Source organism: Camellia sinensis, chromosome 6 (genome assembly GCF_055761805.1).
Source record: "Camellia sinensis isolate YWXY chromosome 6, ASM5576180v1, whole genome shotgun sequence".
Classification (NCBI taxonomy): Eukaryota; Viridiplantae; Streptophyta; class Magnoliopsida; order Ericales; family Theaceae; genus Camellia; species Camellia sinensis.
The window spans coordinates 120,721,556-120,793,644 of NC_138966.1; the positions used below are offsets into that span (position 1 = coordinate 120,721,556).

General features: G+C 39.2%; 1 long non-coding RNA gene across 1 annotated transcript; it reads left to right on the forward strand.

The window, feature by feature from the left end:
- The first annotated feature begins 34,593 nt into the window (after positions 1-34,593).
- On the forward strand, positions 34,594-37,734 carry LOC145792853 (uncharacterized). Its single transcript, XR_014332904.1, has 3 exons — positions 34,594-34,754; positions 36,948-36,996; positions 37,554-37,734. It is a non-coding gene; the product is annotated as an uncharacterized LOC145792853 (long non-coding RNA).
- Positions 37,735-72,089: the final 34,355 nt, after the last annotated feature.

Consider the following 72,089-nt stretch of genomic DNA (forward strand, 5'->3'; position numbering starts at 1 on the left):
AATCAAGCACATGAGAAGAGTCGGGCTCATATTTCCTAAGCATGGATACATGAAACACGTTGTGAACCCCCGAAAGTTGTGGCGGTAAAGCCAATCGATATGCCACTTCCCTAATTCTCTCCAATATCTCGAAGGGTCCAATAAATCTCGGAGACAATTTACCATTCTTACCGAATCTCATCAAACCCCTCCTAGGTGAGATCTTAAGGAATACATGGCCACCCACTTAAAAAGACAAAAGTCGTCTTCTCTTATTGAGAAAACTTTTTTATGTCGGCTTTGGGTCGTAGCTAACCTCTTCCGAATGAGAGCAATTTTTTCAGTTGTCTCCCTAACAATTTATGGGCACAACAACGGTGCATCACCCACCTCGGCCCAACAAACTGGTGATCTACAAAGTCGGCCATACAAGGCCTCAAACGGTGCCATCTCGATGCTAGCTTGGTAACTATTGTTATAGGCGAACTCAATCAACGGTAAGTGCCTCTCCCAAGACCCTTTGAAGTCAAGGACGCAAACTCTAAGCATGTCCTCCAAAATCTTAATGGTACGCTTCGACTGCCCATCGGTTTGAGGATGATAAGTGGTACTAAAGGTCAACTTAGTTTGCCACAATCAGGCAGTAAAACGAGAATCTCTATCCGAGACGATGGTCACAGGAATCCCATGAAGTCGAACTATCTCTGTAATGTATAACTTTGCCAAGTGTTCAATTGAGTCACCGGTGCACATACGAATGAAATGTGCAAACTTAGTCAACCTATCCACAATCAGCCAAAGGGCATCATTGCTTCGCTGTGTTCTAGGAAGCCCAACTACAAAATCCATGGTAACGTGCTCCCATTTCCACTCGGCTATCGGTAAGGCTTGTAACAAACCCGCTGGTCTCTGATATTCGATCTTCATTTGTTGACAAGTAAGGCACTTCAATATAAATAAAGCGATATCTCACTTCATGCCCCTCTACCAAAAACTAAGATCATGATACATCTTGGTGCCTCCCAGATGTATCGCAAGGCGTGAGTGATGGAACTCCCAAAGTACTTCCTCTCTACAAGATTCTAGTACAAACAAACGGTCTAGATAACGTACACTTTGATCCGAGTTAATGTTCAAACCTTTCTCTTCCTTCCTATTGAAGATTCTATTCCGAATCGAATCCACTTCACGGTCCCCTTGTTGTACCTCTATGACTCTACTAATCAAGGTAGATTGAGCACTCAAGGTAAACAAGGTTGCACTCTTACCAAACTCACCCAAGTGCAAATCAAACTCGCTGATATCACCCAGCATAACCCATTCTCGAATGGCCATATTTGCCAAACTACCCACAGATTTTTGACTCAAGGCATTGGCCACCAGATTGGCCTTTCCCAGATGATAGTGTAACTCAAAGTCATAATCCTCCATAAATTCCATCCATCTCCGTTGGCATAAATTCAAGTCTTTTTGGAAAAACAAGTACTTCAGACTCTTGTGATCGGAGAAAACCTCAAAGTTCTCGCCGTACAAATAATGTCTCTAACTTTTCAAGGCAAAAATTACCATAACTAATTCCAAGTCATGGATAAGGTAGTTCTTCTCATGAGTTTTCAATTGCCATGAACTATAGTGTGATATCCCTGTTCCGCAATATATTAATTGGTCCTTAATATGAGTATGGTTATGTGTTTAACATGATTTTGTGTGCCATTATGTGAAAATATGTGGTTTTGAATTCCTATCTGTTCACTGCAGGAATATCTGTTTGATTGTCTGCTTTGGGAATTAAATTGAAGGTCCTATCGGCCACCGAAACCAAAATTACGCCATTGTGATTAGCATAATTTTTAGAGCCTACGGTGAAATTTAATTGAAAATTGATTCAGATCAGATTAAATTGATTTAATTAGTGAATTAGTGCTCTATTGTTATATATTAAAATAATATAACAAGAGGGGCTTTTATATGAGCACTACACACTTAATTTCTCTTCTTTAGCTTGACTTGGTTGATTATAAACTCTAAGGAAAAGGAGAGGGTCGGCTAGAGAGAGAGAGAGGGTGAAGGAAATTGGAGTTTTGGCCTCAAAGCTTGGTGATCTTGAAGGCACACTCAAGAACTTACCATAAATTGTAAGGATTAAACTCCTAGGTGAGTAATCACCCCTTGGTTCATAAGTTTGAACTTGTAATTTTGTGTATTCAAGCTAGTTGGGTGATCAAGAGTAAGAGTTAACATGATTTGAGTTGGCTTTGTTGATTTGGTAGTCTATATGCACATGCATGTGAAGAATTGTTATGAAATTGCATGTTTGAGCACAAAATGTATAATCCATGGGAGATTTTGATTAAAGCTCTTATTTTGACCTTCTCTTCATCATCTAAGTTGAGAATGAGAGTAATTTGCCACATGCATGTACAATTCACAAGGGTGTAAGTGTTGAATGCATGAAATTATTATGTTGGTAATGAATTTGGTGTAAATTGGGACATGCATGTGATTAAATTGTGAAATTGAGCTTCATAATGTTGTGATTTGGTGTTTATACCATGTTAGTACATGTATATGTGATGTTTGAGCCAAAAGCATGCATCTAGAACCTTTGAATGTCGAATTGAAGCTCAAGAACATGTTCTGAATTTTCCAGAATTTTGATTCCCGCTAGAGCAGGGAAACCGCCGCTCGAGCGTGAAATTCGTGTTCCCAGTATTTTCTGCAGACATGGTGTCCGCTTGAGCGGGGAAGTTCATGCTCGAGCGGGGAGCCATGTAGAGAGGCCTTCCGCTCGAGTGCCAGAGTTCGCGATCGAGCGTAAATTTGACATATCTAGTACTTTTGCAGGCCTCAAGAGTCCACTCGAGCGAGGAAGTCTACGCTCGAGCGGGGACCCTATTTTCTGAAATTTTGAAAAGACATTCTGTGTTTCATTTTCGGTTCTCTTTCACTTCCAAGTACTCTTAGGCATGCATTGAGCATTGTAATTGAGTTAAAGAGATAAAAATGAAGCCTAAAGAGGAAAATGTGAATTTAGAACAGATCGAATTGTTTGTGACCCTTTTGTGTCCATGGAATGTGTAGGGTCGAGCTCCAGGGCAAACCAACCAACCGATCACTGTGAGTAATATCTTAACAGAGATATCTGAAATATGTTATTGTCCAATTGCTTACTTCTATGTAAGTTTTATAAATTCATTGATTCGATTGGTGGACAATATTTGCTATACCAAATGAGTGGGCCAGAGGCCAATCTGATCTGAATAATAGAATGGATGGGCCAGAGGCCGTTTTGACATGAATAGATGGGCCAGAGGCCGTCTTGACATGAATGAATAGGCTAGAGGCCGTTTTGACATGAATGAATGGGCCGGAGGCCATTTTAACATGAATGAATGGGCCAGAGGCCGTTTCGACGTGAACGAATGAATGGGCCAAAGGCCAGTTTGTCATCTGAATGGGCCAAAGGCCGTTTTGACACAAATGAAAGTTTGAATGGGCCAAAGGCCAGTTTGTTTGGGACCGCAGTCACTTGACCTAAATTGTGTATATATGTTAAATAGAAATATGAATTGGGCCTAAGGCCGTTTGAAGCATGTTGTTCTACATATCGTCTGTATAGCTTCTTTAATTGATATTATTCACTGAGCTTTCGCTCACGCTCATTCATGTGTTTGTAGGTGAGCCAAGAGAAGTCCAAATCCAGCCCCAGCGAAGTCTATGTGGAACAACAAAGGTTTTGGGAGAGTCAGCCCTTTTGTCTCACGCACGAAACCCGTCTTCGCCCTTTTGTTATGTATTTATATTCTGTCATGTTGGCGAAGACTTTGCATCTGTTGTATATAGTCGTGATGGGTTGACTTAGACTTATATGATCCTGTATGTACAGAACCTTATGTAGTACATATTTTGTTGTGAGTTATTAATATGCATATGTATGGTTTGTTATGATGTGCCATGTAAACACAGCTCTATGGACAAAGTTTTAAATTGCTTCCGTTTAGCCCCCATTAACTCTGTTAAAATACGTTTGGTTTGGTTCAAGGCCGTATGTAATCTCTTGATTACTGGCCGGTTATGTCCTTAACCCACGGGAGCAGGTTTAGGTCATGACAGAGTGGTATCAAAGCCAAGTTAATAACTCACACACTTGTCCGAAAGAGCAATAAGCGTCTAGAAAAGATCTAGGATGCATTCATATGATAAGTGTGAAATTGAAAGCATCAAGGATATGCTTAAGTGTTTTGATTTGAACAATTATGTGCTATAAGTTGTGATTTACTTGCATTGCAAATTATTTGACTACATATGCTCTCTAGTATATGCATATTTGTGGAATTTTTATATAAAGTATAATGCAAGTTTAATCAGATGGTGAGAACAAGAAGTGAGAAGATAGAGGAGTCCTCTACTGCCAGAATTGACCAAATGGAAAGACTGATATAGGAAATGGCAGAAGCTTTGAGGCAGCAACAGCAGTGGCAACAGCAGTGGCAGCAACCACATCCGCCACCTCCACCTCCGGCACCACCCGTGCCAGATAGAATTCAAGAAGATGAAACCACCACAGTTCCATGGTGGATTAGATCCGTTGAAAACCGAGGCATGGGTTCTCGGCATTGAGAAATTGTTTGAAGTGTTCCCTTGCTCTTAGACACAGAAAGTGCTTCTAGCCACTTTTATGCTAGAAGACGAGGCAAGAAGATGGTGGATGTTAATGCGAGAAAATCACAAGGATGTTGGTTGGGTGAAATTTTTGGAAATTTTCTATGACAAGTACTTCCCACAATGTGTTCGGGACAGGAAAGTAGCAGAGTTCATGGAACTTAAGCAAGACAGTATGACTGTAGCTGAGTATGAGGCCAAATTCACTGAATTGGCCAGGTTTGCACCACACGTGATTGATACGGACTATAAGAAGGCGAGGCATTTTGAAGGTGGGCTTCGAAGCGACATTTTAGAAAGAGTGAATGTTTTGAAGCTAGAAACCTACATTGGAGTGCTAGACAGGGCCATCATAGCAGAGGCTAACATAGCTAGACAGGCTAAGCCAATGAGAGAATGGAAAGGCAACAAAAGGCAAGGCTTCTTTTCAAAGAAAAAACTTCTGAAAAAGCAAAACACGGGCTCCTCAAATACTTCGAATTCTTCCCGAGACATAGCTCCCATGTGCAACATTTGTAGCAAAAGGCACCGTGGAGTTTGTTACCATGCATCAGGAGCCTGTTTCAAATGTGGGAAACAAGGGCATATGGCCCGAGATTGTAATCAGAATGGTGGAAAGATAGCTGCTAGTTCCACTGCATTGATCCCAAAGCCGGGAAATACTTTGAGATCTGCTACCACTAGGGATACCGTGAGACAGGGGAGAGTTTTTGCGCTTGTTTCGGGCGATACACGGAATGCCAACGCAGTTGTCTCAGGTACTATTTCTATATGTAAGCAGGATGCTTTTGTGTTAATTGACTCCGGATCCACACACTCTTTTGTGACATATGCATTTGCATCTAGACTGAATAGACCCTTAGAATTACTGTCATATCTGCTATGTGTGTCTACTCCATCTGGGGAATCTATATTGTGTGAATCTATATACCGGTTTTGTGATATGCGTGTTGAGGATCTTATCCTATATGTGGATTTGTTGCCCTTGAATTTTAGACATTTTGATGTTATTTTGGGTATAGATTGGTTGACCAAATATTGTGCCACCATTGATTGTGTGACAAAACGGGTTGTGTTTAAACCACCAAAATAGAAAGAGATTGTGTTTGTGGGTAATAGGGTAGTGCCTCCACCTTATTTGATATCTGTAATGAAAGCATGTAAACTGATCAGGAAAGGGTGCCAGGGTTATTTGTGCTATGTGTTGTCTAAACAATCTGTGAATGTTGAACTGAATGATATCCCTATTGTTAGAGAATTTCCAAATGTGTTCCCAAATGAATTACCAGAGGAATTAATAGATAGGGAAATGGAGTTTACTATTGAAACTGTGCCAGGCACGCAGCCCATTTCTAAAACTCCCTACAGAATGGCTATTGCCGAAATGAAAGAATTGAAAGAAGAGTTGCAAGACCAGCTTGACAGGGGGTTTATTCGACCTAGCACTTAGCCTTGGGGTGCACCAGTATTGTTTGTGAAAAAGAAGGATGGAACTTTGCGTTTGTGCATCGATTATTGGGAATTGAACAAGGTAACAATAAAGAACAAATATCCCCTACCCCGTATTCATGACTTATTTGACCAGTTGCAGGGATCACAGGTGTTTTCTAAGATTGATTTGAGATCCGAGTATCATCAACTGAAAGTTAAGGCAGAGGATGTTGAGAAAATCGCGTTCAGAACGAGGTATGGACATTTTGAGTTTCTTGTTATGCCATTTGGAGTGACTAATGCTTCGGCAGCATTTATGGACTTAATGAATCGAATTTTTAAAACCTACCTTGACGAATTCGTTGTGGTTTTTGTCGATGACATTTTGATATATTCTAAAGATAGACTTGAACATGAACATCATTTGAGAACTGTCCTACAAATACTTCGGGAAATGAAATTATTTGCTAAACTAAAGAAATGTGAGTTTTGGTTGGATGAAGTTGTTTTCTTAGGGCATGTAATCAACAAGGAAGGAATTTCAGTGGACCCGCAGAAAGTAAAGGCGATTGTGAGTTGGCCTACACCGACCAATGTGACAGAAGTCTGTAGTTTCATGGGCTTAGCTGGGTACTACAGGAGGTTTGTGAAGGACTTTTCGAAATTAGCTGTGCCTCTTACCCAATTGACACGTAAAAGGAAACCGTTTGAATGGAACGACGAAAGAGAATCTACCTTTTACGAACTAAAAACAAGATTGACTACTGCACCAATTTTGACACTACCTTCAGGTACGAATTTTTTTTTAATTTTCAGTGATGCGTCTTATAAAGGTTTGGATTGTGTGTTAATGCAGAACGAAAAAGTTATTGCTTACGCCTCCCGATAGTTGAGGCCATACGAGAATAATTATCCAACGCATGACCTAGAATTGGCCACAGTTGGTTTTACTTTGAAAATCTGGCGGCATTATCTGTATGGAGCAAAGTGTGAAGTCTACACGGATCACAAAAGTTTGAAATACTTTTTCACACAGAAAGAGTTGAATATGCGGCAGAGGAGATGGCTGGAATTGATAAAGGATTATGATCTGGAGATTCAGTATCACCCCGGGAAAGCTAATACAGTTACTAACGCCTTGAGTAGAAAATCAATGGGGAGTATGGCTTGTTTGCTTATTGAACAGAAAGAGATCTTACAAGATTTTGAAAAATTTGAAATTGAAGTGGTAATGTGTGAACAGGGCGGACTGAAAGCTGCTATTACAGTCGAGCTGGCAATCATTGACAAAATCAAGCAGAAGCAGAAAGATGATGAATTCCTCAAGAAAGTGATTGATGAATTTGAGACAAGTCCGAAAGTAGAGTTTGGCATTGAGAATGAAGTGTTGAGATTTCAGAACAGAATGTGTGTCCCAGATATTCCGGAACTAAAGAAGAGGATTTTAGATGAAGCCCACAGATCCGTATTTGCTATGCATCCGGGTAATAATAAAATGTATCAGGATTTGAAACAAACCTATTGGTGGCCTAAAATGAAGAAAGAGATTGCAGAATATGTGTCCAAGTGTCTTCAATATCAGTAAGTCGAAGCTGAACATCAGAAACCAGGCGGTTTACTTCAACCTCTCCCTATTCCTGAATACAAGTGGGAGCATGTGACTATGGATTTCGTTGTTGGCCTACCTCGGACTTCTCGATGTATGGATTCTATTTGGGTTGTAGTTGATAGACTGACTAAATTTGCACATTTTCTACCAATTAGAACCACGTTTAATGCTTATAAACTGGCTACCATTTATGTTGATGAGATTGTCCGTTTACATGGAGTTCCGGTATCCATTGTGTCGGATAGAGATCCGAAATTTGTATTTAGATTGTGGAAGAGTTTGCAGGAAGCCATGGGGACAAAACTAAGATTTAGTACTGCATTCCACCCACAGACCGATGGCCAATCAGAACGAACAATACAGACTCTGGAAGATATGCTTCGGATGTGTGCTTTGGACTTTCAGGGGAGTTGGGAAGACTATTTGCCACTTACAGAGTTTGCATACAATAACAGCTTCCACTCTAGCATCGGTATGGCACCATACGAGGCTTTGTATGGTAGAAGGTGTAGATCACCTATTTGTTGGACAGAAGTCGGGGATAGAGCTTTACTTGGGCCTGAAATTGTGCAAGACACTTCTAAGAAAATCAAGATTATTCGGCAAAGGCTCAAAACAACTCAGGACAGACAAAAGAATTATGCAGATGTTCAAAGAAGACCTCTTGAGTATGAGGTTGGTGACCATGTGTTCATCCGTGTATCTCCGATGAAGGGCCAAGTCAGGTTTGGAAAGAATGGAAAGTTGTTGCCCCGTTACATTGGGCCGTTTCAGATTCTAGAAAGGCTTGGCCCAGTTGCCTATAGAGTTACTTTGCCATCGGGATTCGAACAAATCCATAACGTGTTTCATGTGTCCATGTTGAGGGGTTACCTCCGAGACCCGTTCCACGTGATTGATTATCACCGGGTAGCTATTGATGAAAATATGGAGTACGCCGAATGGCCGGAACGAATCGTTGACCGGCAAGTGAAACAATTGAGAATCAAGTCCATCCCAATGGTGAAAGTAGAATGGAAAGAACACTATGGGACGGATGCCATATGGGAAAAAGAGGATGAAATACGCCTGCGATATCCACATTTGTTTCCCGACGAAGGTAAAATAAGTTTGAGGGACCAAACTTCCTAAATGGGGGAAAACAGTGATATCCCTGTTCCGCAACATGTTAATTGGTCCTTAATATGAGTATGGTTATGTGTTTAACATGATTTTGTGTGCCATTATATGAAAATATGTGGTTTTGAATTCCTATCTGTTCACCGTAGGAATATCTGTTTGATTGTCTGCTTTGAGAATTAAATTGAAGGCCCTATCGGCCACCGAAACCAAAATTGATTACACCATTGTGATTAGCGTAAATTTTAGAGCTTACGGTGAAATTTAATTAGAAATTGATTCGGATTAGATTAAATTGATTTAATTAGTGAATTAGTGCTCTATTATTATATATTAAAATAATATAACAAGAGGGGCTTTTATATGAGCACTACGCACTTAATTTCTCTTCTTTAGCTTGACTTGGTTGATTATAAACTCTAAGGAAAAGGAGAGGGTCGGCTAGAGAGAGAGAGGGTGAAGGAAATTGGAGTTTTGGCCTCAAAGCTTGGTGATCTTGAAGGCACACTCAAGAATTTACCATAAATTGTAAGGATTAAACTCCTAGGTGAGTAATCACCCCTTGGTTCATAAGTTTGAACTTGTGATTTTGTGTATTCAAGCTAGTTGGGTGATCAAGAGTAAGAGTTAACATGATTTGAGTTGGCTTTTTTGATTTGGTAGTCTATATGCACATGCATGTGAAGAATTGTTATGAAATTGCATGTTTGAGCACAAAATGTATAATCCATGGGAGATTTTGATTAAAGCTCTTATTTTGACCTTCTCTTCATCATCTAAGTTGAGAATGAGAGTAATTTGCCACATGCATGTACAATTCACAAGGGTGTAAGTGTTGAATGCATGAAATTATTATGTTGGTAATGAATTTGGTGTAAATTGGGACATGCATGTGATTAAATTGTGAAATTGAGCTTCATAATGTTGTGATTTGGTGTTTATACCATGTTAGTACATGTATATGTGATGTTGGAGCCAAAAGCATGCATCTAGAACCTTTGAATGTCGAATTGAAGCTCAAGAACATGTTCTGGATTTTCCAAAATTTTGATTCCCGCTAGAGCAGGGAAACCGCCGCTCGAGCGTGAAATTCGTGTTCCCAGTATTTTCTACAAACATGGTGTCCGCTCGAGCGGGGAGCCATGTAGAGAGGCCTTCCGCTTGAGTGCCAGAGTTCGCGATTGAGCATAACTTTGACATATCCAGTACTTTTGCAGGCCTCAAGGGTCCGCTCGAGAGGGGAAGTCCACGCTCCAGCGAGGACCCTGTTTTCTAAAATTTTGAAAAGACATTATGTGTTTCATTTTCTGTTCTCTTTCACTTCCAAGTACTCTTAGGCATGCATTGAGCATTGTAATTGAGTTAAAGAGATAAGAATGAAGCCCAAAGAGGAAAATGTGAATTTAGAACAGATCGAATTATTTGTGAGCCTTTTGTGTCCATGGAATGTGTAGGGTCGAGCTCCAGGGCAAACCAACCAACCGATCACTGTGAGTAATATCTTAACAGAGATATCTGAAATATGTTGTTGTCCAATTACTTACTTCTATATAAGTTTTATAAGTTCATTGATTCGATTGGTGGACAATGTTTACTATACCAAATGAGTGGGCCAGAGGCCAGTCTGATCTAAATAATAGAATGGATGGGCCAGAGGCTGTCTTGACATGAATGAATGGGTCGGAGGCCATTTTGACATGAATGAATAGGCCGGAGGCCATTTTGACATGAATAAATGGGCCAGAGGCCGTTTCGACATGAGCGAATGAATGGGCCAAAGGCCAGTTTGTCATCTGAACGGGTCAAAGGCCATTTTGACACAAATGAAAGTTTGAATGGGCCAAAGGCCAGTTTGTTTGGGACCGCAGTCACTTGACCTAAATTGTGTATATATGTTAAATAGAAATATGAATTGGGCCTAAGGCCGTTTGAAGCATGTTGTTCTAGATATCGTCTGTATAACTTCTTTAATTGATATTATTCACTGAGCTTTCGCTCACGCTCATTCATGTGTTTGTAGGTGAGCCAAGAGAAGTCCAAATCCAGCCCCAGCGAAGTCTATGTGGAACAACAAAGGTTTTGGGAGAGTCAGCCCTTGTGTCTCACGCACGAGACCCGTCTTCGCCCTTTTGTTATGTATTTATATTCTGTCATGTTGGCGAAGACTTTGCATCTGTTGTATATAGTCGTGATGGGTTGACTTAGACTTATATGATCCTGTATGTACAGAACCTTATGTAGTACATATTTTGTTGTGAGTTATTAATATGCATATGTATGGTTTGTTATGATGTGCCATGTAAACACAACTCTATGGAAAAAGTTTTAAATTGTTTCTGTTTGGCCCCCATTAACTCTGTTAAAATACATTTGGTTTGGTTCAAGGCCATAGGTAATCTCTTGATTACTGGCCGGTTATGTCCTTGACCCACGGGGGCGGGTACGGGTCATGACATATAGGCCACAACCTTTCCCCCTTGCATCAAGACACAACCAAGCCTATCCCGAGATGCATCACAATAAACAGTGTAACCCAAACCTCTTTCCGAAATTATCAAGACCAGTGCGGTGGCCAATCTAGTCTTAAGTTGTTGGAATGACCTTTCACAAGCCTCACTCCACACAAACTTGACACCCTTTCTAGTCAACCTAGTCAAAGGCACGGCTACTCTAGAGAAGTCCCTTACAAAATGTCGATAATACCCTGTTAATCCCAAGAAACTCCGGATCTCAAAAATATTTTTGGGTTGTAATCCTGTATCGCATCTATCTTCGAGGAATATACAGTTACCCCTTCCCTCGACACAACATGACCCAAAAACTTCACCTCGGTGAGCCAAAACTCGCATTTGTTAAATTTGGCATACAACTGGTGCTCTCTAAGCAAATCAAGCACTACCCGCGAGTGAGCCTCGTGTTCCTCCTCGGAGGTTGAGTAAATTAAGATATCATCCACAAAGACGACCACAAAACGATCCAAGTATTCTCGAAAAATTTGGTTCATCAAATCTGTAAAGGAAGCCGGTGCATTTGTCAACCCAAAAGGCATTACAAGGAATTCATAGTGGCCATAACGCGTACGAAAGGCCGTTTTTTTGGATGTCCTCCTCTTGGACTCTCAACTGATGGTACCCCGACCTTAAGTCTATCTTCAAAAAGCAACAAGACCCTCTAAGTTGGTCAAACAAGTCATCTATTCTGGGTAATGGATACTTGTTCTTGACAGTAACTCGATTCACCTTACGGTAAACAATACACAACCGTAACGACCCATCTTTCTTCTTCGCAAAGAGAGTCGGCGCCCCCCAAGGGGATGTACAAGGGAGAATGAAACCCTTATCTAAAAGCTCTTGGAGTTGAATCTTCAACTCATGCAATTCGGCGAGTGCAAATCTATATGGCGCAATGGAAATCGGTACCGTGCCTGACACTAAGTCGATGGTGAACTCGATCTCCCGGTAAGGTGGCAAACTAGTAAGATCCTCGACAAATACGTCCGGGTATTCACAAACTATCCTTGGCAACCCAACATGGGTCCCCGTCACTCTCACTATCCAAGAGAGTAGTAAGGAGGCCACTAAGCTCGTTTCTACTACGAAGGTAAAAAACTGGAGACAAGACAATATTAACACGGTTGCCCAGAAAATAAAAGCAATCTCTACCCGAAGTGCACACCGTAAGTCTCTAATGATAACAATCAATCACAGCTCGGTATGAAGATAACTAATCCATGCCTAGAATAACATCCAAACTCGACATGCCTACCAACACAAAAACAAACAGGAGTTGACGCCCGGCAACCTCTATCTCACAACCATGACGCCTCCGGTCTAAATCAACTGTACCCCTAACTGGTGACTCAACTTTGAGCGAAGACACTAACCGTGTCACCTCCAACCCTAATGTAGACGCGAATACAGTAGATATGAATGAATGAAACACACTCGTATCTATCAATACATTAGCCAAAGAATTGCACATAACAAAAATACCTCTCATAACTGAGGATCCTGGTAACTGCTATGGCGTGGTAATAGCATACACACGACTCTGTGGCCTCTGATCAACCTCTCATCTCTCAGAGCATAGGTCTGCTGAACTGACTGAGCCAAAGCAGCTCCTTAATTAGATTGCGAAGTATGGATAAAGTGAGCTTGTTGGTGGCTCTGAGTCTGTCTTGACCCTGATGTGCCAGACGCGCCTTCCAACTGCAAGTAAGCTCTCTTCATGTGGCCCGGTTGACCACACTAATAGCAAGTAAGTCCCCGCCCCCTACTCTGAGGCTGACTCTGGGATCAGTTAGGTGGTGGTGGTAACTGTTGTCCTCCTCCCTTCTGCGGACATGCAAAGGCCTTGTGACCCAGCTGGACACACTTAAAACATGAAAAACTATTCGGTGAACTCTTCTCCAATCTCGCACTAGGCAAGAGAAATGTGGATCTAGACTGCTGTAGTTGGGACTGGGATGAAAAGGTGTTTCTGCTTTTCTTATTGGGTCTATAGTCCCCCTGTGACCCTTGACCCCTCGACCTCGAACCTCGAATTCTCTCATCCTTGGCTTCCACAGTGATCTCTACATGTGCCGCCACCTCCACTAGACGGTCATAATTCCGAATCATGTTCCCAGCAACCTTGAGCAGAATCTTAGTTCTCAATTTCTTCTCAAACTTGATGCAACGGTACTCTTCCATTGCCACCAACTCCGGTGCAAACCGGGACAAACTAGAGGAGGCCGCCTCAAACTTAGCCACGAACATATTGAGTTGCTTGAGGTCCTGAAATTCTTCTCAACCTCTCCCTAGCAGTGGGAGGTAGGTACTTGTCTTGGAAAGCCACCACAAATACTTCCCATGTTGGTTATATTTGAACCTTGGCGTATTTCCACCATTGGCCCGCATCTCTTTTGAGATAGCAACTCACTAGAGTCACTCTTAACTCACTATCCTCAATGTGAAACATCTCAAATGTCTTCACTGTCTGTTCGAGTCACTCATCTGCTTTCTTAGGCTCGGGGCCACCATGGAACTCATTTGGCTTGGCCCGCAAAAACTCCCTAGTGAGAAAGCTTGCCCTCGTCTCTACGGAGTTCTCTCTAGCTTGGTTCTCCGCCTTTAGTATGTTCATCGACTCCCTCAAGGCCCCTACTATTTCTCGAGCTAGGGCCCCCATTACGGCTTGACCCGCTTGCCCCAGAATTTTCGCTTGTCCCACTTGCCCCAGAATTTTCGCTTGTCCCACTTGCTCACCCATATTAGCTTGCCCTGTTTGTCTAGCCACATTGGCTTGGATGAACCCCTCCTCTTGCACTGGAATCTCATAGATTGGTACTTCACGCACACCCCGGCGAGCCCAACCACGTCTCCCGCCTCTACCACCACGGGCTTGACCCCTCCCCGACATCCTAATTAAGGGACAAGGTAAACAATTTAGCACATAATCTCAATGTGCTCGCGACTTCTCTCGCACGCTTGCCAACAATAATTCTATATATTTTCTACCATACAAACAATTCAATTCCACTCCACATAAGCACTTAGTCACATAAGCACATATGGATTATCCTTTCGGGATGAAATTCGTCCCATGAAAAATCAAGAATTCTTAATAGAATGAGTATTGATCAAGTACCCTTCTAATAAGATCTCAAGGAATTTAATAGGCGCAAATAACATCCCAAAAGTCCAATCCCATACCCAACTAGTCATGTAAGCATGTTATCACATAGCCACAAAATACAAAACATCTCCTACTCATGCGAAATGAACCCATTGTGGTATAATGACTACTCCTCGTGAACCCCAAGTATTCAAACCCGGTAGCTCTGATACCAAGTTGTAACACCCCAAAAATATTCCAACATAATTTAGGTACATCAACCAACCCTCATTAAAGAACAATAGCAATCCTCCAACCTTTACATCATTAATCAATAGGGTTCGTACAAAATAGTCCCACATGAGAATTATACATTCAATGATATCAAATACATGAATCTATAGCATATAGAACATCAGATCCAATAAATAAATAAATTGCCCTTAAGGGCTTACATATTCCAAGGCTTAAGCCCGGTTACACAAAAATGGTCTCACGAACCCATACATTTATAGCCCTTGGCTAGCAAAATAAACCACAACAAAATAAGAGTTATTTACTTTTCATAAAATATGTCCACGCCCTTAGCTCAGCGGGATCACTACATTTTTTCCTGCACCAGAATCCCATATAAGTGAGCTTAAAGCCCAGTAGAGAATTCTTAACAAAATATATACATTTATGCAAGATTCCCAATATGAAATGCACATGTCATGCTATGCCTTTAAAAAAAAGATTACATTTACATCTTTTGAAAACCACCATGCTCAATAATAACTTGAAAGCTCAACAATTCAGAAATTTACAATTTAATTCAATGGGGTGGTAAATACGATTCAGGTAATCCCTAGGTTGGTGTCTGCAAGTAAGCTTAGCTAGCACTACCAAACCCATTTACCAGTTACTAACTGGAAAGGAAGTGGCACCTTCTCCGCGCGTGTTTTCGGTCTTTCACCCTGGACACTCAGGCCAACTTAATCAATTCCATCTGCACCCCCTATCTAGACTTACCAACGTATTTACCCCAAAACATTTCAATAATTCTCATTTCAAAATATTCTTTTCTCAATGTAAACGTTTCCAAACTCAATTCAAGACACTGATCCTCCAGCCCAGAATTTCCTCAGCTCGATTCCAGGCACTCCGGGCTCGACCATGCACTCTCTGAAACAAGTGAAACTCAATCCCAGAATAAACAAAGGACAAGAATTTTGAGAAAAACCTCCAAACACAACAAACCTAAAGAAAACAATGAGTGAAGAGACGCATAACGTAACCGGTTATCACATACTCCTTATATAATAATAGATATACATGTAAATACAAATCGATCCACATAAAAAACCATAGGAGGAGGCTTCATTTATTTATCAACTAAATGAAACAAACATCAATATTTGATACATAATTATGTAGAGACATAAATATACCATATTACGAACTACTGATATATCTAAATCAATCTATAATTGCTAAAGCTATAGGGTAACATAATTTGAAACTATTCTATTCATGCAGATGATAGTGAACATTATCTCTTCATAATTTGAACCTCTAATTAGGATTTATCTTCTTCTTATCATTGTTATTTTTAATGGTAGAAACTAATGTTTTGACCATCCGACCCTTCACCGACGTCTTCAATGGTGGTTTCACAGTAGCTGGTTGGCTCTTAACCCTATCTCTTATCTCTTTCTCTCCTTCACTTTCTATTTTATGTGTTGCGTTGAGTTGTAGTCCTTCTTTAGAGAGAAACATGGGCATGTATTTATAGACTAGAAACTCATATTTTCTTTTTCTTTTTCTTTTTTCTTTGGCTTGTTTGCGAGTTAACACAGAGCTCAAAGAGCCATCCAACAAAGTGTGTGTGTATTTTGTGGGATTGTGAAGCCATGTAGAAAGACATTGTGTATGTGCCCAACCAATTTTAGAGGTTTATCTAGAGAGAGAAAGAGAGAGAGAGAGAGAGAGAGAGAGAGAGAGAGAGAGAGAGAGAGAGTTTAAGAAGCCCAATTCACCTCATTGTGTGTTTTGAATGGCCCACCTTGGTGTGGGTTTATGGGTGTGTTATGTTAATTTTGTGTAATCACTCACCACAAATAAATAACTATACTCAAGAAAATGGTAACTATAGTATACTGCTTATTTGAATTTTGAATAAGTAGTGTTATAAAAATAAAATTATACAAAAAAAATTAATGTAAAATGATGTGATAAATTTTAATTTTATTATTTTAAAGAAAAAAAGGTCTATTGTGACGATTTATATGTTTAAAAAATTCACTCTCTGATCAAAAATTATATGAGAATATCATTTTTTTTTAATTTTTAATTGACTGCATGAAAACACTAAAATATGATTTTAGAAAGAAATCTCTATTTAAATTTGTGATCCTAATCAAAAGCTCATCTTATTGTGTGTGTTTGACAAGAGAGATTAGTCAATTAAAAAGACCCAATTGGGTGTGGGTGTGTGGTCGTGTGGGTGTGGGTGGGTGTTTTGAAAGTACATTAATTGTATGTATTAAAAATGATATTCTTATAAAAAAAAATTATAGTGAGTGTTAACTAGAATAATTTGATTATGTCTCTTTTTTCAAAAAAATATAAGTCACTTTAATGAGTATTTTTTAAAAAAAAAAATTTAGTCACTGTATTAAATTTTTGGGATAAATTACACTAACATCCTTGAAATTTTAAAAAAATATAACAAGTACAACAGTTTTGACATAATTAAACTGACTTCTAATTTAATAAGGTTAAATGGACTAAAAATAATGAAGACGGTGGAAAAGTAAAAAATGAATAATGTACAAGCACGAAATAATCTTGTCGTATTATCCTGTTGATCAAGTTTGCACTCTTCCAAACGTCGTCACTTTGCTACTTGAAAACACAAATGTGAGCTAGCCAGCGGGTGTGTGCCAGAAACCTCTTCGATGTCTAAGTCAGCAAATAGACAATAGGCACAAAAGCTCTGTGTATTCTAGAGTAAAAATTGTGATACCTGTACATAGGTCATGCTATGAGCTTTTATAGATTCTGTCTGGCACAATCCTAGTAGGATTCCAACTTTCCTTATAAAAGTCCTCCTACGAATCACACTCCCAGTGAAGAGTGTCTATCCTGATAACACTCTACTCACTATCAACCAAGTGAGATGGTTTGCACAATGCTAGTAGGATTCTATGCAAAGTCCTCCTAGGAGTCTCATGCCTAAGGATAATACTTATCTTTAAAACAGCCTCATCACTGCAAGCCAAGTGAGATAGACACACCCTCATGCTCAAATATACATTCCTAACCGAGCTGTTTTTATCTCGATCCCCTGCTATTCGGGCCATGTGACCGGAAACCGAGCTACCAAATGGCACCCTGTCGAGCTACACATGGCTTAACACTCTCTATTGACAACATCTCGGTCCGATAAATGATTACCTTCAGATAGCTAGGTCCAAGTCCTGGCAACCAGCCTAGTGTCTTCTTAGCCCAAGACCAAGCTACACCAGCTCATATCTCAGCCCATCGCGTGGCCTAACTCCCAAAGAAGACTCTTTCTAGCTCGGCCCGATTTGTTCACAAATTACCCTCTTAATTGCTCTTTAATTCCATCTGCGTAGCATGATTGGGATTATTTTCCTCCAGTCGAGCTAAGAACGTCCAACTCTGCCGAGCTAGAAAAGTTCCAGCCGAGCTAAGAACGCCTAACTCTGCCGAGCTAGAAAAGTTGTTTAGTTTCACAACTCGTTCGGCTCCAATAAGTCTTGTCAGTTGCTCAGCACGTCCTTCCACTAATTTGGCATGTCTAACACGACGTCATTCCTAGGATAAGTGGCATCCCCCCATTATCCTCGTTCTCATGTTACAACCGTCATGTACCTGTAAAAATTTGAACAGCCCCGCCTTTTTGCCTTCAACATTTGTATCCTTCGAGTTCGCAATTGTACGAAAAGGCTTTCTTTTTGTGTAACCGGGCTCTATGTCGCACCTTTTGTAATCATCTTCCAATTAACTAAAAATTTCGATCTCTTTGCTCGGTTATTGTTTTTCTTTTTTAATGTTTTGCATCATTCTAACCGCATGTCTAGCAGAACTAATTAGCTTGGCCTTACCTAATCCTGCCAACCTTCTTTGGCCAAGATAACCATCTCGGTCCAAGAGTTGAAAATTTTTGTTGGTCAAACTTGCCAACCTACTTTGGTTGAGGTAACTGCCATCTCGGTCAAAGAGTATAAAAGTTTTGTTGGTCAAACTTGCCAACCTACTTTGGCTGAGGAAACTGTCATCCCGGTCAAAGAGTGCAAAAGTTTTTGTTGGTCAAATCTGCCAACCTCCTTTAGCCTAGATCCTTATCTCAGCCAAATGATGCACAAATTTTGTTGGTCAAACCTGCCAACCACCTTTAGCTTAGATCCTCATCTCGGCTAAAGGGTGCAAAAATTTTGTTGGTCAAACCTACCAACCACCTTTAGCCTAGATCCTCATCTCGGCGAAAGGGTGCAAAAATTTTGTTGGTCAAACCTACCAACCACCTTTAGCCCAGACCCTCATCTCGGCAAAAGGGTGTAAAAATTTTGTTAGTCAAACCTGCCAACTACCTTTAGCCTAGATCCTCATCTCGGCTAAAGGATGCAAAAATTTCGTTGGAAAGAGTTGGTCAAACCTGCCAACCCCCTTTTGGATAAAGATTTGTTAGAAATAGTTGGTCAAACCTGGTCAAACCTGCCAACTCACTTTGCCCCCAGTTGGGCAAAGACTTTTATGCGGTCGGTCGTACTTGTCGACCGTGGTAACTCTCACCAAAGGCTTTTTGTTTGACATCGTTGTTGTGCCAGCTTTTTCTTTGGTGCAAGTGACATTTTCTTCTACCCGGATGTGTTGATGCACTCTTTCCATTAGGACCTTCATTGTGAGAGGTGGCGTCATCGTCAATGAATCCCTCAATTTATTGCCAGCCGACAAACCTCATTTGTACTATGTGATAGCTAGGTTTGTGGGGCAATCTCCAATTTGATTAAAAGTCTCCCAATACCGATTATTGTAAGACCTCAATGTTTCCTTCTCAACCATGTCTATGGAAAGAATCTAGTTAATCTCCACTGGCGTCTTGGTGTTCGTTCTGAATCTGATCACAAATGCCTCCGCTAGTTGCGCCCATGTAGCTATACTACCTTCTGGCAACCTTTCAAAGCATGTTAAACCCAGGTCACCAAGGCTGGAAGGAAACAGGATATACATTAGAGCCTCGTGTCGCCGATATACAACCATAACCTGGCGAAAGTGGCGAAAGTGTATGTAGGGGTCTGACTTCCCCTCATAAATAGTGAATTTGGGCTGGTGAAAGCCTGAGGGTAATGGTGTGTTCTCTATTGCCGGAACGTCTACAACCTTGCCAACGCTTTGTCTGCTGGTTCATAGGTAAGGCGTGGCTCTGGCATTCCAGCCTCAACACTCCCATGTGTTCTTGGAGCCAACCATTATAGCGCAGAGACTCTGCAGAGGTTGCGAGCTTGAGTGTCTTCTTTCCTTCGAGCTCTTTCCTCTAGTACTGTATGCAGGTCTGCCAACCTAGGTAACTCTATGTGCCTAGATATTGCTTGGTGCCAATGCAAGGGCCGATAACTGCTTCCCTTCGTATAGGACCTTTCAATCCTCGTTCTTTCAGACCTAGAGTAACGAGTCCTGGAAGTCCTTGATTGTGTGTTGCTTGTTCTGAGGCTTCTACTTTCAGCTTGTGATGGTGTGACTCGCCTATCGTGATCTCTTGAGTGGCAAAAACACATTTTGCCTTCTCGGATCTCTTCCCCTGCCATGCCTTTGCCTTTTATCTAGCGCTTCATCGCTGTAGACCGCCCGGAACTCTGCTCCGCGTGCGAAGGCGCGAATTGTGGTTCTTAGCTACTACAGTTCGGACTCATGTCACGGTTCTGAATCTAATCTCACAAAATGCAATGTAAGACTGATAAATCACCAAAGAGTCCAAATTTGGCAAATCGTTTTGGAAAATCGATTTTAATCAAAAAACGCCAAACATGGACTGTTTTGCCAGATTTTAGAGTCGCCGCCTAAATATTTTATTTTGAGAAATATAGGAAACCCTGACTCGTGCCTAAGGCCACGTGTCCGTCATCACCAAAGTTGCCTCGGCTCGGGAACTTGGGTACGAGAGGGGAAGGTCATGCAATGTGCACCCCCATTCGCCCATTCAAAGATCGGCCTTTACTAACATGATATGTTGTTTTTGAAAACACATGCGTTCTTATTCCAGTTATTTAATCTAGAATTACTATGAAATGCGCACAGCATACAAGTATAGACTAAATCGCTCCATTTGGAAAAAAAACATCTCATGTTTGTTTTTCGAAAATGGTTTAAAAGTGCTACTCGCAAGTAGGCTAAGACGCGGATTTGCCACCCTCAAGTGGGCTTAGAAAACAACATGACTTTGCCACTCTGCAAAGTGGGCTTAAAACTCGCATTTTGATGGATTGTCTCAATTCAAGCAATCCAACCTTTATCCACAGGCATTCATGCAATTATAGCAGATAAGCAAATAGCCTCATGACAAGCATGCTAACATGGCAACACTCACACTCATGCAAGGATGCTAAAGTGTAAAAGCTTACCTAGTACTCCGAGCCAAAACAAAAGCTATGTTAGAAATCAATGCATGACCCTAGCTATGTCGAGAATGCCAAATGCAACACATGCAAAATGCAACTAAGATAAGCTTGGCTATTCTAAGATGTCATGTGAATGCAACTAGATAACATGTATTCAAATTGGTATATTGAAATACAATGTAGTTTGTATGATGCATCGAGCCCGGTACATGCAAAACAAATGAATGAATGCAAATATGCTACCATAAGGATGCTAATTGAAATATGCCCTAAAACTAACCACTGAAAGCGGATAAGTAAAAAAGAGAAAGAAATGGGGTTGGAAGACATGCATCACACACACACACTTATTTACAACATCGCCCTCTCGGAGGAAGGTTCGAATGAATTTAGCTAACTAGCTACGCTAATTAAATTAATTATTACAAAATAACTAATTAACTAACTTAGCTAATTAATTATTACAAAACTTTAACTAATTAATCAAATTAATTAAATTACAAAACCAACAAAGCAAGAAACTAAATAGGCTGCCACAGCTCTGCCTCGGAATGATGAGTGATACATGCTCGATTGCATCCTCCCTGAAATCCACCACCGTGCCTCATGATGCCTCTGTTTGCACTATTTTAGACTTCTGAAAATTGTGCCAACCTCCAAAATATTTCTGATCCACCTTATGGACATGTTGAGAGGTGATCGGCCAAGAGGAGTGGCCATCGGCCAGAGTTTATGGCTATCGACCAATTTTTATAGCCGATCGGCAGACTAAGTGGTCGATCGGCCACTACTTCCTGTAAATTCTCCCTTTGCTGCAACAGAGCACTAACAGAGGCATGGCAGTGTATTTACAAGAAAATGTGTGTGCAACTACACTCCTTTTCATGTCTAAAGCTCAAAGGAGTGTAATGCTTGGCTCTCGAGCCATCAATCACGCATCTCAATGCATGATGGCCAAAGAGGCCGAGTTGCACAAATCAATGTCAAATGAATGCACACATAACACATAAAAGCCTCAACCTCTATCATGCACGATCAAGAGGGTCGGCGACCGAGAAATGAGGCACGTTTCATCAATTCAAGTATGAAACGTCCCTCGTTTCTCGTGTTTGGACTAACACCCTATCCAAACACAATGCAATGCAAGGCATGCACACACAATGCAATGCAACATGAGCATGTCAACACAATGCAAACAACAAGCATGCAAATATCATGCAATGCAACAAGCATGCAACAACATTCAAACAACATGCTAAACATCATGAACATGCAACAACATGCAAATAACAATGTTATGCAACAACATGCAAACAACAATGCAATGGTAAGGGCCATGTAGTGCAATATTCAATGGACCAAGCCAACCTCAAACAAACCTCTGCATGCCAATACAATGGACAAAACATGTTGAAAATCAAGTTCGAAAGTATATACAAGCATGCATACCAATTGGTTCACAAGAGAGGCATGAAGGCACCAACTCTCAAGCACATTGAATGAGTGAAAAATGTGAGAGTGTGATAATGAAATAGGCTCTAAAATCACATTCCAAAGCATGCTAAATCATGCACATATGACAAACAAAGCATGCTAGTGGGCTCAAAGCTTAAAGCTAGCCAAGGGACTTACACCATGGCCATATCTAGCAAGCCGCAAAGGACCAAGGTGAATCAAAACAGTCCCAAGACAGGTCAAAATAGTGCCAAAAACATGCTAGAACATAGCCAACACAAGCTAGAATTAAAGGCATGAATCATGGAGCATACTAGGCCAACAAAGAGGATTACACTACGCCCACCAAAACCAAGCATGAGATGACATCACCAACTAACATAAGAGTTATGGCATATCAAAATAACACCAAAAATGCACTGATATGACAGCCCAAAAGTTTAGGCAATACAGCATGCATATAGACTCATACTTAAGGCATAAAGCATGACTCACTAAAAGCATTGAAATAGTGAAGCATGAGAGAGAATGGCCACACTATACATACTGAAATCATGGTAAAAATGAGACCAAAGCATGCAAACAACTCAAGTAAGCCATGCTAGAGACCATGAAACTCAAAGCTAACGAGCAAGAATGCACTATGGCTATACAAACCATGGCATGCATGACCAAAACAACATAAAATAGAGCTTAAGCATGGTAAAACATAAGGAAAGCTTCTTGGAGTTGAGCCAAAAATATGCTAGAATGATGGTCAAAAGCATGATGCATGTTAGGCTAGTGAATGGATTTGCACTACAAGCGTAAGGAGCATGCATGATATGATCAAACCAAGCCAAAATAGTGTTATATCATGGCAAAACAAGGCTTAAGACATGCTAAAATGGAGCCACAAAGAGGTAGAAAAACATGCCAACTTGGTGAGCCATCAACACAAACACTCAAGAGAAGAGGAAGTGGGACAACCCCCTCCTATTTGAGGCTTCAAAACACACTTTCTACCACTGAAAATCCACTGGATTTTAGTGGCTAAAAGGCCAAAAGGAGATGATCTTGAAGGCCTAAAGAGGTGGCTCAAAACAAGGCCAAACAAGGCATAAAGGGGGGTAGACCACCCCCAACACCAAAGATGCCTTAAACAAACATGTTAAGCGCTTCAGAACAAGACTTTTTTTAGTTGAAATCTAAGCCAAAAGAAGCATGCAAAGTTGGCTAAATAAGCTATGAAAATAGAGCTTTAAAGAGGGAAGAGACTCAGCCTAGAAGAACCTCTTTAGAACAACAACTTCTGAGCCAAAGAAACAAGCTTTGAGAGTCCAAACAAGGCCCCCTAATACCTCAGTAACAAAGAAAAGGTGCTCTACTAGGTGTTGTAGTGCAAAAGTGAAGACAAAACGCACTTTAAAGCACAAACTCACACAAATATATATATATATAGAGAGAGAGAGATATATATCTTGTATATCAATTTTCAGAACCTCTGGAAAGAGAGAGGGGTCTCCATTCTTATAGAAAATGAAGTCCCAAGCTTCCTTAGCAAGCTAAAGCTTGGTTCAAATCCATTCATACACGTGTATGAAGGATACACCAAGTGACCAACAACTGGCACCAGCTGGAAGAAAAATATCTGCAAAAGCAGAAAAAGGGGTCTTGGCTAAAAAAATGGCCGATCGACCAGAAAGAGTGCCGACCGGCCAAAAAAGGTGCTGACCGGCCAAAACTGATGGTAGATGAAGAGAAAACATAGCGGATAAGCACAAGGCCTGGCCGATGGGTTGTAGAGAGGCCAACAAGCCACCCCCCTTCCCTCAGAAACAAAACCACAAGCTCTTAGTCCACAACCAAGCACAAAACAGATAATTTGAGAGGTTCTAAGGCAAGGCACGCAGCCGAGACCTTCAGGAACTCAAAACGAACACAAGCATGGATGATCATCGAGTGTTCAAACGATGATGTCCAAGTCTTGAGGATGGTAAAAATGGGGTGTCTACAATCACCTCCATGTCAGCCGCCATTCTTTTTATCAACCTGTCTTACTCTTTCACGTGATCCTCCAAAACCTGAGAATCCACCCTCTGTTTTTGTCCATCTGGGCTGTGAGAGCGATGAGGACTTGAGCCCCGTTTCTCTTGTGCGCCCCTTCGTGGGTTCCGTTGCTAGGGGTCCAAGTCTGCTATGGATGGGATAAAAGGCAAATGCTCGTGCCTCCTATCCCCTTCTGGAGTTTGTTCATTGATAACAGATTGAGACAAGCCTTCGCTGTGCGCCATTGAAATTAGTTGAAGAAAAACTTAATCAAAATGTTTTTTCTTTGTGATCTTTCCCACAGACGGCACCAATTGTATGAGCATAAAATAATCTTCTTGTATAATCTTATTGATCAAGTTTGCACTCCTCCAAACGTCATCACTTTGCTACCTGAAAACACAAACGTGAGCTAGCCAGTGAGTGTGTGCCAAAAACCTCTCCGATGCCTAAGTCAACAAATAGACAATATACACAAAAGCTCTATGTATTCTAGAGTAAAAATTGTGATACCTATACATAGGTCCTACTATGAGCTTTTATAGATTCTACCTAGCACAATCCTAGTAGGATTCTAACTCTTCTTATAAGAGTCCTCCTAGGAATCACAGTCCTAGTGAAAAGTGTCTATCTTGATAACACTCTACTCGCTACCAACCAAGTGAGATGGTTTGTACAATCCTAGTAGGACTCTATGCAAAGTCCTCTTAAGAGTCTCATGCCCAAGGATAATGCTTATCCTTTAAACACCCTCATCACTACAAGCCAAGTGAGATGGACATACCATCATGCTCAAATATACATTCTTGACCGAGCTGTTTTATCTCGATCCCCTGCTGTTCGGGCCATGTGACCGGAAGCTGAGCTACCAAATGGCACCCTGCCGAGCTAGACATAGCTTGGCCTTCTTTATTGATAACATCTCGGTCCAATAAAGGATTACCTTCTGATAGCTAGGTCCAAGCCCTGGCAACCAGCCTAGTGTCTTCTTAGCCCAAGACCGAGTTACACCAGCTCTTATCTCGGCCCATTGCACGGCCCAATTTCCAAAGAAGACTCTTCCTAGCTTGGCCTAATTTGTTCACAAATTACCCTCTCAAATAACATAAAAATATATATTTCGTGTTGTTGGGTATACCTCCTTATTGGAGTGTGGGACCCAATTGGTTTATTAAAAGAGTTTAATTTGGTTTGGTATTAGTTATAATATATTTTTATATATTATATCTAATTTTGTGGAGACCCAATTCAGTTTGGAAACAACTAAAGTTTTGATAAAAAACCCTAGATTCACAATATATTATTGGGTATTGTTTTTCAAGAAAAAAAAAGAATAAGCAGCCTTTTTTCTATGTAGCAGCCGTGATACATCTTCAATGGGTTTTGTGGTTGAATTACAAGCTTGGTGGCTGATTGATTCTTGATTGCATATTCAAGTGCACTATTTTTGTGTGTAATCAAGTTAGTGCTTATTCGGTTGCTTTGGTGAAGTTAATTTGGGTCTATTATTTTGGGTCTTCTACAACTTTGGTTTTGAAGATTTTTGTTCATCTATTTGGTGAGGTCTTTCCTCTTGTTTATTTGTAATTATTTGGAATTCACCTAAGGGTGGTTTTGTGAGACCATTCGTGTCTCGTTTGTAATCGTTTGGAAACTTATTTGGTTTGATAGTGGAATCGGATTTCGATCCCGTGGCCGTACCTCACATTGAGGGAACCACGTAAAAATTCTTGTGTCACTTTTGATTTAATTTTTTCGCATTAGTTTTTAATCCCATTGATTGATTTACTTGTGGGAATCACATATTTTTCCTAAAAACTGGTATCAGAGCTTACGGTTTATTTGGGTTTATTTATTTGTGTAAATCAATGGAGGGGAATGTAGGTCGTATGCCTAGCTTCAATGGAAGCAATTGGGTAATTTGGAAAACTAAAATGGAGGACCTATTATTTTGTAAAGATTTGTATGGACCCATTGAGGATGATAGTGGCAAACCTGATGACATGAAAGATGATGAGTGGAAGAGGCTTAATCGAAAAGACGTTGGTGTTATCCGTCAATGGATTGATGACAATGTGTTTCATCATGTTGCTATTGAAACTTCAGCACATGATTTATGGAAAAAATTAGAAGGTTTTTATGATAGGAAATCAGCCACAAATAAAGCTTTTATGTTTCGTAAGTTGGTTAATTTAAAATATGAAGAGGGCAGCTCTATTCCGGAACATTTGAATGAAATAAAGAGTATTGTTAACCAACTTGCTTCTATGAAAATTATTTTTGATGATGAGTTGTAGGCTTTGATGCTACTTAGTTCTTTACCCAAAGTTGGGAGACTTTGGTTGTGACAGTTAGTAATTCAGTGCCCAATGGAGTTGTCACAATGGACCAAGTCACTAGTAGCTTGTTGAATGAAGAAACTAGAAGAAAATCAGCGGATTCCTCTCATTCGGAAGCATTCGTTGTGAGAGGCCGAAGCAAAACAAGGGGGAGGAGTAAGACTCCTCATGCTCGTGATCAAAGCCGTGACAAATCAAAAGATGATTCTTTTTCAAAGAAAGACATTGAGTGCTATTATTTCCATGAGAAAAGGCACATGAAGCGAGAATGCCGAAAGCTCAAGAACAAGGAGAAAATACGTGATAAAAGTTTGGATAAGAAGCAAGAAGACACAACAGCAGTTACTACCGATGATCTCATGGTCGTTTGTGAAAATGATTGTATCAATTTTGTGGGTCAAGAGAGAAATTGGGTGATTAATTCTGGTGCTTCTTTTCATGTGACTTCTTGAATTGATTTCTTCACTACCTACACCAAAGGAGATTATGGTTCTGTTCGAATGGGTAATGAAGGTTTGTCCAAGATTATTGGCATAGGTGATGTTTGCTTGGAAACAAATTTGGGCTACAAGTTGTTGCTTAAAGATGTGAGGCATGTTCCCGACATTCGCCTCAATTTGATCTTTATTGCGAAGCTAGATGATGAAGGCTTCAACAACAAATTTGGTGATGGAATATGGAAGCTTACAAAGGTTTCTTTGGTGGTGGCTAAGTGCAAATAGACTCAAACACTTTATTCGATGCAAGGAAAAATTTGTAAAGGTGTTGTCAATGCACTTGAAGATGATACTTCTACTGAATTGTGGCACAAGCGACTTGGGCACATGAGTGAAAAGGGGCTACAAGTTTTGTTCAAGAAAGAGTTTCTACCCGGTTTGAAAGGTACACATCTTAAAACTTGTGTTCATGGTTTGGCGGGTAAACAACATAGAGTTTCTTTTTATAAAAATGTTGCTTCTAGAAAAGAAAATGTGTTGGAGTTGATTCATTCGGATGTTTGTGGTCCTTTGAAAGTTAGAATACATAGTGGTGCACTTTATTTTGTTACTTTCATTGGTGATTATTCAAGGAAAGTTTGGGCTTTTCTACTAAAAACTAAAGATCAAGTTCTAGAAGTATTTAAGCATTTTTAGGCCATGGTTGAAAGAGAAACAGGACAGAAATTGAAGTGCATCCGATCAGACAATGGTGGTGAATACATTGGGCCATTTGATGAGTATTGTCATAGCCAAGGTATTCGGCACCAAAAGACAGTTAAGAAGACTCCTCAATAAAATGGCGTTGCCGAGAGGATGAACCGCACCATTGTGGAAAGAACAAGGTGTTTGCTTTCACAAGCTAAATTGCCAAGATCTTTTTAGGGTGAGGCAATGAAGACAGCGGTTGATATGATCAATTTGTCTCCTTCCTATCATTTGAATGGTGATGTTCCAGAAAGAGTTTGGACCGGTAAAGATGTGTCTTATGAGCAATTGAGAGTGTTTGGTTGCCAAGCTTTTGTTCACATTCCAAAGGATGAGAGGTCCAAGCTTGATAATAAGTCAAGACAACGTATTTTTCTTGGCTATGGGCGTGATGAATTTGGGTATAGATTGTGGGATCTGGTCGACAAAAAAGTCATTCGAAGCCGTGGTGTTGTGTTTCTTGAAGACCAAACAATTGAAAACTTTGGCAGAGGTGATCAACTGGAGCCAAAAACTAGTGATCTCATTGACATGGATCCATCTCCTTCATCTTCAGTTGATGATGAAAATGGGGGAGATGTGCAACCACCTATTGAAGAAGTAGAGGATGATGCTAATCCTAATGAAGTTGAGCCAGAAATTGAGGAAGAACATCCAACTCAAGAATCGCCACCACAACTTGATTTGAGGAAATCTACTAGGGACAAGCAACCTTCGAGAAAGTATCCTCCCAATGAGTTTGTGTTGATTTCTGATCAATGGGAGCCCGAGAGCTACCAAGAAGCAATTGAGCATGCAAAGAAAGGTAATTGGAAAAAGGCCATGGAAGAGGAGATGAATTCCTTACTTGAAAATCACACCTATGATTTAGTGAAGTTTCTTAAGGAGAGGAAAATTCTGAAAAATAAGTGGGTCTTTAAGTTGAAGAATGATAGCAAGAATCTGAGGTACAAAGCACACCTTGTTGTAAAAGGCTTTGGGCAAAAGAAAGGTATTGACTTTGATGAGATTTACTCGCCGATTGTGAAAATATCTTCTATTCGGGTTGTACTTGGCATGGCTGCAAGTATGAACCTTGAAGTTGAACAACTTGATGTGAAAACCGCATTTCTTCACGGTGATCTTGAAGAAGAAATTTACATGGAGCAACCAGAAGGTTTTGTGAAAAAAGGGAAAGAGAAATTTGTTTGCAAATCGAAGAAAAGTTTGTACGGCCTCAAGCAAGCCCTGCGGCAATGGTATAAAAAATTTGACTCTTTTAAGATGAATAATGGTTTTTCTAAAACCAATTCGGACCATTGTGCGTTTGTGAAAAAAATTTCGGATGGTAGATTTATTATTCTTTTGCTTTATGTTGATGACATGTTAATTGTGGGTCAAGATTCTACCATGATAAACAGGTTGAAATTGGAGTTGAGCAAGTCTTTTGCTATGAAAGATTTGGGGCCAGCAAAGCAAATTTTGATATGCAAATTGTTCGTGATCGCAAAGAAGGGTTGATTTGGTTGTCTCAAGAAAGCTACATTGAGAAAGTTCTTGAGAGGTTCAACATGAATAAAGCAAAGCCGGTTGGTTGTCCACTTGCGGGTCACTTCAAGCTTAGTTCGAATCAATGTCCTACAAGTGAAAAAGACAAAGAAGAGATGCTGAAAATTTCTTATGCTTCAGCAGTTGGTTCTTTGATGTACGCCATGGTTTGTACAAGGCCGGATATTGCTCACGCCATTGGTGTGGTGAGTCAATTTCTCTTTAATCCGGGTAAAGAACATTGGGCAGCGGTAAAATGGATTCTAAGATATCTTCGAGGGACTTCGAAGGTGTGTTTGTGTTTGGGGATGGTAAACCGATACTTGATGGGTTCACAGATTCTGACATGGCTGGTGATGTTGATTCTAGGAAATCTACTTCGGGGTATTTGATGGCTTTTGCAGGGGGAGCTGTGGCATGGCAATCTAAATTACAAAAATGTGTTGCTCTCTCAACTACCGAAGCTAAATATATTGCCATTACGGAAGCTTGCAAAGAAGAGTTATGGTTGAAGAAATTTTTGCAAGAGTTGGGTTTGAAGCAAGAAAAGTATGTGCTTTATTGTGATAGTCATAGTGTTATTCACTTGAGTAAAAATTTTACTTTTCATTTGAGATCGAAACACATTGATGTGAGATACCATTGGATTCGTGATGTGTTAGATTCGAAATTGTTGCAACTTGAAAAGGTTCACACAGATGATAATATTTCGGATATGTTGACTAAGACTTTGTCGAATGACAAACATTTAAAGTGTCGAACTTTGACGGGTATAAAACATCTGATACCATTAGTTTGTCATTCATGTAACAAACAAATTATCAATGAAAAAAGGACTAAGTGATTATATAAAATAAAATCTTAAGAGAACTCAGCGTAATTATATCAAAATTGTAGGACTTGTCATATTTTTTTCAAACATCAAAGGAGATCAACGTAATTCATCCTAACTTTTTTTAATATAAATTTTTTTATTTTTTTTATATAGCAATTGAGTCTTCGACTCACCTCCAATAAATAATCAAATTCAAAAAAATGACACCAGCGTACCTTGCCAACATAAATTTATAATTGATGTAGTGTTAGTTGAAACCGTAACACATTGGTTAATGATTTTTGATTATTTTATTGGGTCCAGCTTGTCTCAAGTTGAGATCAAGACTGGACCCGTTCAGTTCGGTCTATGGGGTCTATTTTTTAGGCCCGTTTTGATAATTCGAACCGTTCAATGTGTAGAACTCGTCGAGTACTATATGTCTGTAAAAAATCACATTGATCGGATATCAATAACTATGTGATCAAATCAGTTTCGCATTAAAAAAGATAGATGGTGAAACAATTAACGGTTGATAAAAAACTATTTTGTTCATATAGCTATCGATATCCGATCAACGTGATTTTGTGTAGACATATAGTACTAGACGAGTTCTACATATTGAACGGTTCAGACTATCAAAACAGGACCCGCTATGAGCCCCCATGAGTCCAACAACACGATCCAGTCCAATCTTAAACTGGACCAAAGCCACTGCCTATTTTATTTTTATTTTATTTTAGGTTACCGCACCTTCATCGTAACCAACATGAAAAATACGGTGACACAAATCTTGGACCTTAGGCCTTTTGTTTGGAAACTGTGAAGGACATTATTTATTCGTTTGATTAGCATGAAAAATAAGTAAAAGATCAAATTACAAATAAATAAGAAAGATTTTTACTTTCTGATATGACTATCGTTTGTCTTATTCTTCATCTTTTACCATCTTGTTTAATTTTTTTTTTAAAAAAAAGAAAGAAAAGAAAAGTATTATTCATTTAAATGGGAGACAATTAATCAATAGAAATAGTTCGATTGGTTAAAATTATTGCACCTTATTAGAATATCAGTGGTTCAAATCTCCAGAGTCTTATTTACCGTGTATTAATTAAAGACTTTCTTTCACACTTTGGAAGTTTCTTTGTTTGTATTGTATAGTGGGTCTTATTCCCGTATATTAATTGAGATTTTCTCTCCTACTTTGGGAGTCTTTTTATAAAAAGTTTGTACTGTAACAATTATAATATACAAATGAAATTAATTTTTCTTTTCATTTGCATTTTTCTTCCTTCTCCAATCTCTTTTTTGTTTTTTTTGGTCATAACTTTTCCAAATGCAAATTATTGGGGTAGCATTAGTTAAATTGCCTATTTATGATGAAGAAAATCTCTCAATTTTGTAATTTTGAAGATTTAGGTTGATAAGTTGCTTTAGTTGTTTAGTGAGATAAGTACATCACAATTGTTTTGTTTAATGTGTTTTTTTTTTTTTTTTTGGATGGATGGTTTTTTTTTTTTTTTGGTTATGTAGGGTATCCTGGACCAGCTTACGCACATTATACTAAATCTCTACAGCTCGAACAATCCTTTCAAAACAGAGCATACGCCATGCGTCCGTGGCCGCAAGGTATGCGTTTATTGACTAGAGAATTCGAAGATAGTTTATTTTCTATTCGGATGTTTCTTTCTCTTTATGTGTTTTTAGATATATTGCATTAACAATGAGATAATCTTGTTTTTAGATGTATTATGTTAACAATAAGATAATCCTAAAAAAATAGGACTCAGAAAAGGGTTTTAAGGCCATTTATGTATTTCAATTAATAAGAATTCTTTTCAATTTTCTTGAAATTTGGATTTTGTTTTTGAAAAAAAAAAATCAATTTTCATAAAATTATTTTTCTTGAAATTAAATAAACTCTCCTTTTGGATAAGGTTTCGAGGATATGTTCTATTTCCTTTTTGAGATTATTTCATTATTATTGTACAAATTGTCATTCATTCATCTCACTTAATATATATATATATATATATATAAAATAATGACCTAGCTAAAAACCAATTTTAAAATAATGAATCAACTGACTGATGATGGCCATCTAATTTTTTTTTTACTGATGAATCAAATAATTTTAAAAACAATTCATCTCACTTTGTACCAACCTTTTCAGTCAAGTTCTTTGGTAATGGCCATGTCTTTTACATGTGGAATCATCAAGGGTTTTTAGACTTTAAAATCAACTGGGAGCTCTAGATATACGAGCTCTAGATATACGAGATCAACTGGGAGCTCTAGATATATCTGATAACCCGCTACTTTAAAAACAATTCTCTCTCTCACTCATCACTCTTCTCTGTCTGTCTGTCTTTGTCTCTTTCTCTTTTTGTCTCTCACTCATCTTTCTTCTCTCTATCTCTCTTCTTTCTCTATCTCTCTCGTTCATCTCTCTCGCTCATCTTTCTTCTCTCTATCTCTCTATTTTTCTATGTCTTTCTCTCGATCATCTCTTTTCGCTCTCTCTCTCTCTCTCTCTCTTTCTCTCTCTATCTCTCGCTCATTTCTTGTTTCTCTCTTTTTCTGTCTGTCTCTGTCTCTATCTCTTTTTCTCTCTGTCTCTCTCTCACTCATCACTCCTCTCTCTCTTTCTCTCTCTGTGTTTGTCTGTCTATCTGTCTCTCTCCCTCATTGTGTTCACTTTGCTCACTCTCTAACTCCCCTCTTCTCTATTTATCGAGCTCTCTACTATAAGAAAATGCACTTTTATCGACCATTTTGTCTCTCTCTCGCTCATCACTCTCCCTATCTCTCTTCTCTATTTGTCTTTCACTCATCTCTCTCTCACCACCCATCTCCTCTACCACCTTTACCACTACTGCAAATGCCATTCCACTACCACTATTGTACCACTGTTGCCATTCCATCTCTACGACTACCATTACTACCACCATCGCTACCACTCCACTACTACTACCACCACTACTACTGCCATTACCTCTCCCCTACCACCGCCACTCCATCTCCTCTACCAATACCACAGCTTCACCACTAATCTCCTTCGCCACCACCACCACCGCCATCACCTCTTATTCACCACCTTCACCATTACTGCCGCTTTCTCTCCTCTGCCACAATAAATTAGTTCTTGATTTTTAGTAACAAAAAAAAATGGGTCGCAAAAAAATATTTTTCATTAAAATATTACCCCTACTTCTACCAAATAAAAAAAAAAATTGTTAAAATAAAAATGAAACAAATAAACTTTCAACCTTAGTAACTAAAAAAAATGATTTTTTTTTTTCATTAGCTACAAAATTTTCATTAAAAATTAAACTTCTCACGACGTATAAAAAATCAGCCGTTAAAAATATTTAGGGCCTATTTAGTAACTATTCCGTTTTCAGTTTTCAGCTTAAATTTACAAAAATTCAAAAAACTGTCATAAAAACTTGTTTGATAATTTTTTTGGTTTATAAATAGTTGTCTCGGTTTATAAATCTGAGGAAAAAACAGAAACTCAAAAAATGAGTTTATGTTTTCAGTTTTCAATTTTTTTTTCAAATAATTTATTTTCAAATATATTTATTTTCAAATAATTTTTTAAATTTACACGATACTCAAGCTTGGTTTGGCATCTTCAAAAAAATTCAAAAAGTTAAAAAGTCACTATCCTAGATAAGTTACATCATCCTATTTAAGTCACATCACATCTCTACCACATCACTTCAAATCCAACTCATATTTCATAAAAAATTAAAAAGTACACTTATTTAACACATTCCAAACAACACCTGAGTTTCTATCGTGAAAGCCATGATCCATAAAAAATAGCGCCAAAATTAAAAAAATCAGGCGCCAAATGCCAAAACAAATATTAAAAAGAATGTACTCCCTCCGTCCCATAATATTAGTCCCTTATTCCATTTTTCATTGTCCCAAAATATTAGTCCCTCTTCAAAAATCAAGTACAAAAATAATATAAATTTCCCATTTTGCCCTTCTTTTAAATTCATAAATAATATAAAAAGTACAATTATGACATTGATATTCTCAAAAAAGTGTACTATCAAAGGGTAATTTTGGAAAACCAACTTTTTAAAAGTACAATAATTGTACTACTAAAAAAAGTTGAATTCCCCAAAAAAGACCATTATTTTGGGACGGAGGGAGTATATCAAAATACATAACTTTTGGCTTCTTCTGACTTCTTCTAATAAAAAACAAAAATAAAAGGGTCCATCAAAAGGCATGTAAAAGAGAGGAAGCGAAAGACAACGGCCAGAAGCGACACCTCTGCCTCCGTCGCCCAGAGCCACCTTTGCACAAGAGGGCATCAAATCGGTATTGGGATCAGAACACCCTCCAATCTTGTGAAGAGTCTGCGATTAGGTAACTAAAAAGCTTTTTTTCTTGAATTTTTTGATTTGTTGTTTTGTCTAATCCCCACCATGAACCAATGAGGACAAAAACCAAATGCAGAAAATTAAACATGATGCACAAAATGGCTTCCTTCTTCTGTTGTAGAAATCCCAATCTAGGCTTTTTTCCCTTCTCTTCTTAGCCTTTCTCTGTTTTGGAGTTGTTTATGCGAATCGTATATGTGAATCGTATTTGTAATTGGGTTTTTCCTACAAAAAATCTAACATTGGAATCTAGGTTTTTTTTTTTCATCAATGTGATCTGGGTTTTGCTTTATTTTTTGTCTTATCCCAAATGTTGTTTTCCTCTCATGTTAAGCATTGGATTTGACGTAGCTGAGCTATTTTATGACTGTTATTCATACATCCACCTCCATTACTGGGTTTCTTTACACTGTCATTTGCTTTTTGAAATCTTGATTTCTTTGAGTTTAAAAAAAAGGGAAAAAAGAGGAAAGAGAAGGAAAGAAAGGAAACAAATCTTGTGAGATTATTGTTATTATTATTATTATTATTTGGAAGGATTCGGGGGATACCTGCTGCCATTAGGGACATTAGTTACTGCTACACCTTTAAACTGCCACGTTTTGGTCAGGACATGGCTTTTCCTCTTATTGTCTTTGTGTGAACCATTATGCTTTCCAAAGTTTGAAAAGCTATTTCCTGAAGGATCTGTGCTCTTTAATATAGTAGTTGTAAAATAAGAATTAAGAGCAAAAATCTCTCACACTCAAGGATGGAGTGGGACTAACGTATGTATAAAAAAATTTAACTTAATTTTAATAAATAATAAAATTTGTATTTGTTCAATTCATTTTTTAATGGGTTTGAATTTTTTTTTTTTATAAATAAATCTTTGGGTTTAGTTTGATTATTTGATTAAAAAAATGTCAATTGATGGTGTGTGATTACAATTCTAGATTATAGATTATTTGATTTTTTTCAGCTTATTTAACTCAGAAAAAGTGAGAATACTTGTAATTTTTTCCAACTTAGGAATGTGCTTGAATTCATCTAAAATTAAGTGGAATAGGTTTGAATTTTCCACAGTGGTGGAGTTTGTGCCTCTTTGAGTTGGATCAGACCATGGTTGTTTTGTTGTGGTTATGCCTCTAATTGGGTTGCTTCAAGCCATGATTGTTTAGTTTGGTTGTCAGGTGGCATGAGAGGTGTCACACTCTTCATGTTTTTCATGAAAATATTGTTGGCTTTAGAATTTCATTCTTAATTTTTTTTTAATACAATTCCAAAATGATGTAGCCATGGCTAAAACTCTATTTTTGTGTATGTAACCTACTCTACTACACATTTAATTTAATTAATTGAAAAAATTGTGGGAGGGTTTACTAAATCCTGTAGTAACTAAACACATGCGATGCGACTTCATCTATAGGAGTGCTATATTTATCAATTTATGCAGTTGTTGCCAGACTTCAGGATATCTGAAATGGTCATAAACGAGAAAATCCACAGAAATTGTGCAATATATCCGTAGCTTTACCTAATAAAATACCCAACTAAATACCAAAAAAAGATTGAAAAAATAAAAAAAAACATGGAGACAAGTTGTTGAGTGATCACAGAAGCATAACGTGTGCAGAAAAAGGCAAAAGATCATTATAAAGTAAAAGAAAACAGAATTAAAGAAAAAGAAAAAAGGCAACCATTATAGAACAGGTTCCTACAATGAAGCTGGAATGTTCCTGAAATAGAAGCTCCCATGTAAGAGGGAAGTTTGTGGTGTGGCACACTAGCTAGCTACCTAGATACTGGACATTTGAGCATTTACATTTGAATTGTTGTGATTTGCATGATCGCACAAACTTAATATCTTGATTTTTGGTTCTGTTTAATCTAATAATGGATCAATGTGTTGTTCTTCATTGTTACAATCCTTGATACATTTGGTGATTTGATTCCAATAGTCTCATTACTCTTGAACAATCATTGATCATTGAATATTCCAAGAATATTGTTCTTGAATCTGAATATTTTAGATCCTCATTCTTCAATGAAGATGGTGTTCTCTGCTCATGGTAGATGAACATGAAATGTTTTACAGATTGTTTTGGTTCTTTAACTGTATCTTCTCATTGAATACGCTGTAGTGGTTTTTGTATTTTCTTGGAATTTGCCAATGACCAAAATCTTTCGTGTGTTGCAGAGGCTCATTAAGCAGCACAACCTCATTGTGCTCTCTGTCTTGGGTATGGGTATGTGTTCTTGAATCTTCCATCTTCCATATTGTAAAATACTAGGTTTTTTAGATTGTGTATGATTGTATCCTCTAATTCTAAGGTAAATGAGAAACATGGAGCTTGCCTCTTTATGCAAAAATTCCCATAGGAGAGGCTGCTTTTTTTCAGTACAACCATGAGAGATAATTGAACTGTCTTCTTATTTTTGCATGCATGTACTATATAGGTCCCTCAGTCCAAGAAGTTATCTGGTTTTCCTAGAAAATCATGTGGTTACGTGTCCACTAAATAATAAGAGGACATGTTACTATTTTTTAATAGAAGTAGCAACAAATTGAACACTTGAATGCTTGTAATTGGGCTGACACACGACCATGCAAGTGTTCTCGATCCAGCCCATAATTTCTGGGTCGTTATTCCCACGTTTAGTACAAGCTTTTTTGAATTGAGAATGATACCAATATTAGGCACTTCAGAAGGCAATTTATACACAGCATTACACTTCCTAATAATACATATTAACATATTAACACATAATTATATTGTCATTAATTATTTTTATTTTTTTTCAGATATTTTCGAAGTAGGAGTTTGTTTCTTGTGGATTTCATGCCTGTGAAAAATGTCACTAATTTTTGTTTTTGTACCACGGAGAATGCTAAGGAAAACTTTTAATTTTGATTTATGTTATTTTGAATTATGAATAACATTATGTATTTAAACATTATATATGTATTGGGTTAAGTTTGTTAATGTATAGTGTGTGGGTGAAAATCTGACCACACTGCCCGCTTAGTAATCAATTGGAGAGCACCGGCAGGATAGATGGCTTTATCTAACCTGTAACAGAAAGAAAAGGCTCCGGCGGTGGCTCTTCCACCCGGGGGCACTCTAACGATCAAATCAGTATATCTCTCAAAGATAATCAATTGCCAAAATCACTGCTCAAAGCATAAAAACTCATACCTTAGACCTACGGGGGTGCCTTTCTTTTATAGTTTACTCAATCCTAGTCCCACTAGAAGCTTGACTTCTATGGACTCCAATTCAATACTGACTTTGGACTCTTCAAGAGATAAAGATAAACTCCCTAAGAGTTTTATCCTTATCTTGGCTAACTCTTCTCTTTACTCTAGGGCTCTTGTCCCTTATCCGCTTATCTTGGATTCTGATATCTTCGGAGATCACCTCGGCTTCGCCAAAGATAACCTCGGCATAACTACCACGACACGTGGCACCTCGGCTGACACGTCGGCGTCACCATGCCACGTGTCGGTACTCAGAAAATATATCCCCACAACTGCCCCCTAGGTTCTATTACCTCGGCATTCTGAGGTGATGGAACCTATATCGATATCTCTTTCTATACATTGGCTTACAAACTCTTCAGCCGAGATCATTTATTTCAAGCCGACATGTTCTCTTCGGAGAACAAGAATTCTAGTGAACTTTCCCACGCGCATGAGCTGTCATGCATTACTTCTCAACCGTTTCTCTTACGCGTCTTTACCTTATTGGTCCGTGTTTGTGACACGCTTATAAACCACGTTTTTCCTGCGTACGCCGCCTGACGTATGCGCTGCTCCAGGCGCATTGATTATCTTTTGTCGCCGTTTTTGGTTTTTGACAAAAACTCTTCCTTCTTTCTTTCCGTCTCTTCACTTTTGCATTTGCTGTTTCTCTCTCTAAAACTCGTTCTTTCGATTCCGCCATTGCTGAAGCTCCAAGCTCTGCATTTGTCTTCCTGGTGGAACTTTCGTCATTCTGTCACATCTGTAACTACCGTTGACTTTGGCAGCCCTCACATCGGCTTCATTTTTTCTGGTAAGCAACTGTTCCTTCTGATTTCAATTCTTGATTGTTTTTGAAACCTCCTGTTATTACTGCTTTGCTCAAATATCTATCTTGTGAGTCATTCATCTGAATGTGTTTACTCTTTGATTTGGCCATTGCCCATATCTTGAACACACGCACCGTTGCACCACTTTACTGCATTTTTGCCACTGTTCTTGGCTCCATAGTTCTTGTTTTCCTTATGCTTTTGAGAACCCCACTTCTGTTCTTCATTCTGAAACTGCGTTCTAGTTTCTTGTTTCCTGTGTTGTTTTCCAGATTTCTGCCTTGAATTTTTGCTTTCAATCTTTACCTTCATAGATTTAGGTTTGGGATTTGTCTATAGAACCTATCAATTCTTAGGAAAAACCTGAAACAATCCTTATATGCATATACCTAGGTTTTCGCCGAGGTCCCGATAATCCTTTAAGAGCATCTTCTTTCTTAAACCAAGCCCTCTGACTTTAGGCTGACGTTATGGGTATGTGGAGGTACAGGGTAGAAACCCCGACCAAACTTGAGTATTTTAGGCAGGAGTTCTCCATCCCTGCCGATGTCCACCTGAGACTTGCTCGGGATAATGACTCTATCATGCCTACAGAAAACACCATGCCCCTTTCCATTGTAGCTTTTACTGAGTGTGGACTTCGGCTCCCACTCAACATCCTTTTTCGTGAGATTCTTCATTATTATAAGTTGAACCCCATGCAACTGACAATCAACTCTTATCGGGTGATTTTCGGTATTATCGCCTTAGCTAAACAAGAAAACGTTAGGATCACCTTAGCTGACATACAATACTGTTATACCATGTGCGCCCTTAATCTGAAGGAAAAAGGCTTCGTTTATTATCTTAAGCCGAGGTCCACTGAATTCAAAATCGTAGCCGACTTCCTAGACTCCAACAAGGGGGCTGGAGATGATTATGTTATTGCTTCGGGAAATTGGGAGTTTGGCGCAGACGAGGACGCCCATCTCTACCCTCTTCCCCGATCAGTTAAAGAGGGCAAGGGTAAGAAGCCAGTGTCAATACTCAGTTGTTTCTGTTCAAGTCTTCAATATTTTATCTGTTTCTAATGTCTGTTTCTTCTTGCAGACGTTCGCAAGCCAGCGAAAGACTTTCGCCAATCTTACGTTCCTAGCAAGGACCTGAGAAAGCTCCTGGACTTGCCTGTCCACAAAAGAAAAGCACCTCTTCTTCTAAACTTTATTCCCACATACAAATCCACTTTGCCCGACGTCCCGAAGAAGAGGAAGAAGAGTTTTTCTCCACCTTCTGCCACAACTCTTCCCACTGTTTTCACATCACGAGCAGACCAAGGATCCACTTCTGACCCGGCTGATCTGCCATCTACTTCAGCCCCATACTTAATCCCAATACCAGAAAGAAAGTGTCGGCAATGACTTGTCAAAGCTGCTGAAATGGGTCGCCCGAAGCCTGTTGCTGTAGATCTTTTAGTCGACCTACCTGTCGACGTTGATGCTGTTCCGACTCAATCCATGCCCCCACCAAAGCCAAAAAGAATAAAAAAGGCTCAGCCCAAGGTCAAAACCACTAAGGTTGAGGCTGAGGATGCTCTGCCCATCTCACAATTGGCTGAGAGTAAAAAGAGTGCTTCTTTTTCTGCCAAAAGGTTTGCCGAGGCCTAACCATCAGAGTCCACCCAATCAAAGAAGCCGAGGTCATCGTCTGCGACGACCTCGGGTTCCAGAATACCAAAAGTCCCCTGGACACTAGAGATCACTCTAGAGGATAAGCCTGTCCTTGCCAGCGACAGCGCCGATGATATAAACGTCGGCGTGGCACTTAGTACTGCTCTACTCCTCCCAGGCGATCTTGAGCGGAATGCCAAGATGAGTGAGTATGAGCACTACGCCTTTACGCTGCAACGTTCTGTCTAAGTAAGTGCCTTTATGCTGAAATTTGTTTTCTCTTTTACTTTGTAAAATTTTGTAACAATTTGTGCCTTGTGTTCTTTCAGGCCATTCAACATGCCCACTCTCTCTCCATGCAAGCTTTTGAAAATCGGCAAAGATTGGCCGACATGAAGAGGGAGGTTTCTACCCTGAAAAAGGAGAACAAATCTCTCGAATCAAAGATGAAAAAACTAGAGGACCAAGCTGAGGCCGCTACCAAAGCCCAAAGTCTAGCCGAGGAGAAAGCTGAATCTGTCGAGGCCATTAAGAAGGTTGCTGAGGCCGAGAAGAGAGAGGCCGAGGTAAAAAAGGCCCAAGCCGAAAAAGAGCTTCAGGAGGCCTTAGTTACCAAAGATGCTGGGATTAAGGAGGCTAACGAGAAGACTTATGCTCAAGGAATGGCCGACGTCACTGAGGAGTACAAACTGCAAGTTAGGCAGGCATGTAACAGGGGCTTCTCCCTTGGTTGGATGGCCCTTGCCAAAAAGCTCAACATCCCAGATGACTCGCCTTTGCGCAAGGCTGATGATATCCCTCTGCCATTCCCTCTCCCTTCTCCTCCAAGTCATCCTGAAGAAGAATCTAAATCTGAGTCTGAAGATGTGGAGGGGGGTGAGGAGGAGGGTTTAATAAGAAAATCCAAGGAGGCTGTTGGGGCTAAGTCTTCTTCCCTGAATGAGCAGGTCCTGGACCTGACTCAAGATACTGATGGCGATGAAGTTATCAAGGAGGCTACCCTGGATCAGGGTTCATCCGGCATTCCTCAAATCGGCAAGAGCGTTGATGAAACCCTTGCGGAGATCGACGCCGAGATTGCTGCGGATAAGGAAGCCGAGGTATCTCTTCAGGAGACTTCTGAGGTTCAGATCCAGCCTGTTGCTGATGTTGAAAAGTCTTAACTTTCATGTCTTTTCTTTTGTACCCTTGTACTTTGTTTTGTTTTCTAGACAATGTAAGCTTCCTTTCATGGCCGATGTGCCTTTCTTTGTTACTTCGAAACAATTTACTTCTGGTAGGCCGTAGTGCCTTCTTTTGTACACAACTGCAACTGTTTTTCTATGGATGCTTTAATCTTTTAATTTCTCTTGATTTACTTCTACATAGTTCTATACTTAGAATATTTTGCATGCTTTTCATATTTTGCCACCTTTGTACAATCCTTCTCGGGGGTTACATATCTCGGGTATAATAACTACAAGCTTTACTTCGGCAAGATACTGACTTGCAAACTTTTCATAAATTTCAACAAGTGTAAGACATATACTATTCAATGTTAATTTTGCGAACGTTTCTCAATGTTTCAATCAAGTGTTTAGACAGTGATCTTAGTCTATCCTACTTGTAAATTGCTACCAATTTCAACAAGTGTTTAAACAATATACTTAGCTTTTACCTCAATCTGTAAATTGCTGCAAATTTCAACAGATGATCACGTGTCGGCTTAACATTATCTTGTAAATTGCTACAAATTTCAATAAATGTTAAGCATCTTCTTTGGTTGGACCAACCTGTAGATTGCTATAAGTGTGCAAATTATAACCTCGGCTTTACTTCGACTTGTAAATTGTTACAAATTTCAACAAGTGAAGAGAAACAGTAATCTCGGCTTAACTTCAACTTGTAAATTGCTACAAATTTGAACAAGTGAAGATAAGGAACCATCTCAGCTTAACTTCAACTTATAAATTGCTACAAATTTCAACAAGTGAAGATAAGGAATAATCTCGGCTTAACTTCAACTTGTAAATTGCTACAAATTTCAACAAGTGAAGATAATGAATCAGCTTAACTCCAACTTGTAAATTGCTACAAATTTCAACAAGTGAAGATAAGGAACCAGCTTAACTCCAACTTGTAAATTGCTACAAATTTCAACAAGTGAATTAAGTGTCTCTGTCTTCTTTCTGCCCCCAATGTGAACCTGAGTTCTACTTGGGTTCTCATTATTCATGTCTCTAAAAACACCAATATGTATCTTTATCAATCATATGTGTTTTAAAGAAAAGCGAAAAGATTTTATTGATGACATCGGCCAAAAATACTGCACATCTAATGATAGAAGAATTTCAAATTACAAGTGTTCCAAGGTCTTGGTAGTGCTTTGCCTTCGTTATCTTCAAGCCGATAAGCTCCATTGCCTAATACCGAAGTAATTCTGTAGGGTCCTTCCCAGTTTGGGCCCAGTTTGCCCTCTCTGGGATCTTTCTTGTTGCCGATGACTTTTCTCAAGACTAGGTCGCCGACTTGAAAATCTCTTAGATTGACCTTCTTGTTGTAAGCTTTAGAAAGCTGTTGTTGGTATACTGCGAGCTGAATTGCAGCTTCCTCTCTTCGTTCTTCCAAAAGATCCAGATCCTGGGTTCTGATCCCTGGGATGCCGATCTCCAATGGGATGACTGCTTCTGTGCCATAGGCCATGGCAAAGGGGGATTTCCCTGTTGATCTTCTCGGCGTAGTCCGACATGCCCAAAGTATGTTAGGCAACTCGTCTACCCACTTTCCTTTTGCTGTCTGCAGTCTTTTCTTTATTCCGTCCAAAATTACTTTGTTGGATGCTTCTGCTTGCCCATTACTTTGGGGAAAACTTGGTGTTGAAAAGTAATTCTTGATCTTGAATTTCGCACAAAAGTTCTTGATGAGTTTGCTGTCAAACTATGTTCCGTTGTCGATAACTATTGCTCTTGGAATCCCAAATCTGGTGATGATGTTTCTCCATATAAAGTTCTTGACGTCCACATCTCAGTTTTTGGCAAGAGGTTCTGCCTCTATCCACTTCGTAAAGTAATCTGTTGTTACCAGCAAGTATTTTCTCTGCCCAGTTGCCGGGAAAAGTTGCCCAACAAGATCCATGCCCCATTGGGCAAACGGCCAAGGGCTGGATACTGGGTTCAGGTCAGCAGCTGGCTGATGTATCAAAGGTGCAAACCTTTGGCATTGTTCACATTTCTTCACGTAGGCTTCAACATCCTTTTGCATGTAGGGCCACCAATACCCCTGGATAATGGCCCTGTGGGCTAATGATCTGCCCCCAGCGTGGCTTTCACAAATCCCTTCATGAATCTCGTATAGAAAATCTTCAACCTGCAAAGGGTGTACGGTTAAAAGGGGTCCAGTGAAGGACCTTTTGTAGAGATGGCCCTCTGCTGTTAGACTGAATCTGGCCGACTTCAATCTGATTTTATGTGTTTCCTTATGGTCTTCTGGCAGCTTTCCCTCTTTTAGGAATGCAACGATTGCATCTATCCAGCGTGGTCCCAAGTTCACGCACATTGCTTCTTGCTCTATGCTCCATGGTTTTATGCTCGGGTCCGACATATAGTCGATTATAATTGTCCTTGTTTTTCCAGTCTGCATTGAACTTGCCAAGTTAGCCAACGCGTCAGCGTGGGTGTTGTCATCTCGGCTAACTTGGAGTAGTCGGCAGTTCTGAAATAGGACTGTCAATCTGATGACCTCTTTTGCATATGCCGACATCCTTTTGTCCCTGGCTGCAAATTCTCCTGCTGACTGGTTAACAATAAGTTGTGAATCACAAAAAACTATTACCTCATCTGCTTCTGCTGTTGCTGCCAGTTTTAGCCCTGCAATTAATGCTTCGTATTCCGCTTCATTGTTTGAGGCCTTGAACCCCAAACGGATGGACTGTTCTATTATTTCTCTATCTGGAGATATCAGCAGTGCTCCTGCCCCGAGTCCTTGTCGGTTCGAACTTCCATCGACGAACAGTCTGAATGAATCGCCGATGTAGATGCTGCAGGGTCTGAGTTTTTCCTTCCTTTGCTCTTTTGGCTTGGGCTGGAATTCTCCTTGCTTGCTGGGACAATGCTCTTCCTGGCTCAACGGAGCCCGATGTTCGATGGTTTCAGGCGTGAATTCTGCCACGAAGTCGGCCAAAACCTGGCCCTTTATTGCTGTTCTCGGCCTGAACTCCAGGTCATACTGGCCCAGGGCCACTGCCCATCTTGCTATCCTTCCTGTTAAGTCTCCTTGTTGCAACAAGGATTTCAGTGGATGCTCTGTTAGGACCACAATCTTGTGTGCCTGAAAGTAATGGTTCAACTTCTTTGAAGCCGTTACTAAGGCTAGCATTAATTTCTCCAGTGGTAGATACCTTGTTTCTGCGCTGGCCAAGGTTTTGCTTATATAGTAAATAGCCTTTTGCTCCCCTTTTTCTTCTCGGATTAGTACTGCACTGATTGCGTGTTCTGAAATTGCCAAGTACAAAAACAGTTCTTCTCCTGGTTCTAGATTGGAAAGAACCGGAGTTGTGGTCAAGTACTTCTTCAGGTCGGTCAAAGCGGCTTCGCATTCTTCTGTCCACAGAAAGTCTGTGGCTTTTTTCACTAAGTTGAAGAAGGGTCTGCACTTATCTGAGCTTCTGCTAATGAATCTGTTTAGGGCTGCGGTCCTTCCAGTAAGCATCTGAACCTGTTTTGCCGACGTCGGGCTCTTCAGCTCTAGGATGGCCTTGATTTGTTCTGGACTGGCCTCAATGCCCTTTCTTGTTACCAGATACCCTAAAAACTTACCTGATCCAACTCCAAACGCGTACTTTGATGCGTTGAGTCGGAGCCGGTATGCTTTGAGTATATCAAAGACCTCTTTTAGGTCGGCAAGATGACCCTTAGATTCCTTGGTCTTCACGACCATGTCATCGATGTAGACTTCTACTGTTTTGTCAATCAGGTGCTTGAACATCTTTGTTACTAACCTTTGGTAAGTTGCTCTTGCGTTTTTCAACCTAAAAGGCATTACCTTGTAACAGTACAGGCCTTTAGGGGTGATGAACGCTGTCTTCTCCTCGTCTGGAGGGTACATGGCAATCTGGTGGTACCCCCTGTATGCATCCAAAAAACTCATCCTTTTATGCCCTGAAGCAGCATCTACGAGCTGGTCAATCTTGGGTAGAGGAAAGCTGTCTTTGGGGCAGGCTTTGTTGAGGCTAGTAAAGTCTACACAAACCCTCCATTTGCCATTCTTCTTTTTCACCACTACTGTGTTGGACAGCCATGTTGGGTAGTGAACTTCTCAGATGGCCCTGGCCTCCAGAAGTCTATCTACTTCTTCTTCTACTGTTTCGATATGTATCAACGTCGGTCTTCTGGCTCGTTGAATCACAGGTTTTGCCGACCTGTCGACATTCAGTCTGTGGCAAGTGACCTCGGGGTCAATGCCAGGCATTTCGTAAGGTGTCCAGGTGAACACCTCTATGTTTGTTCTCAAAAAATCTTCCAGTTCTCTTTCCTCTTCTTCGGCAAAGCTTGAGCCAAGAAGAAAGAAGTGCTCTTCATCGCCCTCCTGGACGAGGATTTTCTTTAGTGTCTCTTCGCTCTTCTTGGCTGGTTCTTTGCCGAGGTCTTCTAGTACTTCCATGTCCTCATTTTCAATTTTTGCCTCTTTTGGCTCTCGAATGCTGCAAGTAGACTTCATTGTTGCTATGGAGCAACTTTTTGCCTGCAGTTGATCTCCTCTGACTTCTTCAATCCCATGCTCTGTTGGGAACCGTAGTAATTGATGCAATGTTGAGGGAACTGCCCCCATTGCATGCAACCATGGTCTTCCTAAGATGATGTTATATGGTGAAGGTGTGTCAATCACCATGAATTCTGTCCTGATCTTCTTAGTGCCAGCTTGTACTTCCAAGCTTGTTGCGCCCAGTGGCCACGTTGGCGTTCCATTGAAGACGACGATCGGGCCATTCGATTGCTCCATGTCGTCTGGGTGAAGGCCTAGCTCCTTGTAACATCTAACGTACATGATATCACAAGAGCTGCCTTGATCTATTAGGATGCGTTTCACTTGGTACTCCTCAACCTGGAGGGATACTACCAAGGCATCATTATGCGGATGCTGGACCATCTGTAGGTCAGCTTTAGTGAAGGCTATCATCGGTCCTTGGCACTCTTCAGGCCGGGGTTTTTTATGTTCGACCTGGTTCACGTGTTGCAGGTGTTTTACTCTTTGGGTTTCTCCCTGAATGTCGCTTTCGTTCACCTTTGAGTGAATTACATTAACCACCCATGGTCCTCCTGCCTGTGGTTGTTGTGTTGGGAGAGGCGGAGTTGCAGGTGCTTGAGGCAATCTTGCCTGTTCTTCTCTTGTCCTGGCCTCATCAATAAGGTCTCTCAAATGGCCTTGCCTTACCAAGTCTTCTAAGTGTGCTTTTAGGGCTTTGCAGCCCTGAGTTGGGTGCCCTTCCTCATTGTGGTAAGCACAATGCCTACCAACGTTTCTTTCCATGAATTCTCCTAGTGCTCTTGCTGGAGCTCTGAAATAGGGTTGGTTTCGTATTTGATCCAAGACTTTGTGGATTGGGACTCGGAATATAGTTGTTACTGCTTGTTTACCCCTCAATTCCGTTTCTTGTTTGGTTGGTCCATTGTTGCCTCAGCTTCGTTTCGGCGAGCCGTTTCCTTTCTCCTGTTTTGTTTCTTTATTTCCCGACGTATCTTCCTCAGCTCTGGCGTACTTCTCTATTCTTGCCATGAGTTCTTCCATGCTTTTTGGCAATGTTTTTGCCAAAGATTTCCGTAGTGGGCAGTCATCTTTCAGGCCGTTCTTGAAGGACATGACCGCCACCTCTTGGTTGCAATCAGGTATTCGATTGAACACCTCGTAGTACCTTTTTGCATAGGCCCTAAGGCCTTCGTCCTTGGCAATCTTTAAAGCCATCAGTGCGTCGACCCTCAAGGGTTGTAGTTTATTTGTTACAAACCTGGCCACAAACATCTCGGCCAGGCCTTCCCAGTTCTTCACGCTTCCCTTCGATAGTTTATGGAACCAATCAGATGCGATCTCCCCGAAGGATGAGGGGAATACTTTGCAGAGCAACGGCTTGTTCCCACTATATAATGCCATTGAATTCAAGTATTGTCCGACATGAAAGTTGGGATCTGACTTACCATCATAAATTTGGAACCTCGGCATACTGAATCTCTTTGGTGCTTCAAATTTGTCCAGTTCCACCGAGAATGGTGTTCTCGACTTAATTGGGGAAGTAACCTCGGCTTCAACATTCTGCTACCTCCTTTTGAGGTAATCCCTCAAGTCTTCTTTACTCCTACCTGGAGCTCGGCTATCTCTGGACTTCAATCTTTTTGGCACACTACTTTCAGCCTCGTGGTGGGCCCGTTTCGATCTTTCTCCATGGGTTGTGTCAAAGCAGAGTGTTTGCCCTTAAACATGCCGATGTTCTTTGGGCCCTGGATCCTTCATGTGATGTGTCCTTCGGGACTCTTCTTGCCTCGGCTCCTCTCGTCCGACTTCCTTGGAAGGTCGGTGAGAGTGCCTTCCACTCCTGGTGTGCTGAGGGGCTTCGGGGATTGCTTTCCTTCATCCCTTCTGGGTATTAATTGCTGGCATCGGCGTATCTTGCAGCAGGTATGGTGGCTACATAACATTGTTCTACATCAAGAAGTTTGACGACCGACTGAAGGTCTGCCAGCTTGTTTGCCAAGTCTTTTACTTCCTCATCCCTTCGTAGGCACCTATCCCTCCATACCTGAAGGTTATCTTCGTTATAATACTTGCTTTGGTCTGTCCTCTTCGAAGCGTCGTTCTCCTGGCCGACGTCTTTCTCTCTGTGGCCCTGGCCATGAGTTTTTGTGTTATGGTTGTTTCCTTCAACGTCAAGATCAATTGGTCTGCCACTCCCAGTAGGAGTGTCGCCCCCAATGTTTTCCCTATGTCCGTCACTGGCCATCTATTCTTCTAAGTTCTCACAGACGGCGCCAAATTGTGTGGGTGAAAATCTGACCACACTGCCCGCTTAGTAATCAACTGGAGAGCACCGGCAGAATAGATGGCTTCAGCTAACCTGTAACAGAAAGAAAAGGCTCCGGCGGTGGCTCTTCCACCTGGGGTCACTCCGACGATCAAGTCAGTATATTTCTCAAAGATAATCAATTGCCAAAATCACTGCTCAAAGCATAAAAACTAATACCTTAGACCCATGGGGTGTCTCTCTTTTATAGTTTACTCAATCCTAGTCCCACTAGAAGCTTGACTTCTATGGACTCCAATTCAATACTGACTTTGGACTCTTCAAGAAATAAAGATAAACTCCCTAAGAGTTTTATCCTTATCTTGGCTAAGTCTTCTCTTTACTCTAGGACTCTTGTCCCCCATCCGCTTATCTCGGACTCCGATATCTTCGGAGATCACCTCGACTTCGCCAAAGATAACCTTGGCATAACTACTACGACACGTGATACCTCGGCTGATACGTCGGCGTCACCATGCCACGTGTCGGTACTCAGAAAATATATCCCCACATATAGTTATGAATGTAAGAATATGTTTATTATGGAGAAATTATTATTTCTATATAGGAATTTTTATATTATTATGCAATTATTGGATTTTTTTTAAAATTGTTTTTCATTGAATACATGTAATTTTAATATTTTTTAATTAATTTATAGCAAGTTTTTTTTTTTTTTTTTTTTTTTTTTTTTTTTTTTTTTTTTTTTGCGACGGCACCAAACCGTTGCAAAAAATAGATATTTTATAATTTTTAATAAATATTGCATTTTTTGTGACATAATCAATGCCGTCGCAAAAAGAAATATGCCGTTGCAAAAAAAAAAAAAAATTTTTGCTACGGTAATTTCTACCGTATCAAATAATATTTTTGGCGACAGTAAAATATTACTGTCGCAAAAAGGTCTCTATTTTTATACATTATTGGCGACAGTAAAATGCCGTCGCAAATAGTAACATATGCCGTTACAAAAAAAAAGGCGACGGCATGTTGTTAAAAAATTTTTGCAATGCCCTCTATTGTGACCCCTCGTTTGCCGTCGCTAAAAGTTTTTTGCAACGGTATAATGAGTATTTGCAACGGCATTTTGCCGTCGCAAAAATTCAAATTTTTTGTAGTGTCCTAGAGTGATTAGCTACATAATTTAAACTATCTTTTTAAATTAAACCACTAATTAGGATTTATCTTTTTCTTCTTGTGTTTGGTCTTCTTAATGACATAAATTATTGTTTGCACCATCTTCTCCTTTATTGTCGTTTTCAATGCCAGAATTACACTAGCTGGTTGACTCATCTTTCTTAGCTCTTTCTTTATCTCTCTCTCTTTCTGAATTGTATGTTGTGTTGTGTTTTGTTGTGAGGATTCAAGAGAGAAGCACTGGATTTATAGGCGGAAAATTCAATTATTTATTTATATATATATATATATACTTTTCTTGGGCTTGACTGTGTGTCAACACAAAGCTGAAAGTGCTGAAGGAGGGAGTGTGTGTGTGTGTGTGACCCGAGTTTACAGTATTATGCGTGTGATGGGGAAACCCAATTGAAAGGCCCACTTCAATGTGTGTGTGTGTGTGTGTGTGTGTGTGTGTGTGTGTGTGTGACCCGAGTTTACAGTATTATGCGTGTGATGGGGAAACCCAATTGAAAGGCCCACTTCAATGTGTGTGTGTGTGTGTGTGTGTGTGTGTGTGTGTGACCCGAGTTTACAGTATTATGCGTGTGATGGGGAAACCCAATTGAAAGGCCCACTTCAATGTGGGGTTGAATGGCCAACCTAGGTGTGGGTGTGAGTGTGGTTGTGGAAGTATGGGTATCTTAGGTAATATTTATGTAATAACTCACCAAAATAAATAACTGTACTCAAGGATATGACTATTATAGACTATATGAATTTTTAGACAGTAGTGCTACAAATAAATAAATATATAAATAATTATGAGACATCCCTCTACAAGTTTGTTTAAGAGTTTAAAGATAATAATAATTGGGCCAGGCTTTTCTTCAGTTTGAGATCGGATCGGAGTGTGTTGTTAGGCCTGTGAGAGTCCATCATGAGTCCTGTTTCGATAATTCGAACCGTTCAATATGTAAAGCTCGTTAAATACTTTATCTTCTATAAAAAATCACATTGATCGGATATCGATAGCTACTTGATCAAATTTTTGTCAACGGTAAATATAATTTTTAAAATAAATTGTTGACAAAAATCTGATGCGATCAAGTAGTTATCGATATCTGATCAATGTGATTTTTTACATGGATAAAGTACTCGACGAGCTCTACATATTCGGATTATCGAAACAGAATCCGTGGTGGGTCTCACTGGCCCAACAATATCATCCAATCCACAAAATAAACTAGAGACAAACCGAACACATAATAATTTGCTTACTAGTAAAGGCTTGGTATTTGAAATCTTAAAGTGACCAGGGACAAATTTTAACATATATGGTTCAAAATCTCTTAAAAATCATAATCTTTCTCACGGTTTCTCTTGTAACGATATTTTGCTTTCTTGTGATCTTTTATATTATTTAAGTGATTTTAAACTTTAAAATTTAATAATAACTTTTGATTTATATCTCAATTTTTTGTAAAATTTATATTTTTTTTAATCTTATTGACAAGATCTTTCAAATAAGATCCATGTGTAATATGAAATATTGAAGAAAAAAAATTCATGATCAGTGAAATTTTATTGACTTGGTCATTGAAATTTCACTGATCAATCAAAATTTCATTAACTAACTGAAATTTCACCGACTTAGACTAACTCGGTCAAAATTTTACTAACTTGTCTTAGGTTAGTAAAATTTCCTCAAACTTCTTTTTTTTTTTCCTTTTTTTTTTTTTAAATATTTCTCATGAATCTTATTTCACAAATCTTGATGAAACGATTTCAAAAATACAAATTTTATAAGAAAACTAAGATCTAAATCAAAAGTTATATAATTTTAAATTTTCAAATGAGTTGAAAAAATAATTAGTATGCTTGGTTATCATTTTTTAAAAATATTTTTTAGAAAATTTTACTTTCTTATTTTTCATGTTTTTTTGTTTTTATTGATTTTTTAAAATATTTTGAGCACTTTTTTTTTTAATTTTTAGACATATCTAACATAAAAATACCTAAAAAGTAAAAAAAAATTGGGAAAAACTTTTTAAAAATTCACTAATTACCAAAAATACAAAAAAAAAATAAGAGAATTCAGTACATTTTTTGTGTTTTTATATATTTATGAATTTTTAAAAATATTTTTTCACAAATTTTTTACTTTTTCGATACATTTAAGGTGCATCTAAAAACGTAAAAAAAATATTTAAAATTTTAAAAATATTCACTAAAAATATAAAAAAAAAACACGAAAACTAAAAAGCTCAATTTTCAAAAAATTTAATTCAAAAAATTCAAACCAAATACACTGAATATGTGTTATTTGAAATAATGTAGTGAGTGTATTTTTGTCACCATGTATTTTGGAGGACATGTACTAATATAAAAAAATTATGATGTTCTTATCTATAAAACTTACTAGAAATCTTAAACCAAAAAATTCAAAATTATATAAATGATTGAGACAAAATAATGTGACAAATTTTAATTATGTCACTTTAAACTAAAAAGCCATGATGTCGACTTATATTTTAAAAAGTGTTTCTGCAACAATAATTATCACTATTGCATCATTGTTACATCATACGGATCAATTTTTTTTTGAAAAGATGTCATTTTTAATTTTCAATTCTTAATTAATTGGAAAGTTCAAAGAGCATAGTTGGGTGGGTGTGTGGGTTTGTGAAACCAAGTTATCAAGATTAAAAGAGATCTATCAATGTGCACGTGCGTAACCCACTTAGGAGATCTATCAATGTGTGTGTGTGTGTGTGTGTGTGTGTGTGTGTGTGTTGAAAAAGCCTAATTGAAAGGCCCAACTCAGTGTGTGTATGATGAGAAAGAGAAGCCAATTCCAAAGGTAAACTTCATTGTGGGTGTGGGTGTCTTAGGTGACTCAATTTTATGTAATGACTTACCCCAAGTAATTGACTAATGTTTCTCTTTTATTTTAGGTTAATGCATCGTCATGGTAACCAGCATGAAAAATACTAGGAGTAGATTTTGTGGTTACGTAATGCCCTTTTGTTTGGAAATTATTAAAGACTTTTATTATCATAAAAAATTGAATAAGTTTAAACGGAGAAAAAATTATTAAAGACTTTTATTACCATAAAAAAAAGTAGTCACAAAATTAATACAAAATATTAATAGATGGAGAAAAGTTTTTAGAAGTGAGTTCCGTCAAAATTTTTGTAAAATCTTATTCATTTATTTATATTTTTAATTCTATTTTGTATTTAGTTTCTATGTTCATAACAGAATTATAAAAATAAAAATAAAAGAAAAAATAAATAAAAAATAAAGAAATTTTAGTTATGCTTTACTTTTCATCTTTTTCATTTTCTATCATCTCTTTATTTTTTTTTAATTTATTGTTCATTTATATAGGTGATCATAAGAAAACAATTATTATTATTATTTTAAAAGCTTTTTATTAATTTATTTTTTCTCTCTCCATAAACCCGTCTCCATATTCAAGATCCAACACACACCCTAAAAGTTTCTTTATAAGAACTGTGTGTGTCGATTTCTGACCACACTACCAAACTAGAATTTAGCTGGAGAAACACTGGCAGAATAGATTAAGCTCAAACGACTTGTCACAAAAAGAAGAGATTCTGGTAGTGGTTCGTCCACCCGGGGGCACTCCGACAATCAAGTCAGTTATCTCTCAAAGATAGAAAAAGTGCTTAACTCACTATTTAGGACATAAAAAGAATACCTTAGACCCATGATGGTGCATTTTTTTTATAGCCAACACTGTCCCAATCCCAATAGAAGCTTAGCTTCAATGGACTTAGGATTATTGCTAATCTTGGCCTCCTAATAAGATTTGGATAAACTCTCTAAGAGTCTTATCTTTACCCAAACTGAAGTCTTCTTCCATTCTCGGACTCTTGTCCCTTATCTGCTTATCCCGGATTTCGGTATTCTCGTAGATAACCTCGGCCTAGTCGAGATCATCTCGGCATCATGACCAGGGCACGTGGCAACCCGGCTGGCACTTCGGTGACACCTCGGCCACATGTCGTCATTCAAAATTTATGTCCCCACAACTGCCTTCTAGGTTCTATTATCTCGGCATCCTGAGGTGATGGAACCTATATCATTTCTTCCATCTAGCACGTCGGCTAAGCTCACTTCATCATTTATTGCCGAAGTCATAACTCATCGGCTCAATATGACCAAGACCTATAGTCTGCTTTCATTAATGCCTCGGAACCATTAACCAAGTTTGTTCAAGTTTCTCAACCGAGATCATCCTCCAAGCCGAGGTACTGCTCCATTAAATCGAGAACTCCAAGAGCTCTTTCACGCGTATAAGTTGTCACGCACAACAACTCAACCGTTCTTGCCACGCGTCCTTCCCTTTTTGGGCCGTACCTGACACGCGCCACTAAGTCGCATCATTTTTGCGTGCGCCGTTTGATACGTACGTCGTCTCAAGCACTTTAATTCCCTTTATGCCGCTGTTTCGTGTTTTGACAAAACTTTTCCCTTTCTCTTTGTCGCTTCACTTTTGCATCTTTATTCTCGTGCAAACTCTCTCTCTTTCCTCTCCCAAATCCACCATTGCTCTAAGCTCTTCAAGCTCTACAACCACCGCCATTCACCTCATTCGGCGAGACTCTTGTTGATTTTCTTCGTTTGCTGCCATCATTTGACTTCGGCGTACTCAACACCGGCTTCATTTTTCCTCGGTGAGTCACTATTCCTCTCCGACTTAACTTTCTATTTTAGTTTCTTGTTTCTCTTCAATGAAACTCCATTGCTTCACTTGCTGCCTCTAGAATCCTGCTCATGTATTTGTATCTTGAATTCCACCATGTATTAAACATGTTTGTTCCATGATTCTGTTTTTGCCCAATCCATTCTTGAATATACACACACTGCGCACAAATTTGTTGATTTTCTGCCATTATTCTTGGCCTTACACATCTGTACAGACTTTGTCACTGTGCTCTTGGTGGTTGATCACGATTCTTGATTCTGAATCACTGTTCTTGTTTGTGTTTTCTCCAGATTCTTGCCTTCAGTCTTCGTTTCTATAGATCTAGGTTTGGGATTTGTTTATAGAACCCACGACTTTTAGGAAAACTGAAACATACTTCATTTAAATCCTCAGAATTTCTTGCCCCAGCATTCTTCTAGGTTTCACCGAGGTCGCTCAAACCCTCACAAAGCACCCCCCTCTGAAATCCAACAACTTCTCCTCAAGCCGACATCATGGGTATGTGGAAGCATAGGGTAAACACCCCAACTAAGTTAGAATACTTTAGGCAGGAGTTTTCCATCCCAGTCGACGTTCATCTTAGGTTGGCTGGGGAGGACGACTCCATTATGCCCACAGTCGACTCCATGCCTTTCCCGGTCGTTGCCTTCATTGGGTGTGGACTTAGGCTTCCACTAGACATCCTTTTCCGAGAAATCCTTCATTATTACAAATTAAACCCGACGCAGCTTGCCATTAACTCTTACCGAGTTATCAATGGTATAATTGCCTTAGCACGTCGAGAAAAAGCTAGGGTAACCTTAGTCGACATTGAATACTACTATACCATGTGTGGCCTCAAGTTAGAAAAAGGCTATGTCTACTACCTCAAACCGAGGTCCACTGAATACAAACTTGTTGCCGACCCCAAAACTCTAACAAGGGAGTTGAGGAAGATTACTTCATTTTCTCGGACAACTGGAAGTTTGCTCCAGATGAGGACCTTCACCTTTACCCTCTTAGCTGAACAGTATTCATAGAGGGCAATGGTAAGAGTCAAGTGTTACATTTTTTCCAAGTCTTTAATACTTTGTTCTTTCCATATGTTCTAACGTCTGTTTTCTTGCAGCTCTTCCACAGCCACCAAAAGACTTCTGTAAGTCCTTCCCCAGCAAGGATCTTAAGAAGTTGCTGGATCTGCCAGTCCATAGGTGGAGAGCTCCTTTACTGCTCAACTTTATCCCGACTTATAAATCGATACTTCCCAATGTCCAAAATAAGTAAAAAAGCAAGTCTCCTCTTTCCACCACAACTCCACCAGCAACTTCATCATCTCGGCCAGATTAGGGGTCAACTTCTGATCCAGTAGAGCAGCCATCTACCTCGGCTCCACAACTGAGCCCACCATTTCAACACCGACGCCGACGCCGAACTACAATTGCCTCCGAGATGGGTCGCAAGAAAGGAGTTACAGAAGATCTTCTAGTCGACATCCCTGTCACCGTCAACGCTCAACCAGCACAATCCCAGCCTCAACCAAAGCCAAAGCCCAAAAGACTGAAGAAGGCTCAGCCCAAGGCAACGGTGACTCAGATTGACACTGAGGACACCTTGCCTATTTCAAAATTGGCTGAGAGTGAGAAGACCCTCTCCACTGCCGAGAAAAGGTCCGTCGAGGCCGAACCATCCCAATCAACTCGGTCGAAGAGGCCGAGGTCTGAATCAGCAACAGCCTCGTGCTCTATGAAGTCTAATGCCCCCTGGGCTCCCCCCATTACAATTGAGGACAAGCCGGTTAAAGCTGGCGACAGTGCGACTGACCTCGAAGTCGGCGTTGCCCTCTCTACGGCTTTGCTCCTTCCCAACGATCTCAACCATAACGCCGAGATGAGCGAGTATGAAAACTTCGCTTTGATGCTGTAGCATTCCGTTCAAGTAAGTTCCTTGCACTTGGTATTTTTCTTTCTCTATTTTTCCATACTTAAAGAATTTCTACTAACTTTTGTTCTGTCCATTTTCTTTCAGGCGATCTAGCACGCCCACTTCTTCTCAATGCAAGCTTTTGAAATGAGGAAGGAATTGGATGACAAGATCAGGGAGGTTGCTGGTTTATAGAAGACTATCAAAAAGGCCAAGGCAAAAATGAAGACCTTGTCAGATCAGGCCGACGCGGCCAAGAATGCTCAGGACGAGGCCGAGGAAAAGGCCGACGCTGCAGAGGTCATTGCCAAGGTCTTTACGACCGAAAAGAAAGAGGCCGAGGCCAAGATGGTTGAGGCCCAAAAGGAGCTTCAACATGCCTTGGCCACAAAGGAGGCCAAGATTAAGGCCGCTGATGAGAAGGCGTATACTGAGGGGCGACCGACGTCAAGGAGGACTACAAAAAGCAAGTGAAACAGGCATGTAATAAGGGTTTCACCCTTGGTTAGATGGCTGCCCTCAAAAAGCTTGATGTCCCCGAGGACTCCCCCCTCAAGAATACTAACGACCTCCCCCTGCCATTCCCCCCTACTCCAAGCCAATCCGAAGACGATTCTGAGTCTGAGGAGGAAGCTTTGGTGAGGAAGAAGAAGGAAGCTGTTGGGGCCCCGTCCCCTACTCTAAATGAGCAAGTCGTGGACTTGTCTTAGGATGAGGAGGGTGAGGTCTCCAAAGACGCTACTCCTGAGAAGGCAACATCGGACGCGCCTATTGCCGACAAAAGCCTCGACCAAACTCTTTAAGAAATCGATGCTGAGCTCGCGACTGTGAAGGCCGCTGAGATGTCTTCTCAACTGTCTTCTGAACTCCAGACCCAACCAGCCAGAGACGCCGAAGAGTCTTAGTTTGATGTTTTTCTCTTTTTTTCTGTACCTTATACCTTTTTTCTTTCTTTTTAAAATAGTATAAGCTTTAATTTGGCTGACATGCCACCTTTGTAATTTGAACAATTACTTTTTAATGTCAGGCCGAAGTGCCTTCTTGTATTTGAACTTCCTTATCTGAATGCAAGTATCAACATACACCTTAACTGTGCAATCTTCTCGGGGTGATATACCTCGGTCAAAGAAACCAACGTTTTTATCTCGGCAAGTACGTAAGTACTTCTTTCATTACAACATTGGCTTAACTTGTAAATTTTTTTAAAAAATTTCAACAAGTGTTTAAATCAACCTTCCTTTAAGATAACCTCGGTTTAACTTCAACTTGTAAATTTTAAAATTTCAACAAGTGTTAAACATGACCTCGGTTTAACTTCAATTTGTAAATTTAAATTTCAACAAGTGTCAAACATGGTCTCGGTTTAACTTCAACTTGTAAACTTAAATTTCAACAAGTGTCAAATATGACCTCGGTTTAACTTCAACTTGTAAACTTAAATTTCAACAAGTGTTAAACATGGCCTCGGTTTAACTTCAACTTATAAATTTAAAATTTTAACAAGTGTTAAACTAGTCTTAGCTTGTAAATTCCAACTCCCAGGCATATTCTCCAACTCTTTGCCCCCTAATGTGAACCTAAGTTCCACTTGGGTTCTCATTTAAGCATGTGGCTTTTGAACTTTCTGCCGAGGTTAGATTCAAACAAAGACTGGCCGAGGTTACCAACCTTGGTTTCTTTATTAATCTAACTGGCATGTATTGAGTTTCAGTTTGTGTTTGACTCTGCCGAAATGGTAAATCCATGTTAGTTCAACTTAGTTCAACTCTATTATATGTAAGTAGGAACTTTACCCTATAATAAGTCTTAAGGTATTCGTCATGTTTCAATCGGAAACGTCGTCAAGTTCCTGACCAATCATACTACACAAGTGTAAAAAATCAAGCTAAAACTTTATTATTACTTCGGCAAAGAACTTTAAAAAACAAGAAAATCTAATGATAGAAAAACTTCAGATTGCAAGTATTCTAGGGTCTTGGTAACTCTTTGCCTTCACTATCTTCAAGCCAATGTGCCCCATGGCCCAATACCGAGATGATTCTATAGGGTCCCTTCCAATTTGGGCCAAGCTTGCCCTTCCTGGGATCCTTTTTATTGCTGACAACCTTTCTCATGACGAGGTCCTCAACTTGGAACTCTCTTGGGTTGACCTTCTTATTGTAAGCCCTAGCAAGTTGCTGCTGGTATGCCCCCAGCTGAATTGCTGCTTTATCTCTTTTTTCTTCCAATAGATCCAGATCTTGGGCCAAGAATGCTTCATTGGTCCCATTCTCTACTCGCTGGGTTTTGATCCCTGTGATGCCGACCTCTAGTAGAATGACTGCTTCTGTGCCATAAGCCATGGCAAATGGTGACTCCCCAGTTGATCTTCTTGGCGTAGTTCGATATGCCCAAAGTACACTGGGCAACTCATCCACCCATTTTCCCTTTGCTGCTTGCAGCCTCTTCTTGATCCCATCCTGTATGACTTTACTGGAGGCTTCTGGTTGACCATTACTCTGGGGAAAGCTTGGGGTAAAGTAATAGTTCTTGATTTTGTACTTTTCACAGAAGCTCTTGATTAGCTTACTGTCAAACTATGTACCATTGTCAGCTATTATTGCTCTTGGGATCCCAAACCTGGTGATGATGTTTTTCCATATGAAGTTCTTTATCAATGTCCCAAAGTCTTTGCAAGGGGTTCAGCTTCAACCCACTTAGTGAAGTAATTTGTTGCCACTAGCAAGTACTTCCTTTGTCCAGTTGCTTGAGGCAATTGTCCAACAACATCCATGCCCCATTGGGCAAATGGCCAAGGGCTGGACACTGGGTTTAAGTCTGCTGCTGGTTGATGCATCAAAGGTGCAAACCTTTGACATTTTTCACATTTTCTGACATAGGCTTCAGTATCTTTTTGCATATAGAGCCACCAGTACCCCTGAGTTATGGCCCTATGAGCAAGTGATCTGCCCTCTGTGTGGCTTCCACATACTCCTTCATGTATCTCATACAAGAAGTCTTCAACTTGTGAATGATGCACACACCTTAAAAGGGGTCCAGTAAAAGATCTCCTGTAGAGATGTCCCTCTGCTGTTAGACTGAATCTTGCTGACTTCAGTCTGATCTTGTGTGCTCCTTTATGGTCATTTGGCAGTTTTCCCTCTTTAAGGAATGCTATTATTACATCCATCCAGCCTGGTTCCATCTCCACACACATTGCTTCATGCTTTGCGTTCAATGGTTCTATGCTTGGACCTGATAAGTATTCTACCATTATCGTCCTTGCCACTCCAGGTTTTATTGCACTAGCCAGGTTGGCCAGAGCATCAGCATGGCTGTTGTCATCTCGGCTTACCTGCTGTAGTCGACAATTCTAGAATAAGGCTATCAGTCTGCCCACTTCCTTTGCATAGGCCAACATCCTTTCATCTCGGGCTGCGTATTTGCCTATTGCTTGGTTGACTATAAGTTGGGAGTCACAGAAGACTATTACCTCGTCAGCTTCCATTGCTACTGCAAGTTTTAACCTTGCAATTAGTGCTTCATACTCTGCTTCATTATTTGAGGCTCTAAACACCAAATGAATGGATTGTTCTAGTACCTGTCCATCTGGTGATACTAGCACTACTCCTGCCCCCGCTTCTTGTTCGTTTGAACTCCCATCAACAAACAGTCGAAAGGAGTCGCCGATGTAAATACTGCATGGCCTGAGTTTGTCTTATTTCCTCTATTGGCTATCCCCATCTGGGTTTCTCTTTGTTCACCTCGGCTCAACGGAGCCCGATGTGCGATGGCACTTGGTGTGAACTCGGCCACGAAGTCGGCCAAAACTTGGCCTTTGATTGCTATTCTGGGTCTGAATTCCAAGTCATATTGGCCCAGCACCACTGCCCATTTGGCTATTCTGCCTGTCAGATCTCCCTGCTGCAACAGGGATTTCAAGGGATGCTCAGTTAATACCACAATTTTGTGGGCTTGAAAGTAATGATTCAGCTTCTTTGAATCCATTACTAAAGCCAGTGTTAACTTCTCCAAGGGTAGATATCTGTTCTCTGCATCTACTAGGGTTTTACTCACATAGTAAACTGCCATTTGCTCTCATTTTTTTTCCCTAATCACTACTGCCCTTACTGCATGTTGTGAAACTGCCAAGTATAAGAACAACTCCTCTCCAAGCACTGGATTTGAGAGGACTGGAGCTGTGGTCAAATACTTCTTCAAGTCGGCCAAGGCGACTTCGCACTCTTCTGTCCATAGGAAATCTGTGGCTTTCTTTACTAAGCTAAAGAAAGGTTTATACTTGTCAGAGCTTCTACTTATGAATCTATTCAGGGCTGTAGCCTTTCCCGTCAATATCTGCACTTGCTTTGCCGATGTTGGACTCTTCAATTCTAAGATGGCCTTAATCTGATCTAGGCTAGCCTCAATGCTCCTTCTTGTAACCAAATACCCTAAAAACTTCCCAGACCCAACTCCAAATGCACACTTCGATGCATTGAGTCAGAGCCGATATGTCCTAAGGATATCAAAATCTGTCTTTAAGTCTTTCAGATGATCCTCTGGTTCCTTGGTCTTCACGACCATGTCATCTATATATACCTCTACTGTTCTGCCAATTAAATGTCTGAACATCTTGGTTACCAACCTCTGGTAAGTTGCTTCTGCATTTTTTAACCCAAAAGACATTACTCTATAGCAATACAGCCCTTTTGGGGTGATAAATGCAGTCTTCTCCTCATCTGAGGGGTAAATAGCTATTTGATGATACCCTCTGTATGCATCCAGGAAGCTCATCCTTCCATGCCCTAAAGTGGCATCCACCAATTGGTTGATCTTGGGTAGTGGGAAACTGTCTTTGGGACAAGCCTTGTTTAGGCTAGTGAAGTCCACACAGACCCTCCACTATCCATTCTTTTTCTTCACAACTACGGTGTTTGATAACCATGTCGAGTAATTTACCTCTCGAATGGCCCTGGCCTCTAGAAGTTTATCCACTTTCTCTTTTACTGTCTCGACATGCATTAACGTCAGCCTTCTTGCTCGCTGGATGACAGGTTTGGCCGACCTGTCCACGTTCAGTCTATGGCAAGTGACCTCGGGGTCAATGCCAGGCATCTCGTAAGGCGTCCATGCAAACACTTCAATGTTTGCTCTTAAGAACGCCTCTAGCTCCTTTTCCTCTTCCTCGGCCAAGCTTGAGCCGAGAAGGAAGTAACGCTCTTCATCCCCTTGCTGGACAAGGATTTTCTTCAGGGCTTCCTCACTCTTCTCGGCTGGTTCTTTGCCGACGTCCTCAAGGACTTCCATGTCCTCATCTTCAATCTCTGTTGATTCTGCGCCCCGTATGTTGCAGGTGGATTTCATTGCTGCCATGGAGCAATTCTTTGCTTGTACTTGATCCCCTCTGACCTCATCAATTCCATGCTCCGTTGGGAATCGCAACAACTGGTGCAATGTTGAGGGAACAACCCTCATTGCATGCAGCCATAGCCTTCCCAAGATAGCATTATAAGGGGAGGGAGTGTCAATTATGGTGAACTCTATTTTTACCTTCTTGGTGCCAGCCTGCACCTCTAGACTTACTGCTCCCAGGGGCCATGTCGGCGTTCCATTGAACCCAACCATTGGGCCATTGGATTGCTTCAGGTCGTCTTGGTGAAGGCTAAGCTCCTTGTAACATTTGATATACATGATGTCACAAGAACTGCCATGGTCAATCAAGATACGCTTCACTTGGCACTCCTTGACCTGGAGGGATACTACCAAGGCATCATTGTGTGGATGCTGCACCATCTCCAGGTCTTCCTCAGTAAAGGACACCACTGGTCCTTAGCTCTCGTCTACCTTAGGTCTCTTCTTCTCGACTTGATACATATGCTGCAAGTGCTTTACCTTCTGAGTCTCCTCATATATTTCGTTCTCATTGACCTTCGAGTGAATCACATTGATCACCCGAGGTCCGCTGGCCTGCGGCTGTGGTGCTGGTGGGGGAGGCGGTGCTGCCGGTGCCTGAGGCAGTCTTCCTTGTTCTTCCCTTGTCCTGGACTCGTCTATAAGGTCCTTTAAATGACCTTGCCTTACCAGGTCTTCCAGATGTGCTTTCAAGGCTCTGCACCCCTGAGTCAGATGTCTAGCCTCATTGTGGTAAGCACAGTACTTGCCAGGGCTTCTTTCTATAAATTCTCCTGGAACCCTTGCTGGTGCTTTGTAATATGGCTGATTTCAGATCTTCTCCAAGACTTTGTGAACTGGGATTCGGAATACGATTGTGACTGCCTGTGCAGCTCTTAACCCCGTCTTTTGTTTGTTAGATCCATTGTTACCTCGGCCTCGCTTCGACGAGCCGTTCCCTTTCTCTAGTTTTGTCGCCTTTGTCCCCGGCGTGTCTTCCTCGGCTTTGGCATATTTCTCAATTCTGGCCATGAGTTCGTCCATACTTTTTGGCAGTGTTTTTGCCAATGATTTTCGAAGTGGATAGTCATCTTTCAAGCCGTTTTTGAAAGATACAACCGCAACCTCTTGGTTGCATTCGGGTATTCGGTTAAACACCTCATAGTACCTTTTGGCATAGGCCCTTAGGCTTTCGTCTTTGCCAATTTTCAGAGCCATCAGGGCGTCTACCCTTAATGACTGTAGTTTGTTTGTCACGAACCTGGTAACAAACATCTCGGCCATGCCTTCCCAGTTTTTCACAGTTCTTTTCAGTAACTTGTGAAACCAGTCCGATGTAATTTTCCCGAAGGATGAGGGGAACACCTTGCAAAGCAATGGCTCGTTCCCAGTGTACAATGCCATCGAGTTCAGGTGCAAACCGACGTGAAAGTTGGGATCTGACTTACCGTCGTATGTCTGGAACCTCGGCATACTGAACCTTTTCGGTGCCTCAAATTTGTCCAACTCTACCGAGAATGGTGTTCTCGGCTTAACCGGGGAGGTTACCTCGGCATTTTGTTGCTTCCTCTGGAGGTAATCCCTTAAGTCCTCTTTGGTCCGCCTAGAAGCTCGGCTATCTCCGGATTTCAGCCTTTTCGGTGCGCTACTACCTGTGTCATTGTGAGTTCTTTTGGACTTCCCTCCATAGGTCGTGTCATTGTGAGTCCTTTTGGTGCTGTCTTCTCTGGTTCGTCGCGTTTTTTGGGATTTCCCTTTCCTTGATTCTCTATGCCCAACCTCCCGCGAAGGCCGGTGAGAATGTTCCTTGGTTTCGTTGTGCTGAGGGACTGCAGGAACCACTTTTTGCCCTCCTTTCTGGGCATCTTTTTTTGCTGTTGGAATCGGCATATCTTGCAGCGGGAATGGTGGCTGCATGACATTGTTCTGCATCATGAAAGTGACAACCGTTTGTAGGTCTGCCAATTTGCCTGCCATTCCCTTCATCTCTTCGTCCCTCCGCAGGCATCTATCTTTCCATATCTGGAGGTTGTCCTCATTATAATACCCGTTTCGGTCTGATTTCTTTGGTGCGTCGCCCTCCTGGCCGACGTCCTTTCCTCCGTGATTCTTATCACGAGTCTCTTCGTTGCAGTTGTCTTCTTCGACGTCAAGGTCAATATATTTCCCACTCTCAGTAAGGGTGTCGTCCCCAACATTCTCTTTCAGTCCATCGTTGGCCATCTATTCTCCTTTATTTCCCATAGACGGCGCCAAATTGTGTGTCGATTTCTCACCACACTGCCAAACTAGAACTCAGCTGGAGAAGCATTGGCAGAACAAATTAAGCCCGAACGACCTGTCACAAAAAGAAGAGATTCCGGCGGTAGTTCGTCCAGCCGGGGGTACTCTGACGATCAAGTCAGTTATCTCTCAAAGATAGCAAAAGTGCTTAACTCACTATTCAGGACATAAAAAGAATACCTTAGACCCATGAGGATGCCTTTCTTTTATAACCAACACTGTCCCAATCCCAATAGAAGCCTAGCTTCAATGGACTTAGGATTATTGCTAATCTTGGCCTCCTAGTAGGATTAGGATAAACTCTCTAAGAGTCTTTTCTTTACCCAAACTGAAGTCTTCTCCCATTCTCGGACTCTTGTTCCTTATCCGTTTATCCCGGATTCCGGTATTCTCGCAGATAACCTCAGCCTAACCGAGATCATCTCGGCATCATGATCAGGGCACGTGGCACCCCGGCTGGCACTTCAGTGACACTTTGGCCACGTGCCGTCATTCAAAATTTTTGTCCCCACAAGAACAATGATGCCATGGCATAGTTTCCATTTTAGCATTTCTTTTTCATTGCTTTGTCAAACTTACACAGGTTGCAATCACATATTTTATTAGTTAAGTGACATCGTTTATCTTAATTAACTTATTTATTATTATGATTTAAAATGGTAATTTTTAAAAAAATTCAAATTATCATGTGATAATAATACCTACAATTTTTAATCTTTGAACATATTTTCAAACTATTTTTTATATCATTCATGACATTAAATACCCTCAGATAATTGATAGCATATTCGGAGGGTGTGGGAATCTTTGAACATATTTTCAAACTATTTTTTATATCATTCATGACATTAAATACCCTCAGGCCATGTTTGTTTGCGTGGATATGAACTTGGGATTGGACTAATAGTCCAATAAAATTATTAATCCGATATTTGGTTAAACAATTGAAATACGGACTAATTATTTTAAACTTGACTTTTAGTTAAGATAGGATACATAATCCAACGGATTCGTAATCCCAGGACTATTAGTCATGGGAATGCTAATCCAATCCGTCCAAACAAACATGGCCTCAGATAATTGATAGCATATTCGGAGGGTGGGGGGGGGGGATAAGTGGTAAGTTGAGGATATTATTACAAGTACATGAAATATCTATAATTATATTTTAATTTTGAAAAAGGATTGAAGACTTTAAACTAAAAGTTTTAATAATTTTAATTGATGTGTGGGTCTCATGTGATGTGATGTAATGTGATGTGATATTTTGATTTTAATCTTTTTTTTAATTTTCACATTATTAATACTCTTTTAAAACTCTCAAATTAAAAGAATGCATCATTTTCTTTTAACTTTTACACTGATTTGGAATTTTCCTAAGTTAACGAGCCGCACCTAATGTTTCTGTGTGCTGGTTTGAAAAGCCCAGTTAAAAGGCCCCCCTCAGGGGCTATTTTGATGAGAGAGAACTCAATTTAAATGACCCACTTCTATGTGTGTTGTTGTTGTGAGCTCTGTGGATTTCTCAATAATTTGAATTATTTATATTATAAAAATTATTGAGTAAATTTTTTATGAAAAAAATTGAGTTAATCAAATATTTGTAAACTGGACCACATTTGCTTTTAAGAAAATAAATATTTACCATGATTTTCATAATTTTTGTAAAAATAATTAGAACCCTATTATGGGATTACGGATGTCCGATTAATCAATTTTTTTTTTATAAATAATATACTCAATAAATTTTACAATATAAACGGTTCATATTATAAAAATAGACTTGAAAAAAAAGCCTCAATAGAACCTGACAGGGTTAGGTGACTTAATTTTATTTGGAACAATGTTATTCACTCATAATTTTTATTTAGGGGAAATCTTATGGAATACTATATGCACCTTACTATAAATTAGTGTAATTTTATTACAAAATTTCGTAACATCAACAATAAAATGAGCAACCTCGCCACAAATTAGAGTAATAAAATGCTCAAAATTTATGGTTCATGCAACAAAAATTTGTGGCTTGGTTACGGCATTTTTTATGTTTCATGTAACAAAATTTTGTGGCGTAGTTACGATATTTTTTGTTAAGTTAATTTGTGGTGAAGTTACGCATTTTGCGGTTAATATTACTAAAATTTTATAATAAAGTTATGCTATTTATGATAAGGTACATGTGATACATATATTTGGAGGGGTGTGTACCATAAGATTTCCTTTATTTTAGAATGATAATGTGACAATAACATTTGTGTAATTCAGACATCTCAATGGACAATTTATTTTAGGGGTAATTACATCCTAGTGAATGGGGTGCCTCTATTTACACACCACATTTTGTCTTAGGGCATACCATTAATTAATTATTTTTTTATTATAATAATAACCTTACCTAAAATGACTAAAATGACCACAAAAGAATATCAATACACACCTTAGTTGAATACACAACATCCAAATCCTAACCCTAGCCACCACTGCTGTAGCTGCCACCATTTCACCGTCACTACCTCGTCGCTCCTCTCCAACTCCGGCGAATCCCCATCACCACAAACCCTGATCGGCGATCTCTCTCTCTCTCTCGATCTCTCGATCTGTATTCTCGCGATCTACGAGGTGGTGGGTCGCCTGCGCCGGAACCGCCTCCTCCCATCCCACCGCGACCCCCTCTCTCTAGCTCATTTCCCTTCCTTGTCACCCTCTTCCTTCGATTGCCAGCCCAACGTCGCCTCCTCCCTGTCTTCCCTCTCTGTCCCATTCCTTTCTCTCTGGCTCTATCTCTCCTTTCCTCAAACCCTAACACCACAGACCAATCGCCGCCGTGGCTCAACCTTCAAAATTGTAACTTCTGTCTAGCCTTCTCCAAATTAGATCTAGGGTTTGAGAGGGTCAGAGATCTAGGATTTTAGAGAAGAAAAAGAAGAAGGAGAAGAATGGCGGAGGAAGGGCGTCGGGGGTTGGAGAAGGAAGGCGACTGAGGAAGGTGCTGCAATGGAAGTGTGAGGGGTGGTGAGAGGTGTTGCAAGAGTGGTTTCTAGAGGTGGGGAGGGTGGCGTGAGGCTGCTGGGTGGTGGTGCCAGCGCCGGCGCTGACGTCAGATAAGGTTTGAGGTGTGTACTAAGTGGTGTGGGACTAAGGGCAAAAATGGAACGTTATGGTGTGTGTTGAGAAAAATTATATTTTTTCAAATTATTAAAAGTATGAACTAAGTAATGGTGTGCCTTGAGATGAAATATGATGTGTAAATAGAGGCACCCTAGTGAATGTCAAATATATATATATATATATATATAAATTTATGAAAAAAACATACAATTTTAATTATTAATATTTATAAAATTTCTCACTAATTTTTAATTACTTTTTCAAAATTCCATCGATTTGATATTACCCCTTTATTTTAAAGTGATATTCTCAAAACCCAACTAATACATTATGTACAAGTTTTGTGTTTGATTTATCTTTTTATATATCACTACTCTTTTATAATTAGAAAAAAATGAAATTCTGACAGAATTGATATATTTGTACCATAATAATGTAACTCTGATATTTTAAAAATTGTTAGCTATCTTAATGGATCTTTTATTTTAAAACAATAGGATAAATTAGAAATACATTTTTTTTTTTGAGATTTGTTTAAAATATGCATTTCTCCTTATGGTTTGAGAAATTATAAATACTCTTTTGTTAGAATTTTTCATTTAATAGAATTAACACACACAAAAAAAAAAAAATTCTAACTATTCTCTTATTTAATAATAAAATTATTTAAATTATTAATTAAAATATATTTCTGATATCATTAAAAATTGTTAATATATTTGATAATTCATTAATAAAATGGATCATTTGTTATGCAATTATAAATTTGAAGGGGTGGGATATAATTTCTAAAATTATAAGGGGCAATACATGTTTAAATAAATCTCAAAAGATATATTTATAATTTATCTAAAATAAAAAAATAATAAAAAAAATTTCATATAATTTTATATTAATTTTTTATATACTTGTTGCCCATCTGCACCACTCACCACCACCAGATTCGCCAATTGGCTCCAACTAGCCGAAAGTTTTTTTTTTACTGCTAGAGTTTCATCTTTCTCACATGAGATATATTTTTGAAGGAGATAAAGATGTTGTGAAAATTTCTATATATATATATATATATTTTTTTTTCTCATATAATTTGAAAATGGGCAACAAACCACAAATAATAAGTAATAATATGGTTGAAAAATTAAAGACACAAAATATCAAACTTACGTAGTTCGACAAAAATTCTTACGTCCACGGATCTAACTTCAAATCAACTTATACTATAAAATAATCAGATTACAATGGTTTATCTCTATTCACAATTAAGGATATACAATCATCAAAATAATATTCTTAAATCACTAATCAACAATTATAGCATCACTAATAAGGTGGGTTTTTACAAAATCAATCAGAAATAAATAGTCACAATTAGGGATATACAATCATCAAAATAATATTCTTAAATCACTAATCAACAATTATAGCATCACTAATAAGGTGGGTTTTTACAAAATCAATCAGAAATAAAGTTTAAGTCCCACCAAAATAAATATCTCAAATTACCAATCTAAGAGTTTTAACAAGATCAACTGCAATTAAAATGTAAGACTTACTTTCATAAACAACGTGTTAAAATTTTATCAAAATTGAGCAAGAAACTCTTTTTATCCCTTTTTCTCTTCTCTCTCGGCACTCTCTCTGTTTTGTTGCTGCTACTTGTTCAAAATTAGAGGCAAAATCTCCTTTTTATCTTTTGTCTTTCAGGCACACCAAAAAACTTCCAAGCGAAGCTTTCTAATTTATATAATAATAAAATAAGGGAAATAAACTTTTGCTTCAAATGAGAGTCTTTGGTGTAACCCACCCAATTAAGGAGTGACACCAACTTTGTTGTGTTTGGATTGTGAGTAAGGTGTTATTTGGAAACAGATTAATTTAGTAAGTTTTTAATTTTTTGACTAATATATGAGATAAAAAAAACAGAACTGCTAGGTAGCTCGAAATTCCTTTGGCTCGAGTGGCTCGACTGTCCAAAACGACGAAGTTTTGGGTAGATTTTTTTTTCCCTCTTATCTTCTCTCTAAAGAAGAGAGAGAGAGAGAGAGAGAGAGAGAGAGAGAGAGCAACATCAACAACACATCATTATCAACAATAACCAACAATCACAAAAAATAAAATAAAATAAAATAATTGTAGAACCTGAACAATAGCAACAAACAGCACCACATCATCATCAACACGTTTTGGCGCACTTTTTTTTTTTTCTTTTCTTCTTCCATAACTCAGAATAGAGAGAGAGAGAGAGAGGTCTATACACACACAGATCTATACACAGAGAGAGAGAGAGGTACACAGATCTATACAGATCTGTGTATATACACAGAGGATGGTGGCGCTGGTGATGGCGCCGGTGATGGGTGGAGCCTCTCTCTCTCCCTCTGTGTGTGTGTGTGTGTTCTCTCTTCCTCTCTCTTCTCTATCTTTTTCTTTTTCTCTCTTCTCTCTCTTCCTCTTTCTGTTTTAGAGATATAAGAGGGGGAAAAAAAATGCCCAAAACGACATCGTTTTGGACAGTCAAGCCACTTAGGCCAAAGGAATTTCGAGCTACAAAGTACTAGTCTAATATATATATATATATATATATTTAGAATAACTTTTTAATTTTTTACGAAAAGATGTGTAAAAAGCAGAAAGAAAATGAAATTTTTGAATTTTTTGTATATGTTATAAGCTTTTAAATTTTTTAATAACTTTTAAATTTTTAGATTAAAAAAAGCACATACTAAACGAGGCCTAAGTTGAGAGAAAAAAAAGTTACTGTAGTTTTTCAATAATAAATAATAAATAAAAAGGACATGTGTCATTTATTTATTTCATATTTAGGGGGATAATTTAGATTTTATAAATTATTTATAAAGAATAAATTTGATTTCTTGATTTCACTATTTTTTATGAGAAATAAAATTTGAGCTCTAAAACATTTCTCTTCTTTACAATTTCCTTTCATTTTTCACTACTGGTCACATCTTTCAAACTTTACAAACAAGTAACGGAAGATCTTTTTCTCTCCATTTTATTTTCTTTTTCCATCAAATCCTTAATTAAATCCATATGGGTTAAAGTTGAATGCTCGTTAGGTTATTATAATATATTTTTTCAACAAAAGATAAATTTATTGATGTAAGACAAACTTATATAAAGGAACTATATATATATATATATGCATTAGTTGTGGATATTTATATAAATTCAAACCCATCCACATAACAAACCATAGAACGAGACTTCATTTATTTATCAACTAAATGAAACAAACATTGATATTTGATACATAATAATGTAGATAAAGAAATATACCAACCAACCTCGGATATATTTATCTATAATTTGCTAGAGCTATAATTTGGGTTACATAATTTGAAACAACTATTCAATTCATTACATGATGATGAACTTTATTTTTTCATAACGTCAATCTCTAATTTGGATTTACCTTCTTCTTATCATTGCTCTTTTTAATGGCTGAAATTACTGTTTTCACCATCTGTTTCTTCACCGACGTCTTCGGTGGAGGTTTGACGCTAGCTGGTTGGCTTTTAACCCTGTCTCCCATCTCTCTCTCTCTCTGTGTTGTGTGTTGTTTTGGTGCTTCTCTAGAGGGAAACATGGGCATGTATTTATAAACATGTGAGGTTTCTTCTTCTCTTTTTTTTCTTCTTTGGATTGTTTGCGTGTTAACACAATGCTGAAAAAGCCATACAATTTACAAATGTGTGTGTGTTGTGGGATTGTGGAGCCAAGTTGAAAGACATATCAATGTGTATGCCTCCGACCAGGTTTAGAGAATTATCTTTTGTGTGAGTTTGTTTGAGAAGCCCAATTGAAAGGCAGACCTTTGGTGTGGGTGTGGGTGTGGGTTTGTTAGGTCAATTTTGTGTAATGACTCACCAAAATAGCTAAACTCAAGAAAATGGGAACTATAGTATATTGCTTATATGAATTTTTATTAAGTAGTGCTATAAAAATAGAAAAATCATATAAAAATTTAATGCAGAATGATACAATGAGTTTTAATTTTATCACTTCAAATCAAAACGGCTGTCACTTCGGCTTCTATTTTTAAAAGAAAAATGTTATGAACCCCACTTAATTATCTCAAATTTAGTCCGAATAAGAGTTGTGTGTTTGAGATTAAATTTGTATAGTGTGAGATTTATATAGAATAAATCTAAACCACAGGATAGCAATTTTAGATAATTTCTAGATAATTAAGTCTAAATTTGTAATATTACTGTTTTAAAAAATATCACTATTCAACCAAAAATTATATAAAAATATCATTTTTTTTTTCCCCATTTTCAGTCGATTGTGTGAAAACACAGTCGAAAGAGCCATATCTCGAGGGGTTGTGTGTGCATTTGTGTGGGTTTGTGAACTCAAATAAAAAATAGATCAATGTATATATGTGTACCCAAGTTAAAAGGTAGTGTGTGATTGTGTGTGTGGGATTGAAAAACTCAGTTGAAAGGCCCATCTAATTGTGTTTGTGTTTGTGTTTGACCAGGGTGATTGGTCAATTTAAAAGACGCAATTGAGTGTGAGTGTGGGTGTGGGTGGGTGTGGGCGTCCTGAATTAAATTATTTTAAATATTAAAAATATTATTCTTATAAATATTTTATACTGAATGCTAATTAAAATAATATGGTTGTCATTTTTTAAAATATAAGTCATTTTAGTGAGTATTTTGTTTTTAATTTTTTTAGTCACTGAGTATTAATTTTTTGGTGAAATAAAAAAAAAATTCAAGATTTGATTCTCATAACAAAATAAATTTTAAGTTTTTAATTTTGTCAATTTAAATTCTAATTTTTTTTATTCGTTTTCAGTCTAAATCTTTTGCCTATTTTCGTTAAGTAAAATTGAGGGAAAAAAAAAATAATTTGGTCATTAGATTCAATGAAAAATAGTATTTTAGATATTTTATATACACCCACATTGAGTTTAATGGTTTAAATCTTATTTTTTCATCAGTTTTATTTAATCAAAATAAACAAATAGTTTGTATTGAAAATAAATCAAAAGATTAAAATTTTTAAATTGATAAAATAAAAAAAATTAGAATTTATTTTGTTTCACTCGTCAAA